At 32.3% G+C, this 72,089-nt stretch overlaps 3 protein-coding genes across 3 annotated transcripts; 1 reads left to right on the plus strand and 2 right to left on the minus strand.

Annotated features, from left to right (window-relative positions):
• Positions 1-9,349: 9,349 nt before the first annotated feature.
• On the minus strand, positions 9,350-11,787 carry LOC100243136 (ABC transporter G family member 23). Its single transcript, XM_002276005.3, has one exon. It carries the CDS (start codon positions 11,700-11,702, stop codon positions 9,750-9,752), a length of 1,953 nt encoding a protein of 650 aa, XP_002276041.1. The 5' UTR covers positions 11,703-11,787; the 3' UTR covers positions 9,350-9,749.
• Positions 11,788-16,805: 5,018 nt separating this feature from the next.
• Positions 16,806-17,633, plus strand: LOC100248254 (AT-hook motif nuclear-localized protein 28). The gene has a single exon (XM_002275985.1). It carries the CDS (start codon positions 16,806-16,808, stop codon positions 17,631-17,633), a length of 828 nt encoding a protein of 275 aa, XP_002276021.1.
• Positions 17,634-37,063: 19,430 nt separating this feature from the next.
• Positions 37,064-37,637, minus strand: LOC104879645 (uncharacterized). Its single transcript, XM_010653213.3, has one exon. The coding sequence runs from the start codon at positions 37,523-37,525 to the stop codon at positions 37,280-37,282; it is 246 nt and encodes an 81-aa protein (XP_010651515.1). The 5' UTR covers positions 37,526-37,637; the 3' UTR covers positions 37,064-37,279.
• Positions 37,638-72,089: the final 34,452 nt, after the last annotated feature.

The raw sequence follows: 72,089 nt of genomic DNA on the forward strand, positions 1-72,089 counted from the left end.
ATTACTCCTAAATCCTCTACTGGCCATGCTTACATATTGGCTGCAACGAATTATTTTTCTAAATGGGTGGAAGTTGTGCCACTTAAAGAAGTGAAGAAATAAAATGTAGTGAACTTCATTTGAAGTAATATTATCTATCGGTATGGGGTACCACGATACATAATAACTGACAATAGGAAACCCTTCTATAACAAATTGATGAGCAATCTCTATGAGAGGTTCAGTTTCAAACAACACAATTCATCAATGTACAATGCACTAGATAATGGTCTCGTAGAACCATTCAACAAGACTTTTTGCAACTTATTGAAGAAAATTATTGATAAGTTAAAGAGGAAGTGGCATGAACAAGTAGGAGAAGCACTTTGGGCATATCGAACAACATATCGAACGCTTACACAAGCAACCCTTTATTCCCTTGTTTATGGTGTAGAAGTTGTATTCTCCCTTGAGTGTCAGATCTCTTCATTAAGGATTGTTATACATGAAGGACTAACTGATGACGATAATGTCAGGTTATGTATTCAAGACTTAGAAACACTAGACGAAAAATGCCTCAAAGCTTAGCAACGCTTAGAGTGTTATCAAGCACATATTTCAAGAGTTTTTAACATAAAAGTTCGTCTTTGGTATTTTCAAGTCGATGATCTAGTTCTTACCATTCGTAGACCCATCATCACCACACATAAGATTGGAAACAAATTTACATCAAAATGGGATGGACCTTATGTGGTGCAAGAAGTTTACACCAATAGTGCTTATAAGATCATCACTGAAGATGGATTAAGAATTGGTCCTATCAATGGCAAATTCTTAAAACATTACTATGCTTGAATCACATTGTGTTCCTGGCTTGCATGAGCATAAATTGTGTATGGCGTACCAAAAAAAAAAAAAAAAGTCCGTTAAGTTGAAAACATGAAAATGCGGCTTAAGCAAAAGTTAGGACATATACTAATAAGATTAAATATTATTTTTTTTAGTAAAAATAGCGTAAACAAAATATTCCTCTAAGTCAAAAACCTGAAAAGACTATTTAGGCAAAAATTAGGACATATACTGGCAAGATGAAACTTTTCTTTTAGTTTCGGCAAAAGTTAGAGTGTGAAAAAAAATATTAGAACTACGTTTGACTCAATCCTCTTTCTTTGAAAGGTACATAGACAACTCGGGGAAACTACTTGAGTTCAATCACTACCAAAAAGAAAAAAAATAGAAAAAAAAGTCTCATTTTTATTAATAAATAAATCTGGCTAACAAATGTTAGACTTTATTACATCTTAATAACAATAATAAAAAAATGAATGAAGAAAAAGAATGAAAGCTAAAACTAAATAAAAAGTTACAACGATCACATCCACACCAAGCATGCAAGCTTGTCATGTTGAGTTCTTAAGGCTTTTTGAAGTGTCTCTAAACTCTTGACATCGACATCAATAAGCATAGGGGTTTGGGCGATAATGACGTGTTCTTTCCTCAAAAGAAAAACATCATTATGTTTATTGGCTATAATCTCATTGATCTCCAAAATTGAGTTATGAAGGAGCTCTTTTTGTATACCTAGTTGCTCTAATTCCTTTTTAAGTGCTTCCTGTTTAGCATCGAGAGTAGCTAAGTCAACCTTTAATGATTGACGACGGTCTGCCTATACACCTTCAAAGTTTAGAGCATCCACAATTTGAGATGCAATAATAGCTAAATGTTTGTTTTGTACTTCCGGAGATATCTTCATAGAATGGGTGTGTCGCACTGTATCAAAGTGACCTACACTTTCCATGTACTTCTCAATTTGAGACTTTAATGGTGAAAGGTCCACTCCAATCTTTGTGATAACATCAGAAAGATCATCAATTTTTCTTCTCAATAATGGGAGACACTCATTGGAAGTTTTGATAATCATCTCGTTGGTGCTTTCTCCTATCATAAGTGTTGCTTGGCGTTGGGCATTAATGATGATTTGTTTGACATCGAATGTGTGAATGGAAGTAGAAGAAGCCACCACAGTAAGGTATGGAGATTGTTGTTCAACAATTAAACTTGCAACTAGTAAAAGTGTCAATTCATCACATGTTGTATCTCCAATTATGGTCTCTTGACCTTGAGATTCAATCAGAACATCACTTAAGATGTTAGTAATACCTTCATCACCCAAATGAGAATGAGGCAAAGGTAATGGGATGATAGAGTGATCATCTCGTTGTATAGTCAAGGTAAAGGGCGTTGACTCCATAGTAGCAACAACACTTTCGAACCAATCCTTAAGAGATGACTCATCCCCTTTATCGGCAAATTGGTTGTCACCTGCCACCTAAGGCAAATATTTATTTTTGTTAGTATGAATGGAAAAAAAATTACCTCTTCATTGTCAAGTTTCATCAATTGAGTAGAAGTTAGGATGTTAGCAAAGAAGATATCTGCATCAAGAGGATGAGAGTTAGTCTCATCATAGTACACATGGTTGGGTCTAATATTTTGGCATTTGAAATGACATTCACTTATATCTTTAGAGTCGTCATCTGATACATAAAGACCTTGTGCATTATTATGTTGCTTAAAAATATTGTGACAGTGAGCACCACCACTATTGAAAATAGTTTTCTCATGCTCTGAGTGTGTGGAGGTATTAGTTTGATGACTACCCATTGAGCATTTAGAAGAAGCTCTTGAATTATCAGGTAAATCATCAAAATCCTTCTCAACATTGTCTCTAACATTCTCTTAGTAGAAACACTTGAGTTAACCTTGCGCGTTCTACTATCTAAAAATTTTGAGGGTACTTTCCAAGAAGAATAAAAAAGGGGCTCCATACAAGCAACAATGATAATTTCCTTATCAAGATTGCACACTCTGATCCACCAATCCGCATAAGCCTTCGTGATTGAAAACTCTTCCAGACTATGATAATCTAGTATAGTAACTTTGGAGTAGGTACCAAGCCTAGTGCATGAGTCCTAATGTTGATACACCGCCTTTAAAGTTCCAATGCAAAAAATTTGTGACAAACCCCTCGGAAGGTCTTGAGGATGCCCAAACTGCCTAAAAAACCGACGATGATAATATGGTTGGATCACCCGATGGTTACCTTGTCGCAAAGATAAATAGTTAGAGGGAAGATTTATGAGATAAGAAGCTTTGGTAACACTAATAGATTCATTGTTAGTCCAGTGCACACGCTCCATGTGGTGCCATGCCAAGTGGTCCAGCTTTATACCTTTGCAAGACATTATCAAAGCTTGAGCTTGCAAATCATTAAAACACTTAGCAGAAAACTCACCGGCGTAATAACTCATCCATGAGGGACGGTTCCAAGAAAGAGAAATAAAATGGATATCCAAATATTCACCTAACCATCTGTATAAATAATGAATAGGGAAAATAGATGCATTAGTCCGAGGCTTCGAAGAACAAATGATTTCATCTAAGCCGTTGTAAATGTTTGTTAACACCAGAACAACAAGGCTAAATGTCTCACCTTGATCCATTCTACTAGCTATCTTGAAGACTCCAGGATGAATCAAATTGACATCTTAAGGAAAAATGAACTTGCATAACCAATATGCTAAGAAAGTAGCCAAGTAAGTTTCCTTAACATCTGCCTCGACTACACTAAGGTCGTCAAAAACTTCCATCTCCGACTAAGTACGAGATTTAACATGATCAATTTCCTTGGAGGGGTTATGAATCTCCTTAAGCCTCTACGCTTTATTCCTTGTACTTTTCTTTGGGGGTTTTGCATACTTCATGGAACCTTTGTTCCAAAAATGACACCCAAGAGGCTAACTTGACTGAAGACTTCCATTTCATTTCGTCTCAGAGCAAATTCGATGATATGCAAGGAATAAGTTTTGACAACTTGGTGGGAATGAGGACTTTGTTGCATCATTAGATAACTCTTCCACGCTCAATACCATCTCATCATAAAATGATCTAATGATAGGTAGTCCAGCAATACGATACAAGTCCCAAAGAAAGATGGAAACATGTCTAATGGAAGCATGCAATGTGTTAGTGGTAGGACACCAACATTCGCAAAATGCCCTAATCACAGAGGCATGACAATCATAGCTGAATAAGGATGCAAAAATAGGTTCATAAAGCTTACATCCTTTAAGAAATGGTCCATGCCGACCCAATACCTCCTCTACCCATTCCCAATATCCTTCGGTAAAGAAGGATTCCCCAAGTACTTTGAATAAGTTTCCCTATTTGGCTTCTCCATCATGAACATGAGGACCCAACAATCCAAATTCATCATGAACTTCAGTAGTAGTTAGGGGAGAGAAATTCAGAAATCAAAAAATTCAGAAAGGAAAATCTTAAGAAGAAAATCCAAGGGCGATTTCATACGGGAAAAGAGGTTTCACAACAAAAGAAAAAGTTTCATCAAATCTCCCTATAAGTTCGGTAAATGGCAAAAGAACTGTTACACTCGTTCTTCGCCATTCAACAAGTTCATTAGGGAATAAGCTACTTCTGGCCCTTGATTGATATTCAAAATCAAGAAAACGTCATCGTCGTTCTTTACATTGTGGTCAAAGTAAAAGAATCGGAGGAAAAATATTAAATTGTAAAGAATATTATATTTGAGATTGTACCCACAATATTTTTAATTTCAATAAATATTTGGTTCACATTATTTTTGTTATTGTTTTGCTTACATCGCAAGACCATTTATGAAATTTGTGCGTACAGTCATAAAATAAAAATAAAGATTAAAAGAAAAAAAAGAAAAAAAAAAAGAGGACAAACAATTGGAAAGAATAAGTAAGTTGTTTGAGTCCATTTTATTAACCCATAAACTCTTATTTATAAGCTAAAGACAATGCAAACACAATAGTAATATAAACATAGTAATAATATTGCCATTCATAAATTACCATAAAAATTTATTACATTCCTCCTTGGATAACAAATATTCTTAGGAAATACCTCAACTTTATTAGGAAAAACCCTAAGAAAATAATTCTAGTGAAGGATAAAGAATACAATATTTTTTCAATACTCTTGAATTGCAAAAATTATTTCATTAAAAACTTTGCCCATAAAACCTAGTGGAACAAAAGCCAAATGGAGGGAAAAAAGTACAATGAAGTAATATCCTAATTAGTTTGTTTCTCATCATATAAATATGATTATGCTTTCTTAAGTGCTTTAGTTTCGAGTTTCTTGAATCCTCGTATGCTACTATTGTCTATCAACTTCTTAGTCGTTTTAGTAGACATGATTTTTGTGAATAAATTTGCTAGATTCACCAATTTTCTTAAGCTCATGCATATAGAAGAATTGTTTGTTGGTATGAGATGACTTTCAAAAGAGTCTTTGTTTGAGTTAGTCTACCTAAGGCTTGATTGGCATTTTATTTGAATAAGTTATATGAGTTTGGTGACTAGATTTAGACCTTGATTAAGAAGCAAATATTTTAATTGACGTTTCAAGACTTTGTTCCATTTTAGAAGTTCCAAATGAGGGAATCTGGCAATTATGAATCTAAGAGTTGGCCTAAAGTAGAAGGATTTTCCCCAATAGAGGCAATCCAAAGAATTTGTGGATTCTCATTTTCAAATGTCTTTGTTAAACCTCTTTCTTATCCTTAGTGGAGTTTTGTTTCATGCTTTGTCCTATTTTCATGCTTTGTTCCATAAGTCTTAAAGTGCGTTTTGTAATGATTTTATAAAACGTTTTTAACATTTCTAACATTTAAATGATACAAAATTTAAAGTATTAAAAAGTTTAAAAACACTTCCTAAAATTACTGCCAAACGAACTTTTAGTTTCATCAAACTTGATTTTTAACCCTTTTCAAGATTCATGTTAAATTTGGGAACAAGCATGATTATGAAGGATTGGACAAATTTAGTTGACATTGGATCACTTATTTATTATACTATATTTTGGATTTTGTTTGCACATTCAATGATGGGTCCTAATTCTAATTTTATATTTAGTTAAGGTATGGGAGGAAGTTGTTCTGCTTCTTAATTATGTTTAATTACATCTTTTTATTATTTATTGGCAATTTGATCATCTTGTTTGTCTACTAATTATCATTTGTCACTTTGAAGTTTGTGAAAATTATCTTAAATTTCTAATTTAATTCAATCATTAATCACATGACATAAAAATGTTAACTAAGTGGATAAACAACTTTTCAATTTTTTTTGGATGTATCGAGTCATTCCAAAATCTTATGATATTTTTTTAAAATGTCATATAATTTTAACTTATGGTCTTATCATCTCTTTTCCTGTGATAGCATAAAAAAGAAAAAACACTTTCCAATAAAAAACTAAGAGTATGTCGACAATGATTTAATTTTTTTTTTTAATCTTTTAACACTTTATTAAAAGTGTTTTATAAAATTACTATCAAACAGATTTTAAATAATTTTTTTTTAAAAGGTAAAATAATAAAAATCCTAAATTTTAATAAAATTAGAAAGTACCTAACGTTAACAAAAATAGAATACTAAAGTTACATATTATTTTCAAAGTCAATAATCCCCTTAATAAAATAAATGTATTAAAATTAAATTAAAACACTTATAAAAATTAAACTAAAAAACATAATCTTGATTTGATTAAAACTTCTGCTTTTTCGGGTGATCACAACCACTTTGAATCAAATGGGCTCACATATAAATTAGACGTTTGCATCGTTATTAAGAAGTGAGTTAAAAAGGATATCATCATGATTATTTTATTAAAGCAAAAAATCATAATAAAGAGATTGATTGACGGTCAAAACTAAAAATAAAAAGTAAAAGCCCATATTTATTTTTTGCCGTGGAGTTCGTTGATTTTAAAAAGTGCTTTAGCGTAAAAAAATGTTTCTAAAAAAAAGTGTGGAACAAATTTTAGAAAACATTTAAAAAAATCATTTATAAAATTGAAAAATCACTTATAATATTTGATGAAGAAATACTTGATAATTGATTTTTCTAAAAACACTTTCACAAAAATACTTTCAAAAATTATTTGGTTAAAAACACTACGAAATGCATTTTAAGAGTTTGTCTGACAATTATTTTTTAGAACGTTTTTCTATTCTCGAGAACAAAAAAATAAAAAAACATGTTTGATAACTTTTTTGTTTTATATTTTTAATAACAAAAAATAAAGTATTTTCAGATAACATCTTCTATTTATTTTTCTATTGTTTTCACGTATTTTCTGAAGGTGATTTTTTTTAAAATAATTATAAAAGCATATAAAATGATTAAAAATAAAGTTTTGCATATAAAAAATATTTTTAAAATTCATTAAAAATAGGTTGAAAACATTTTGGCTATGTTTGGTTCCCGGAAAGTACAAAGGAAAGAAAAAAAATGCTAAGGAAAATGATTTTCTCATGTTTGGTTGTCTTATAAAAAATATCAAAGAAAATCAAATATAATTAAAACTAATTAAAAACTTATATATTTTTAAATTATTTAATCTTTATATCGATGAGTTAAAATAAATAAAATGAGTTTGAAGTAACGAAAAAAATAATTTATCAACTTTTAATCTATTTTTTTATTTTCCTTCACTTTTTCTTTCCTTCTACTTTTCCTTTGTATTTTCTTTCCCTCACATTTTCCCTCAAATTTTCTGGGAACCAAACATAGCCCTTTAAAATAGATTTTTGATCTATAAAACATTAAAAAACAATTGTCAAACAAGAAATAAATCTCTGTCAGCCATTCACAACACGTGAATACAAATTTTCTGAAGAATTTAGAATTAGAAATCCTTGTGTGGTAAGCTGTTATTTTACTTGGAATCACCCACATCCCATACATTATTCATGGGGTAGAAAAATGTAGATCTGATGAGAATGGTTGTGAGGAGGTGTGGTTGAGATGGGTCCACAATTTGTGGTCTTGTGCACTCACGCTGCTGGTCCTTCATCTTACATGCTCAAATTATTTGGTTCCATCTGCCCATTCATTGTACATTCGAAAATTTGGAGTCAGGCTATGTTTGGTCGGGGAAAAATCGATGGGTATTTTTATTTATAAGGAAGAGATAATAGAAAAGAGAAGTAAAAGAAAAGCAAAAAGGAAAAAGATAAAAATAGATTTAAATTAATAAGTTATTTTTATTTATTATTTTAAATTCATTTATTATATTATAACTCATTGATATAAAGACTAAATAATTTAAAGGTGTATAAATTTTTAATTAGTTTTAATTATATTTAATTTTTTTTATGGAATTATCAAAGATAAAAAATTATTTTCTTTAATATTTTTTTAATACTTTAATATAATATTAGATTATGTTTGGTTTCCAAAAAGTATCAAGGAAAGAAAACAAATGTTTAGTTTTCTCAGATTTAGTTTCACAGAAGAAAATATAAAAATAAATAAATTATAATTAAAATTTATCAAAAAATTATATATTTTTAAATTATTTAATCTTTATATAATAAAAGAAAATAAGTAAAATGAATTTGAAAAAACATATGGAAATAAGTTGATATGGTCTTGATAATAAACCAAAATTTCACGTTAGAAAGGTGTTGGGTTCACACAAAGAAAACAAACAAATCCTTGGAAATAGGTATGGCAAGTGGGTGGGCCTCAAGGGCTTGTGGTCGTGGTGGAGAAGGCAACACAGACGTCAGGTGTTTCTGAACCTCTCAACTGTTGGAAACAAAGTGAATCACAAAAATAGCTCAATTTGAGACCAAATAAAGTCTATTCCAATTTCCAACTTGGGTACAATTTGGGCAGATTACCTTTTGACTCGACCGGATCCAATCCGAACCAACATGATGTTTAAACTAATAAAGGTAAATATTCTTAATCCTCGTGTTGAGTTTGAGTTAGTTTTTTTTTTTTTTCATCTAGACTCAATTTAGTTGAGTTTGGATCGAGATTCAGATAAGATAATGCGACATTAATCCAAACCCAACTTAACTTAATTTTTTTTTATAATATTATTCTATATAATAGGATTGATTTTTTTTTTTTAATGTTTTTAAAGAAAAATATCAAATTACAATCCTACCATATAATTTATCATTTTATAAATAAATTTATTTCCATTTTTTGTTATTATCTTTAAATTTTATTTTATTATTAATTAAATTTTGATATAAATATATAATTTCTTCAAATCATTCTAAATGGATTTTGAATCATATAACTAGACCAATGGATTTCTAATTTAACTAACATGAACATTTAAGAAAATAAGGTTGGATTTGACTTGGTTGCATATTTCAGGTTAGAAGTCATGTTAATTAGATTGGAGTCAAGTTGATTGTTTCTTAATTTAGTTTGGGTTCGGGTTAGTAATGAAATGGATCTAAGCTATCCAAGTTGCAACATAAGGAACTAATAGAAAAACTTAAGAAATAAAACTATTAAATTCTAAAACATTATATATCATCATTAAACTTATAACATAACAGTAAAATAATTAAAAACATATGAATGATAAACCTCAGGCCGCAGCAGCTGGGCCTGGGCTTGACTTATAAGGCCGAGGCGTGACCCATCCTACTCCGGCCAGTTAGAGACGGCCCACTGGTCAACGAAAGAAAGGGAGAATGGGGAGCCCAGTTTCTGGCCTATTGGTTCAGGGCCATGTGTTTTTTGGCAACAGGCAAGGCAACAATTAAGTACTGGTTCGAATTAATTCCTTATGAACATGAAAAGAACATCTAGTTTATGAATTCTATATGTATCCCTTCCTAATTGTGAAATCTGAATTTATCAACATTGTAGAGGGTGATGATGATTGTCTCATGTTTCTGCAGAGTTAAATGGTTGTTTTTGAAGCCCTTCGAGACAGAATGATCCAACAAAGCAAGCGATAGAAGATGAAGAAACCAAACATGATTCCCACATTCATCCACCTTGTGTCCTTGTCCAGCCCTCTACCCTTCAACACATCGTTTCCGGTAATCAAACACTTCGAATGATCTTGAACTTGCCAAGAGAAACACTCACCCTTCATACTCCAATACTCGTTTATGAGTAGGGAATCCAGCGGATACCTGTAAAGGGAGACATAGTACATGAAGAGCCAGTATCTGGGGATGCTCTCTTTTGGGATAAAGTAGCCGGAGAAGAGGAAGAAGGCGCCAAGAACAGTGCAGATCAGAGAATTTCCGGAAATGAAGTCCGGAGAGACTGCACTTAAGAAGAGTACTAGAGAGCTAGCCATCATGACAATCAGCCAAACCACAAAAGTGAAGAATGTGAATGCAGCAATGGAGGGGTTTAGCCCTACAAGCCAGTAAACCGGCACCGCAAAAAGAATAGCCACTGTAAACAAGAAGGGAAGAAAGATGATAGTGTTGGCAATCATGTAGGAGGAAATTCTGTAAGCTCCCCTTGAAGATTCCCTCATTAAGACCCGCCGCTCTTGAAGGTAAATTGGGAGGGCTTCGACTGTAGATGAAAGGAGAAAACTAAGACTAAAAGCGAAGAGACCCAACCGCTCTGCGATTCCACCTTCATCCTTCCTCACCTTTATGTATACACTTCCCAACCCAAATCCCCCAACAAGCGCTTGCATTGTTCTTGCCAAGAAGAGCTGCTTTGTTCTATAAATAATTTTCCAAAATCTCGAGCAGAGGAACATAATCTCAAAAAAACTCCAAAGATAGTGATTACCCATCTGGCTGCCATCATTTTGCTTTTGAATTCTGCCCACCTCTTCTTCCGGCCATGCTGAGTAGGAAGATGGCTTCTTATCTTCTATATCACTGTGATAAGAATTGGGATTTGAATCTTCCAGGCTGTATATGATCTCCATAGCAAATTCTAGAGGGTTTAGTTGCAATGGGATTTTGAATCCCATTTTGTCTATTTTTTCCTCCAGCAATTCAAGGCTACCAATATGGACAACTGAACCACGAGAGAGGATCAAGAATTTAGAAATGTATTGAAGAAGTCTATAGCTCGGTTGGTGGATAGATAGAACTATTGTTCTATGCTTCGCTCTTGCCATAGATGAAAGCAGCTCAATCACTTGAAGTGCTGAAGTGCTGTCGAGGCCTGAAGTTGGCTCATCAAGAAGTAATATTGGGGGATCATGAATCATATCGACTCCGATCGACACCCTTTTCCTTTCTCCGCCAGATATACCTCTATTCTCTTCGTCTCCAACAAAACTATCTGCAACATGCACAAGGCCAAGCTCTTGCATCAAGCTATCGACCCGCTCTTCTTTCTCTTTTCCACTCATTTCCCTAAGCCTAAACTTGGCACTGAACATTAGGGTTTCCTTTACAGTGAGTAGAGGAAGCAGGTTGTCCTCCTGGGCCACGAACCCACATATCTTTCTTAACTGAGCTGGGGAAGTGATTGGATGATCATTGAGTAAGATACTCTTTGGATCAAATTCTTCATTCTTTACCCTGCCTGAGATAATGCGGAGAAGGGTAGATTTCCCGGTACCACTTGGGCCAACAATGGCAAGGATTTCAGAGCTTTTGGCAGTGAAGGAGACCCCTTTGAGTATGTTGATGGGCTTAGGCTTTTTCCAGGGACGACAGAAGGAAATAGGCATTGACTGGACTGGATAAATGGTGTGAGAAAGAGTTTTTACAGTTAGTCTGTATGTAGTTTTGGACTGATGATCATGTGGCGGTGAGTGGTAGAAGGAAGAGGAAGGGCTGGTGGAGCCTTCATGGGAGTCCGAATTTGAAAAGAGTACGGTTGAGTCATCCTCCAGCTGGGCCGGCTGTTGGAAGCAAGCTGCCATTGTTTGAGCTTAATTTTCTGCAGGAAGTGGATGCGATGAGGAAGGGGAGGAGGAGATGGAGGAGGCTTTGAAGTGGGAATGCTCAAGTTGTGAAGTGGGAGGTTGAACCTACCAAATTGATTCTCGAAAATGGATTTATTTCTGGTGAAGGCGGTGAGGTTTTGGCAGCGTTTGGTGATCTGAGATATTTGACTATCTTACGAAGTCCCACCAACATATCATATTATATTATATACAATAAGCAGAAGTCCATGCAAGCCCTTTGCGTGTGTTTTTAGCTTTGGAGCAGCTGGTGGGGTGGGGTTCAGACCCACTTCAAAGAATCAAATCAATGTGTATATTGTTTAGTGGGGAATATTTCACTTTGAATTCCATAGCAACCATTGCATCTCTTTATATATAATTCAGAAGAGAGAAGGGCTAAGAGTTACGTAAGGAAAAAAAAAATGTGTATCCCTTTGACGGAAATCAAGGTTATTAACTTATCAAATGCCCAAAATTTTGTATTGGTTATTTTATTAATCAATTTTCTTATCTTTTAAGTCGTGAATGAACCTATAAATACAAGAACCACTCTTTTTCCACAACACAAGTGTTTTGACCTTCATTTTCATAAAGAAAACAAAAATAATTCAAGAGAGGACTTTGTTTGAAAAAGAAAAGTTATGTTCTTTTTTATTTTCTCAAAGAATGAAAGAGCAATTAGAAACGCATCCTTCTTGATCTTTTTCTTAGAGAGACTTTTTCTCTCAGAGATAGAGAAGGAAAGAAAAGTTCTTTTTTTTTTTTCTTAGAAATCACTCCCCTTATTTCTCATTTATTGGGTCGGGTCGAGTTAGTATACTTAAACACTCAAACCCAACTCCAACATCTTCCACTTGCACAAGATGGACTGAACTAGTTTGATCAATAACATCTAGGTTCATTATGTTCCACTTTTGAAGGTCATTCATATAGGCAAATAGGTCGTGCAACCATGTGAGCACACCTGCAATTCGGGGGTTATATATAAACTTATGTACTATTTAGGGATATATAGTAGATCAACCCCAAAATTTATAAGTGAACAATAATAATCATGTATTATTGTACCCTAGACTTATTTTGTTACATTTTCAATGTATACATTTAATCCCTCAAAATTGTATACTCTCCAACATTATAAGTGTATTCACAATTATATCAGCTACAAAAACAATATCATCAGTCAACCGTGAACACATTTATCAATGCAACTCAAAAAAGTCTTCCTTTTGAGCTTATGCCTTTTAGTTTCAAATTAACTACTTGCCTAATATGTCCTATAAGGACAAATTATTTCATTTACATCGAAAACATGTCAAAGTAGTAACATTAATTTGTCACCTCAAATCATAGTCAAAAGTACAAAAAGTATAATAATGAGCTATTTTAATTGTAATAAGCCCTAAGGATTTTACATAATAAGGATGTAGGAATTAATCACTCACTTTCCTTATTAGTCACATTCAAACACATGTAGTATGAAATACATTCTATAATAGTTTCTTTTTACTTGGACAGTACATGTCAAACTACCACCATACAAACCTTAACTAAGAGCTTCACACTAGCAACTTGCTCGAGTTTTGCATCTATGGTTCTCTTTAAACCATTTATGCTAGAACTCAAGTCTGACATACATGTAGCATGAAATACATTCTATGGTGGTTTCTTTTTACTTGGACAGTACATGTCAAACTACCACCATACAAACCTTAACAAAGAGCTTCACACTAGCAACTTGCTCAAGTTTTGCATCTATAGTTCTCTTAAAACCATTTATGTTAAAAGTCAACTGTGGTTTAAACATACAAATGTAATTGTGGGTAACTACATTTCGATAAAGATTTCATTTATTATAAACCTCATCTTGATACTTAATCAAGGTGGCACTCATCATCTTTGTATACTTCTCACTCATTTATCATCATTAGTATACTGTGTCTCATTCCAACTCATAAGCACATTGATTGGGGTGGTTGCTCATGTGAGAGAGCCAACCTTTACCATTGACATACATTTAAGAGCATATGTGTAAATACTAATTTCATATTCAGTGACATTAATAACAAATACTCATCTCATTTTATCATATAGAGAGTATCTTATATCTAATCAATAGTGATCCATGACATATGACCAACATAGATCATTACCTATGCAGTCCTAATGACTTTACATATATATAAAAAATGTCCCTTAGAATGAATTTTGTGAATGGATCAACAACCATTTCACATTGAGGTAAATATTTTAGGATCACCTCATTTTGTGCAATAATATCTCTTTTTAAAATTATTCTTGGTATCTATATACTTAGTTTTTCCATGATATTCTGAATCCATTACATAAGTGATCGTGGCTTGATTATCACTATAGGTTGTTGTTGGCTCAAAAACATCTATGACTATCCCTAGGCTTTGAAAAATACTTTCAACCACACAACTTCTTATATTGAAACTGAACATGCAATAAATTCAACTTCCATGGTTGGCAAAGCTATATAACTTTGTTTCTTACTTATCCATGAGATGGCCTCATTATTGAGTAAGAATGCATATCTGGTTTATTTATGTTCATCTAGATCACCTGCCCAATCGACATCTGAATAACCCCTCAAACACAATTCTTTACCTTGATAATAAAGAGAATAATCCACAATGCTTTAAAAGTAGTCATCAACAAATAATAACTTAAACAACACATAGTTATCATTATCGAGAACCATAAAACCATCCAAAATGAATCTAGAACCGAAGTACGTTGTTGACAAATACAACTCCATTATCAAATCATGAAAATTCTTAAACCAAGAATGATTTACACAAAGACCAAGTTCTATTGAATATTTGGAGCATAAAGAACATCATGTAAGAATAGGGTACTTAGGGTTATGCAATTCCAATTTACACATTCTAATACCCTTGACTTCAACTTTTAAGTTGTTTATCACATAGATCCATCTTATATCGAAATTAATTCATCAAAACTCTATTTATGCTCCTTAATCTCTAGTTATATGGTTAGTGGGAGCTGAGTTTAATTTGAACTAGTGTACTTACGAGCAAAGTGACCCTTATTACCATAATTAAAACATTTCAATTTGCTCTTATGCTTTTTAGCATGCTTCAACTTCATATGTGCCTCAATCTTTTCTTTCTTTGAAGCATCATCAGGTCTCTTATTCTTCTTAAAAAAATTTATGTTGCACTTAAAGTTGAAAGTTTTGCTTTAAGTATATTTAAAGAAAAAAGAAAAGGTATTTCTTGAATTGTAGAAGCCTTCTCCTTAAGGATTGGGCTTTTAAAGTGTTGTAAAAGTTGAAAAAGTAAAGAGAAAAAAAAAATTGTTAAAGAATGGAAATGCTAAAGCTATCAATTCCGAATGACATTCGTCGTATTTATTGGTTACAATCATAATTATTACAGTAAATGTTTTTATGATAATTATAAAATTTTACATGGATGTTTAAAAAGTTTAATATAAAAAATGGCGATGTCTACAAATTTTTGCACCTACTTATAACAATATCAAACAATTTTTTTTTCAAAAAATTATATTTCCTTTTAATTCTTAGAAATAGAAAGTAAATCATATTTATGATGCCAAACATGCCTTTATTGATATACTAATTAAAATTTCTAATGAAAGAGATGATTTGAAAGACCTAAATTACAGTTTTTTTTTTCACAAATATAAAAAAAAATTTAGAATGTATTTATCAAAATATGATACTTTAAAAAATATTTCCAAATCAATGACACTTAATGCCATGGACATTTTAGTAGAGAATTAGTCATGTCTTGAAGACATGATTTTTTAAAATTTTATTAAAATTATATTTTGAAAACACGATTTTTGTGTACTTTATTAAAGTCATGTTTTGAATATACAATTCTTTTTCAAATTTTATTAAAGTCATGTCTTAAAGGCACAATGTCTTTGAAGTTTATCAAACTTGCGTCTTGACATTAAAGTCATATTTTGTATTTTTACACAAAGTTTATATGTTTTCAATTTTTGTTCACTTATCATGATTTGTATCAAATTATAAAATGAATCAAAGACATAACTTTCATTGAAAATACACAAAGTTTATTTATTTTTAAAATTTTAATTATTATTATTTTTTATTTTATTTTATTTTATTATTCAGGTTAATTTTACTCAACTTCCCTAAGATTTGACCAAATCACTTAATCAACTTGAAATTTCACTAAATATCTTTCTTACTCTTCTTATTTCTTATTTCCACTCACTTCCCATTTGATTTCGTATCCTTCTCATTTTTTATTTTCATTTATTTTTTATTTGATTCAAAATATATAAGGAAAGTTTAGGATGAAATTTTAAATTTATTTTTATTATTTAATTTTTTTGTCCACTCATCCCCGTTAGTATAACTTTTTTCTTTCTTTCCATTTTTTTTTTTAATATTTTTTAATTTTATTTCAATATTTATTTGCTTGAATATTCTTTTAATTTTTATATTAATTTTTTCCATATGTTATCTTTTCTTTCATTTTAAAACATCCTAAAGAGACTGTAATACATGAGCAAGCCACCTAAATATTTTTCCTTTGGTATGATGTGAAGTCTATTTTTATTATTTTATTGCTAAAATTTATTTTATTCACAAAGCCCAAATGGTAAATTCATTAATATCAATTAAAATATCATTTATCCCATAAAAATTAATGAAAAAAGATGATGTGGAAAGACTTTTTTATTTTTGCTAATAAATTAATTTCTTTGCACCACTTACACACAAAAGAAATCATATCAGATTTTTAAGACACTAAAATTAGAAATGGAACCCACTCATAATTAAAAATATTAGAACAAAAAATTCCATTTAAAAAATGATGGACATGAATGATGAAAATATTTCTGCTATTCTGACGTGGCCAAATAAAAATTGGTTCGTGACAGCACACTCCATTTTGTAGACTCTTACCTGTAGAATCTTTTTCTGTGTGGGTCCACGGCCACAGAGCTACTATAAAAATCCTAGGCAGACTGGTTTTCTTCATTGTACTCTTCTTCTACTCCTTTCGTTGTGTATCAAAACGCTGCGTTTTGATGGCGGAGTACAGTGGCGCGATCTCTCTGTCCCGAGACATGTCTCACTCCTCTGATGATGACGATGAGGAGCAGAGCCCAGGGATCCTGGTGCCGTTCACTGGGGGCAGCGCCGGAGCTGGGTCGTCGAAGGTGAAGGTCAACTTCAAGGGAGGCAGCAGCACTGGAGGGGAAGGAGGGTCGTCGGCGGAGGCGCCGCGGAAGCCGAGAGGCCGACCACCTGGTTCGAAGAACAAGCCCAAGCCTCCCATTGTGATAACGAGGGAGTGTGAGTCTGGGATGAAGCCAATTGTGATCGAGGTGGCGCCCGGGAACGATCTGTTCGAGACGGTGGTGCAGTTCGCTCGTCGCCGCCGCGTGGGCATCACGATTCTTCATGGGTTCGGGACCATATCGAACGTGACCTTTCGCCAGCCGGTGCCCCACGCGCCGACTTACTCTCTCCATGGACCTCTGTGCATCATCTATATATCTGGGTGGTATCTGGGGTGTCCAACTCCTGCGACTCCTGCCACATCGAGGGCTTCGTTTTCTGTGTCTGTTGCAGGCACTCAAGGTCAGATTTATGGAGGGCAAGTTGCAGGAAAGGTGACAGCTTCTGGACCTGTGACTCTGATTGCCTCCACTTTCACCAACCCTTCGGTTCATAGGCTCCCATCTGATATAGAGGATACTGACGAAGGTAAGAACAATGGTGGTGCAAGCACTTCCGGAGCTGGGACTAGTGTGGCCATGAGTGGTGCTTACAGTGTTATTGCAGCTCCGCTGAACAGCCAGATGGCTCCCGATGTCATGCACTGGACCGCTACACCTCGTCCTCCCTACTAGGGAGGAAGAGCATGGAGGGAAGATGAAAGAAAATTTGAATAAATGATCTCAGTTTGATCTTTTTTTGAAGTCTTGCAGAAACTATCTTTCCTTCTAAGGATTTTATCGTTATAACGCAAACTCATGCATTGTCTGTCTTTCATAAGTTTTGAATCTGGTTTAAGTGTTTTATGGGTTGGAAAACTGTCGAGAAAATCTTTGTGGTTGGATGTTTTTCTTTACTCTAATTAATGTTTGTTACATGCATGAGAGGAAAGAATAAAAAAAGTGGCAAATTTGGTGTCGTAGCTTCTGAGTTTCAACTTTCAAGTCTCCATTCAAGTTTTAACAAAGCTTGAAGGAGCTCCTTTTTTCTTCTCAAGAGAGACAGGCATGGGCGGTGGTGGTGGTGGGTCAGTTCAAGCTGGTGTTACAGTTGTCTCTGCTGCCACTGATCTGATGCCAATGTCAGCTCTTCAGGAATTCCATGTCAGAGTCCAGCCCCTCGGGAAGGGCCCATTTTGCATCCCCAAAGCAAGCACTGAGTAAAGACTCAGTACGAGAGATGTAAAAAGCTTGGAAACATGGAAGCCTAGACTATCTGGTAGCTTTCAATATTGAGTTCTTCTTTTCCCTTCGGCCTTCCCTTCTGTTTCTTTCTTTTACTTTTCTTTTCTTTCCTTTTTCTTTTTTGCGCTTCTACAGAGATCAGTTTCATCGCCTTTGGACCAACTGGGTTGAACTGGTAAAAGATGATCGAAATGAACAAGAATGTTGGCCATTGGTCTGTGGAGGCTCTGAGAGAGATATACGAATGTTCTTTAGAATCTGATTATATTATTAAAATTTCCTTTGCATTCTGTTATCATTATATTAACAAACAAACAATATCTTCATGTCTGTGATATGCATTTGATGAATCTAGAGGAGATATGAGATGAGCAATGGGCCCTCTAATTGTGTCTGCTATCCTATCTCTATGACGAACTAGCTCTATTGTAGTAGTGGCATTACATAGTGGTCCCTGCAGTGTAGTTTGTTTTTTAGCTGTTCCTGTTGCTGTTGCTTACGACTTCAGCTCTTGTCCGCTTGTCCCCAACCATTGATTATGGAAGTGAATCAATTGATGAAGGGACGAAGATGATGCTTTTATTGAGTGAAGGCATGAAGATAGTAGTCCAAAATCCAGTCAAAATGCTCAGAACATACTTAGTTTTCAGACTTGACAATCAGAGCAGCAGTCCAACCCTCTGCTCTTATTTATTACCTTTTCGTCCTCTTTCCCCTTAATAACATGCATATATGAGAGAGAGAGAGAGAGAGAGAGAGAGAGAGATGGAGCAGTAACTTTAATCTTTGAGCCGAATGATGGAAAACCAGTGGTGAAATTAAGCCCAAGCCCAGGGTCGCTGATAATGGATTCCTCCTGCTGTAGTTCAAATGAGACTGCAAAGACTGAGAAGGGTTAGCCCCAGTGGGTGCACGCGAGCTCTGACCGTCCACACTTGGCAGCTTCCCAATGGCAAAGTCATTTTCAAGAGAGAGATGAAAAAGCTGCTTCCCTTCTTGTTTTCCTCTTTTCATTTTTTCCACTGTGGTTTTTGGTCAAACTTTAGACATGCATGGTTGCCGGAATTGCTATTTCCAGGCCCTGAATTTTCTATGACGAGCCCCATTTCTTTTTTTCCTTTATCATGCTTTGTGGTTTTGGAAGTACAAAGACACCCAGGAAAACAAAGATAGATAACAGGGTTTGTCCATTGGAAATTGGAATAATTTAGAGGCTTTAGGCTTAGCGCCATTGGTGGTGGTGGTGGTGGTGGTGGTGGTGGTGGTGGTATTGGGGTGGGGCGAGGGGAGGTGGGGACCTCTGTTGAAGTAGCCTATAACATTCTTTGAATGCAAAGGGTGTGACAGTACTTGATATATATACATGTACAGGGTGTGGTGAGACAGCAGATAGAGAAGAGTTTCATGGTACGGATATTCATATGGTCCCCTTCTAAATCCAAGGGTCTCTTTCTCCTCGGACCATTCTTATCTCATCTGCCAACTTATTCATGTAAACTGACTGCAATTTTTTTGGGCCTCTTTCATTGAACCGGCTTCTGTCATCATAGTAGCATGAGAGGTGAGTTCTTCCTTATGTATTATGACTGCAATTTCACATTTTCCAGACAAAAATGAGGGCACAGAACATAAAAAATTAGCAACCTTCGTGAAGTATAACTCTCTTTTGCCTATGCATTAGCCGATACCTGAATTTGGACACAATCTGCTGAAGGATGAAGTCGGATTATTGTCAAGGAGTATGACATATATATTGAATTCAAATTTTGTAAATTTAAACTTTTAAAAAAATTGATATTTCAATATGATATCAAATCTTGGTTTGACAAAAGGTCATGGGTTCGGGTCTGACCATCTCTTTACAATAGCATATGTAGTTCCTGTACTTTCTGCATATGTAAGAAAATAATAAGATGATGAAGTTTTCATGATGTGGGTAATTGGAATTGCATGCCCGTTCAGGTCATCATATTACAATAGCAAGGTAACGGTTACTTATTTCATTCATATCCACCGTTAATATAGTTGCTAGTTGCTGCCTGCGACTTTACTTTCATGTTTTTTTTAGAAAATTAGTCCGTTGGTTAATAGACGTTGGAAGACGTAGGATTAAAAGGTTTGGTATGATTAGTTTTTGTGGGGCCATACATTTTTTTTATTTTCGTATATTCAAATGAGAATAATTGACTGAATATGGGTGACGTGAAAGAGTGACAAATAAAGTCAAATAAGTCGGTTTAGATGATGTTTGCTGAACCAATTTAATCATTTAATATGGATTAATAATTTGATTTAATTTAAGTTATTAAATAAAATAAGTATATTTGGTAAAATAATTTAATAGTATGACTTGAAGTAAAAAAAAACTAATTTATTTTTAAATTCAAATCTTTATTTTACCTTTTTAATTTTGTAATTCTAATTAGTTTCATGATTTTTTTTTCTACTCCACTACTTTCATTATTATTTAATTTCCTTTACCCTAATCATAATATATAATAATAAATATATCAATTTAATTATTTAAAATTAATTTTAAATTAATTTTATTAAAAATTTTAATACTTAAAATAAGAATTAAATAACATGATTTAAATCAATAACTTAAGTATAATTTAACTTAAAGTCAACTTAAATTATTAAGTAATAAGTATTAAATTTAACCAAACACCCCCTAAGTATCTTTAATAAAATAATATAATACCTTACTCTAAAGTTAAAAATAATTTGAATGATTAAGTTAAAATAATTAATTTACTCTAAATCCTAAATCTATTTTATTTTGTTTTCCTACATTTAATGAGTTTTTTTTTTTTTTAGATTTATGGTTCAACATCTATGACTCATTTTTTTCATAAAATATTTTATAATTACTTTACGACTCATTTTTTTAAGAAAATATTTTATAGTTTTTTTAATGCACCTACAAGACTTTTAATATAAATATTTAATGGATGTAAATACAATTTAAAATTAACAAGATAAATGTTAAAATTAATGGAGATAAATATATTAATATGATGATTTTAAAATAAAAAATAAAGTTAAATTTATTAAACAATTTTACTATTTAAAGTAAAAATAAATAATAATAAGTCTTAAGTGAATAACTTAAATTGCATGGTTACATCATTATCTTGGGTCTAATAACTTAAAATATTTTAATTAGTTTTAGCATCAGCAAGATTTCTACATTTTAGCTAGCCTCAAAATTCTAACAAAGTACTTAAATTTCATCCACGAATGTTATATGCATGTATGAACCTACCACATGGTTCACCAATCAATCATTATCCTATACGTGCAAAGTATTAAGATCATACATATCTAATATATGTTCTCCTAGAAGTTCTACTTTAACCCTTCCTTCTGTTAATTATTCACTAATTAGTGCATAAACATCATCGAGTCTAAATAGAACTTACATTGGTAAGACTCTTAATATATTAGTTTTAGGTTCGTAATTTTGCTTTTGAGGTTATTAAGGTTTAAGGAATGTCAATAAAAAAATTAATTAATTTGGGTTTATCTTAATTGAATGCACAAAATACAAAGTAAAAAATTGATTTCACGTATTGAACATTTGAATGCCTAGAAGGGCGTTTAAATGTCCTCTAGGAGCTTCAAATGCTCCTTCGGGAATGTTCAAATGTCCACACCAATGTTCAAACACTCTTATTAGGGTGTTCAAAATGCTGGTCAATTTTTTATTGAAAATTTATTTCATTTTCATGAGTTTTAAGACATTTTTGTAAATTAAAAGGTATAATCATCTTTTAAATATAAGCCCTAGGTTATATATTTATCTATCTATCTATACACACACGTATATACAAGTTTGCCTTATTGGTTGCTTTGATACCATTAAAAAGAACTAATGTTGATTTATGAAACTACCTAGAGGAGGTTGAATAGGTAATCTAAGTGAGATAGCCCTAAAATTACAATTTATATCAAGAATTTTATTTTCTTTCACATATAAATAAATTCATGTGTAAAAGTTGATCAATTCCTTGCACATGAAAATTCAATTACACAGTAAAATCAAAATATAATATGAAAAACCCACTTAAAACCCTTATGTATAAGAATCATAGTAAGCATTGTTGGGATAGAGCCTTTAAAAGCAAGACATGATGTAATAAAGTTAGACTTAAGTTTCCACTTATCTATGCTTTATACACATTGATATCAATTTAAGCAATCAACCCATATCACTTGTATTGTACATAACTTTGGTACATTAGGAGTTGCACAAATGATATAAGTCATAGGTTTTCTGCAAATGATAAGTTATTCACAATCAGTTCATGGATTTGGGCAATTCAATAGAGACTATAGTACATTACTTCCTAATTGGAGAGATGACTTGTCTTAATTGTTGAGATGAGTTTACCATTATGAGTGCACTAATGTGTAACCATACACATTAGACATGACCTACAGTGAATCATGATGTAAGGTTATTCGACTGTCATGATTTACCAAACTACTATATTACGTGGACTCTCAACCTTGAGATGATATTTAACTTATGTTAAAATCAACAAGAGGCTTTGACCTATGGATGAGAGTCTAATATGGTCATATGTCTCTATAAATTAGGTTACTCTTAATGGAGGCTAATATCAATAGGTATTATCAATAAAGGCATCATGATATCTCATGAGATTGAAGCAACGTGCCCTTTTGGGAGATCCAAAAGACATGTGATCATGAAATTTGTGGTCATAATAATTCCTTAAATGGAATTTAACATATAGTCTTTATAAGTTAGAGTATATTAATTAATCACATAATAGGAGAATCCATAACTCAAGGATTAGAGAGATAATCTTGATGGATTGATAACACTACCTTATTAGATTATGAACACCAATTCATAGGGTGTCTACATGTAATGAATATATTAAGAAATCCTAAGTTACTTCTTCCCAAGCCTTAGATTGTTAGGGTGCATGAAAACCTATTATAGGCTCTCTATATCCATCATACAATGGAAATACCATAGATTTAGATATAAGTGTTATACTTATGATTTGAATACTCCTAGATCAATTCTTGTTAGTGTAGAATACTCAATAGAAGTGGAAGATCTCGCAAACGTCATGATTTTCCCCTTAATGACTCCTCCTTAAGTCTAGGCATTGAGATAGTAGATATCTCAAGGCTGGAGACTAGGGTTTTGTCTTTAAACTACAATGAGAGAATAACAAAAGTTAGAAACCCTAACCCCTAAAAGGGTATTTATAGGTTTTTTATTAAGTTTAAGTGACTTGAACCTACCATGAACTTGAGTCACTTAATCTAGTCCAAAAAGGTTGCTAATTGATTCATTAACCTAATAAGACTCTAATTAATTAATTAACTCAATCTAGGAATACCGCTCACTTACCCCTATGCAACCTTACATAATTACTAAAATACCTTTATGCACACAAGTAAACTAAAAACTCATCCAACCCTTATAAATTATGACATTAAGGAATATGAGCCTAAGTAGAGACCATTGGGACCCATAGAACAGTACTAACTCTTTCATAATCCAATTCTAAAATTGACTCAACATCCCACTACAGAGAGTCAACTACACTAAAGTACCCTATGTATACTACAATAAGACACTAAGTGTTCAAGTTTGCGACCTACTATCCACTATATACGATCTCCCTATGAATTGGTTGTTCATAGTCCAATAAGGTGAAAGTTATTAACTTTTCAAGACTACATTTACCATTCTTAAGTTACAGATCCTCTTATTATGTGATCAAATGACATACTGTAGTTCACTAAGAGCATATATCAAATTCCATTAAATGAATTATTGCAGTCCCATGGATTCCATGATCACATGTCCTTAAGATCACCTAATAGGACACACTGTTTTAAAGTCCATGAGATATCATAGTACATCTATTAAGAATACTTGTTGCTACTAGTTTTCTCAATAATGACTCAATCCATAGAAAATATATGATCAGTTTATGATCTCATCGTAGGTCAAAGTCACTGTTAACTTCTACACAAACTTAATATTCTCTCAAAGTTAAGAGACAATAAAGTGTAATGGCTTGGTGAAGTCATGACTACTCGATAATCTTATGTCATGATTTATCGTAGGTCTTATCTAATGTGTAACAATACACACTAGTGCATTCATTAAGGGAACATCATCCAAATAGCTAAGACCAACTGTCCCTCCAATTAGGAGGTGGTACACTACAACCTTAAATGGATTGCCTAAGTTATTATTAGAGCCAAAATATGTGTTTTAATGACACATATTCGATATGATTTGTGTACCAATGGACACTCAAATCACCTAACTTAACCTAAATCAAAGCTAAGGCTCTAGCCATGAGTTTAACTTATATTTTGGAGATTTATCTCAAGTTCAAGTGAAGAAAAGGGTGCAAGTTAAATCACTTTACATTTTGAAAGATCAAGAAAGGGTTAAATGAGGAAATAAGTGAGTCAAGACTCATGGACCATGAGGGAAGGCAAGATAAGGATATCATGAGTTTGGAAGATGAGAAATGACCATTATGGAGTAAGAAAGAAGGCAATAAAACATGGGAAATGAGGTATGAAGCAAGATTCAACTACATGGAAATTTAGAACTCAAAAATCTGATGGCAATATATATTCTGACTTTGAGGATAAATTTGGAGCACTTTCTGATCTATTTTATACATATTATATATTTTTTTCGAAGCTTGGGAATTTAGGAGTCTAACACTTCAAACAGTGTGCAAATCAAAGTTGAAATGAAGAAGTTATGACCATTTGAAGATAATTGTGCATAGCTAAAAGACTATTTCGAAATTCAACTTATGAATTTGAAATGATCCAATTTCAAATTCACACGGTGCCACATTGATGGTTCACCTCCTCTAATTTTGGAATTGCATCTTGGGCACTTCATCAGCCCTAAGTGGGTCCCACACAACTAGAAATCATTATTTTATTACTTTTTTTAGTCATTTTAGGTAATTATTTGTAAAATAAGTGGCCAATAGGAACATGCCACGTGTTAGGTTTTTTGGTGGACACTATAAAAACTTAATATTTAGGTTTTCTAGGGAGTTCTTGATTTTTTTAGGAGTAGAAATGGCTTGACAATTCTTGGGAGGAGAGAAAAAGACCTTGAAGGTTTTTCTTGGTTTGTTTTCTTTCTTCTTTTTATTATTGAATAAATTATTGTTTTTAATTTCTTTGAAATCAATAATGGTTCTTTCTTATTCTTTTATGGCCTAGGTATGTGAAGACATGCCCATAAAAGACTAAAAAGTCATCTTGGGGTGAAACATGAAAACCTAGGGTTAAATCCAAAGGGAAACAATGGGTTATATTGGATTAATAATGGAATGAATGAAAGGTTAGGGCACTAGTATTGAGATCAAAATACCCTCTCAAGTTAGTTTGACTTAGGAGATGATACAATCACGTATTCCTTGATACTAGGGATTCTTGGTAATTCTTGATCTCTAGTTATCAAAGGTTTTGTCATTGTTATCTATCCTAAGGCAAATCTACACAGAGTGGTAAAAGCCTAAAAACCTTAAACCTAAACCTAGATTTCATGTTCATTCATCTATTAGGTAGTTCAATGGAATAAAATATTAAAAGTTAGGATACGGATCAACTCTGAGGTGTGGAACTCAAGTTGATCTCATTAGACCATGCATTTTGATTAACTTAAGACTATTAAATTATATATTGTTGTTTCGATTAAAGGTTTATACTCGAAGTTGGATTGTGGACCCCCATTCTTGATTAATTGAATTAAAAATCAATAATTACTCTATAATTTAAATATGTTTATTTATGAAATTTTCATCCATATTTTATTCTGATTTATTTGAATTAGATATTTTTTTTACCTTTAGTAAATAATTAATCCTTTGAATCTATAAACAAATAAACATATTAAAGTTGATCTCAGAGGACAACAACCCAAAATACTACAAAGTCATGATAACTATATCTTTGGTTTTTCTTTACCAGAGTTATCATGTATTTAGGCATTAATATTTTATTTACAATAGAGATTTACAATCAAGTTCATGAACCAACTGTGAACAAATCATATATTTGTAAGGAACCCACGACTTAGATCTTTCATGCAACCCTAATACACCCAAATCTTGTATAATGCAAGGAATGTTAGTCAAAATGCTTATAAAGTATAATACATGGAATAAAGATAGATAAAAATAAACCTGAAATATAATTAAATGAATAATGAATTTCAAATCTATTACATCATGTCATGTTTTTAAGAGCTTTATCTTAACAGAATAGTAGGTCACAAATCCAAACTTTATCTCGTTGTAGTTTCATGGGATATTAGGATGCAATTGACTATATTTAGTGGAGTGTTGAGTCAACTTTAGAATTGGATTAGGATGGATCTCAATGGTCCCTAGTATTTTAGGAATTTTTTTAAAAAAAAAATACAAGTTGGAAAATGATTAAAAGCTTTCTTTCTTCTTTAAAATTAATTCTTAGAAATTTTAATTTTATTTGAAATCTTCTCAAATCTTTGAGATCTCTAAGAAAAAAGAATTGGAAGAGCTCTTATTTTTTCAAATCTTTATAAAAAAAAAAAAATTTTCCATTTTGCACATGATTCCAATTAAAAAAGATAAGTAAATTTTGGAAATTCATGATAGATATTTTATAATTAAGAAGGTTATCAAAATGAATGTTATAAAATAACGTATTTTGGTATTCTTAATAAATTTTCATGAGAATTATTTTTTCCAAATATTATTTATTAAGAATTGGGTGTTACTAATTTAGATTCTTATTTCCTCTTGTATTTTGGTATTCTTAATAAATTTTCATGAAAAGCATTTTTTTTCCAAATATTATTTATTAAGAATTGGGTGTTGGTTATTTAAATTTTCATTTCCTCTTAGAACTTTCCTCTTGATTTGGGTTAGATGATTCTCTATGTTCTCTTGCCCTAAGAGATGGAGAACAATACCTATGGTGATTCTCCAAGCTTTTCCCCCTAAAAGAAAAAGGATAGCACCAAGCTCTTTAGGGTCTCGCCTTTGATAGAAGAAGGACTATGTTTGGATAAATAAAGTTCAAGGACATGGAAATTGAGTGTGATTTCCATTTAGCACAAATATTTCCATTGAAGTAATAAATAAGGGTTTTGAAAAATCTCATGATAAAGAATTTATGATCAAAAGGATTACCAAAATATCTTTAGAAGTTTTAGTAATTTAATGAGAATAAAATAGAGTGTTTAATTTCCTTTAGGAAATAAACATTTTTGAAATTTTTTTCATAGAGCATATTTTATCCATTAAGGAATTACTAAAGGTTGTGATTTTTGTAATTTTAATGGAATAAATTATTATAAAAATTGGATTCCATAAGAATATTTATTAAATAAGAAAGTTGTAAGGAATAAGAAAATTTTATGAGAAATTTTGAATATGAGAGCTAAAGTTCTTTTCTTAGATAAGGTGCTTTCAAGATTTTCAAAATCTCATAAACCGGAAATTTCCTTATTACACTAGATTTTCTAATTTAGAAAATAAATATTATGGAAATTTTTATTAGAGATAATTTATCATTAAGGGGTATTACCAAAAGATACTTAGTAATTTGATGGAAATAATTTTTTTTGAAAATATTTCCTAAATAAAATATTTGTGGATTGAAATTGTGCAAGAGAATAAGAATTTTTTATAAATATAAATTTTAAAATTTGAGAGTAGATATTTTATCAAAAAATAAATTTTAAATAAAATACTCTCATGAAAATTTTAAATTTTTCATGATTGATATTCTCTTATTAAACTATGTTTCTAATTAGGAAATAAATATTTTTGAAAATTCTCAAAGTAGATAATTTAGTCATCAAGGTAATTATTAATATTTTAAAATGCTCTTAATTATTTTAAAATATTAAATTAAAAAGGGTCCTAGGCAAGCCTATGGCCTCCATTGTTGAGTCCATCTTGATTTGGGTTCAATACCACCCTTACAGTGTGGGTTAGGCCCTAAGAATCAGGAGATATAAACTCTTACCATGGTGTCAATTTTTATTTTATGTTATTACCACTTTGCTCCATATTCATTTCTCATAGATTTCATTTCATAACCAATGTAGGATTCACTACAATTGTGTCTCAAGCACAATATGTAGTACTATTCAAGCTATAAGTTGTACATGTCATATTTCTTGCTTTCCAATTATTATTTCAAACCTCATTTGACTTCTAGGCTATCCAAATATTTTAAAACAATATATAAATAACAAAGCTTAACATAGGATTCACAACCTAAGATGCATCAATTTCACATGCTTGATAATTTTATCAAACAATCACCAATTTTGAATGGTAACACATCAATTTCCAAAGAGTTATAGATACTCATCAATATTATTAAAAAACCGAAAGTCCAACAAGAAACACCTGGAAGGAGGGTGAATGGATGATTTAAAATTTTACAGTAAAGATTTATATGTTATACCCAATATTTCCTTTATTCTAAGAGATATCAGAGATACCCTAAATAACTAAATGGGTTATACCTAAATTCTTTAGGTATATAAAATATGATTTTTACTTTTTAGAGTATCCCCGCCAGATGTTAGGGATAGTCAATTCTATCAATTATAGAAAATTCAAATAGAATATCAAATATAAAATATATAAATAGTGAGACACAAAATTTTTACATGAAAAACCCCTCACGCTAATTGTGGAGATAAAAAACCACGAGGTCTAAGAGCTATTAATATAAATATACTATACGAAATCAAGTTATACAAATTTACTTAACCACTTTAACCTAAAGACTTACTCTCCAATACCTACAACTTGATTCACGCCTGCAACGCTGCAACCCTCGATTACTCCAATGGATTACTTCAACCTCATCGAATGGATGAAAGTCTTCAAACCAATATTTAAATATCTAATATTTGAATGAGAGATCGGGAATGGTGTGACACTTTAAACTTTCTCTTTATGAGACCCTCTCTAAAGAATGTAAGGTCTCTAAATGATCTCTATATGATTTTTTCTTACCCTCAAGCTATTATAATGAGGTATTTATAAGTAACTAAGCCTAAAATATTTGGTTTTAGAAAAGTTTTAAATTCGATTTGCATGAAAAATTCTTGGCAGAATAGGTATGATCGCTCAAATGGACTTACATTGCTTAAGTGATCCAAGTCGTTTAAGTGATTTGACCATTTGAATGATGCTTACCACTTGAGCAATCCTTTTTTTAAATAAAAAAAATCAATAAAAGTTAATTTGAACTTGAGAAAAAGGTATTGAATTTCTTTATTTCTCGTAAAAGCCTAATATGTCATAAGTCAAACCTTTTTAGATATATCTGTGACTTTCTGGTTAGAGAAACAACAATCTTTTATCTTCAATGAAGAGCAAATCACTATCTAAAAAGACTTCTATGACCAAACATTACTAAGAAAATAAAGGCTATGCTTAAATGAGAAAAACACCCAAGAGGTGGATGAATTGGGTTTTTCAAAAACTTTTTTAACACAACAAATTTAAGCACAATATAATAAAAAAATAAAGAGATAGAGTTAGAGAATTCAAACTCGGATTTTATAGTGGTTCGGTACTTCCTTGCCTACGTCCACTCTTCTCAAACTCCTAACCGAGTGAAGGTTCCACTAACTTGAAGCTTCAACCAAACTTCTAAACTTTTTTACACTTGGATTTTGGCTCCAATGGGTTCTTGCACAATCTCTTCAAGATTCAACTCTCTTGAAGGCTTTAACACTCAATTTTTACAAGAATGAATCCCTCAACCTAACTCAATAATAGCTCAAATACAAATCAAAACTAGGATGACTCACAAGGGTGCACTAAAGAATATGCAAGTGAAGATTTAATGCACCAAGAAATAAATGAAAGCTTTTAAGGTAAGAACAAGTGGGTAGACAATTGATTGCAAGTGTTCTCTATATCATAAATGAATTGGAGCTCTCAATTTATATGTTTCTAAGCTCGGGAGCCAAGAAAAGCAAAAAGCAACCTCAACCGGTCGAGCTGGGGGTCGACCGGTTCACTAGCCGTTGGAGCATTTACTGCTTTGGCAGGTTACCATTGCCTCGACCGAACCTCGTCGACCTAAAAGAAGGGTATCTCAACCGGGAAGGGAAGGTTACTGGATGAAAGAGAGTGTTTTTTACACTCCTCGTTCGAACCTCGATCGGACAAAGGCAACCAGTCGACCGGTTCCCTGGTCGGTTGAGCCGGTAGGCCTGTGCCTCAACCGATTCAACCTTTTGGCCCCGAAAACCTATCCTTTTCAATTCTTTTCCTTACTAACACTTAGACAAGGTCTTTAGGTAAATTAATATGCCAATTTTGAAACATTTTGTCTAATGTACATTTGATAAAACTCGGGTTTAATAAAATTGTAATTTTAAATAATAAACCAAGTTTTCAAAGATGCATGAAAAGATATGTAAAACCTAAGTGCACTCATGCATTCATCTTACATTTGTTTCATATGTTTAAAAGTCTTCCAAAAGTCTCGATCTTATATCCACTTGGTCTTTTGATGAATTTCCAAATTTATACCTGAGATTCTTTACAAATCAAACCAATTAGTCATTTAACCATGGTTTGTTATCATCAAAACCTTATTAGGAGAACCCTTGGGCTAACAATTACAAATAATAAAATTGTCAACATATAAACAATACTCAATGTCTTAACAATCATAATTCATGACAACAAGGATCCATAAAAGAAACATCTCCACCAAATAAAACTTTGCAGAGCCTAATTTATAATAAAGAATTTTAAGTTACTCAAATTTCAAATTTGAATTTCCCTAGCTACTTATGTTGAAGGCTACTATTTCAACTACAAATCTATCTTCTTTATTGTTTTTAAGTGACAACTTAAGGAGTTGAACAAATGCAGTTATGTGTGTGTCATCAATTACATAAATGCGTTTCTATTCACAGCAAAACGGGATGACTTTTAGTTTTGATTTTCAATTTCAAGCACTTAAAATATTCAAAATATATAATATATATAAAGTATTACTTGAAACCATGGATATTTTGTTGACAACTTGAAAAGGCAATGGATAACTAGTATGACAAATCAAATCTTTTGCAAGTCTACATATTGCCCTCAAAGTTAAAGTAAAACGTTTATCCATGGTCTCAAGTGAATGTTAAAAATGATTTACTATAACTCTTATTACCACATTATGACCGATAATTATTAGACTATTAACTTAATAGGATGTATACTACAACCATATGGTTGCATCGGCTGCTTATTTCTTTATAATCGAAATAGACTACTAACTCATAAATGTGGTTTCCTTCCCTTGCCATAATGGACCACTAATGAAGGTTCATTAAAACTAGGATTTATACACTAATTAGGTTACTAATTTCTCATAGAGTCCTCATTTTTTTCACTAAAAAATTCCTATTTTCAATGATCTCCATAGTTGGAACTTAATTAAAGTTACTATCATATTTAATAAACTAGGGTCACTATAGCCTTATTATGTTCTTCTGTTCATGTGGGAGGGTTCTTCCTAATCCTTTTATATAAATATTCACAATATTTAACAAAATCCTTATTGAAGTCTAAAATATAATTTAAATATCTTGAGAATTGCATTCTATCTTTTATTTTGTTTAGGAACATTACTGCAAATTCTATCTTTTATTTTTGGCCAAGACAACCAAAATTACACTTATATTACTTTAAAAATATATTCCAAATGTTTCTAATGTTATCAATAGGTATATCCAAAAAATATAAGAGCATCATCAACATAAACAATTGCAAAGGATATGTATTAAATAAGTGATTTACACTAAAATTATAATAGGATTGTATATGAATTAAATATTTCTTCTAATAAATGTAAGGGTTGTTAAGAATAGATTTCTTTAATTTAGGTTAATAAAAATGGAATGCCCATTGGCCTAAACGTCGGTAGCCATTGGAGAACAAGAAAGAGGGATAAAAGATATCTTATAGGAATAACCTTTAAACGTACGTAAGGTCAAAAGGTTGAACCTTTTCATTCATTTGACTAAAATAAGCCACTAAAAGTAAGGGACATGATCACAAATTAGTTACTTATCATGAGGAGTACACTTTGTAAGTCTATTTTAAAATCCATGACACCTCATATAAGGTAAAGAACTTGTACAACAATTTTCTATTACTCATTGGCTTATCAGAAAATTTAAACTTATCTAAAGACTCTTTTAAGAGATGAGAAAATATTTTAGATTAGTTCCCAAACATTGAACCAATACTTTTACCAATTTAGTATATCTTCTAAGGATTGAAGTTTAAACTATATCTACGTTACATGTTCCAAAGATATTAGTTGGATCAAGCTGTTCTACCAGGTTTATGAGAATTAAGATCTTATAAACCATAAAAACCATAGAAAATACAACTTTAGAGAGTATTGAGTAGTTCTCTAATGGAATAATAAGAATAAAATTCACGCCATCTAATGGAAGTAAGGATGACGGTAGGATACTCTTCTCACCAAGGTCTCATCTCTCTTTTATTCCCCAAAGCGAACATGAAAGAGAACATAAGTATATAGTTTTAGAATGGCTAAGGAGAAGCTTAGAATAGATTTAAAAACCATCCTGTAGAGTGAATTTCTAAGAATGGAGAGTATAGCATCTCAAGTAAGGAACCCAAAGAGATTGAGGGGATGAATTTAGAAATATCCACTATAGACATATAAACTCATCTTTTTTTACATATGTATGGATATTCAGTTAGTGTCTTGGAATAAGTAGATAAGTTTGTAATAAATAAATATCGTAGGGCTAGAGTTGAGGTAATAATAGTCATCCCCTTTCCTTGGGAAAACAAAAGGAAATTCATTCTCCAAATTATGTAAGCCATTGACTTAGTATTTTATTAAAGAAAAATGATACACTTAGGAGATTGTTTTGTAGAAAATTCTCTCAAAAAAATTAGAATGGATCCAAGAAAGATATCATAAGCACGTGAGAGACTTTTAGAAAGAGAAAGACCCCTTTATGGCTCCATTGAACACATATTAACATAGGCTAACTCTAATAGATTTGTAAATTAAATGAAGAGAATTATCTTTGTGATTATCTTAGGTGATGATAAAACTAAAGTTCAAGTATAGAAAAACCATAGTGTTAACTACATAGAAGAGAAAAGTATTTGGTATTATCTAATTAGGTTTAAATGATGAATATAATTTGACCATTTGATAATGAAAATAGTTGAAGTCTGAAAATGATTCTTTTTTACAAATTTAACCTTATACTTATCATATGATATCTTCAAAATTTTAAGTATTGTACGCAATACCTCATGGAAATAAAAATATATTGTACAAATGATTAAATCTTTATTTAATAATATAAATATGTTAGAGGCAAAACTATAAGAAATAGTCATTTTTTATTTAATAGAAATGTAACAACTATTTTTTAAATTATCATTTATTTTAAACATAAATATAAATATTTAACTATTTCAATCTTAAAAAGTTTCTTCATCTTAAATCCGTAAATTTCCACAATTTGATGATCATCATATCAATTCCTACAATTTATACCTTGATCTAACTTTATTATATTTATCTGTGAGGATGATATTTGGTCCATTATATTACGATGCTAATCTCATGATTGCCTCTCGATTAAGATGAGAGTTACATTATTGTAGTGCAACCATATTTTTTTTTAGAGAAGAAGCAAACACAAATTGATCGTAAAATAACTAGAAGAGCCTTATAGTTTTAAGGCTATTATTGAAAGATTCTAACAACAAACAACCTGTAGGAAAACCACCCTTCAAGAATTAAAACATAAGTATAATGAATTGAAAGGAAAAATTAAAATATTAATCTTAAGACTAAGATAAAAATTATGACTTTGATTACTTCTTTATATTCTAGCTAAATTGATGATGCCCATGGCCTAGGCCCAAGCCCTTGAAAACATTACTAAGGCATGGAAACACTAGAGCTTGTAGCTTAATTTGACTTAACACGGGGAAACTTACCAAATTCAGACATGATAAGAATTGGCAAACTGAAAACTCTTTCTTGATTCTATGGGTGGTAGTACATGACCACTTTTAGTTGGTGAAGCAATTTGTTTGGTTAATTCCGTTAACAAACGAGGCCTTAGCCTGCTAACTAGTTATGTTAAGGTAAGCTAAAAAAAAAAAAAAAATCCATATTCCATAATAACCTTAATTTTCACTACAATTTTATCATTTTTTTTATTGTTGGATAATCAATTTTCCTAAAAACTTAAATCATTATAATTTAGGTCACAATGTATATCATACTTTTTAATTTCCTCTCTCAAATGCAGTTTCATACCCACACACAAGGTGACAAACACATCCATAGGCAAATAAATCATGGATCGACTCATTTGAGCTTATTTGTAGGTTCAATTAATAAAAGGAAATAAACATGTAGAATAATTCAAATGCCTACTTTGCAACCAAACGGGACTTTGATATCATGAAACAAAGTATAATATGAAAACAATAAAATGAGACACAAAAATTTACAAGCTTCAAACACCAACCAAGCATCATGTGTATGAGAGAATAATGAGGATTTTGTAGAAAAAGAGAGTTAACAATCACTCCATGAATAACCCCTTAATTTTATCACCTCCAATCCCTTCCCCCAATATTGATTTCTATTATTGTTTTCTAGTTGAAAATAAGAATTCAACTTAGTCAATCACACATCCCATGAGGTGATAAGCTTTCGAGCTGCTAAATTATAACATATGTAGCCCTTTTGTAGAAAAATACATATCAGGTCACTTGATAATGATTAGATTTATCATAATGAATAGTTCATTGATGTATATAAGAGATACAATGAAACACCTTTGTAATTTTTTAAAACTTCCGATGGAGACTTAAATCTAATAATATGACTTTTTATAAGCCATGCTTATATGATTGGCTAGATATAGTATAGAATATGATAAAAGATAATATAATATATCTTGTTTCATATTTGGTTAATGATTGAATAAGAAAAATTATAAGATAACATATCTTATTTCATAATTTATCATTTTTTGTATTTGACCAAATATGGAATAAATAAGTGGTAAACATATTATCCAACTTTTTATTTTCTTTTTTGTATGGGATATAATAATCCTAAGTTGAGATACGAGATTCTATGGATTATAAATGCATTATATATATTATTTTTTTAAATTATATTATTTATTTAAAAAATTAAATTTGTATTTAAAAAACCATAAAAGAAAACATGTATAAAATATATCATAAAATAATACTAATATATGTGCTAATATAATATTTAATATATACAAGTCATTTTTATATATTTAATAAAATCATATAATCTTTTTATATTTTAAAATTTAAATTTTTAATCATGAATATTATTACATAAGAAATAAAAAAATCACTTAATTAAAAATTGTAAAACTATTTCTAATATCAAGTATTAAGATGCAATAAAGATGCAATAAAATTTTTGCTTTAAGCAAATAGTAAACATTATAATATAATATGTTTTCTATTTTATTTCTATTCTTATTTACATATCAAATATATATATATAAAACATATCCTATTAAATTTAATTTTCAAAGATATCGCATCTCATTGAAAATGATATATAATAGAATATGATATTTTAAGTAAACACAATTTTTTTTTCCACAGGAAAAACTAAGTTAATAGAATTCTTCCAAACTAAGAAAGAGAAAAAAAAACATTAAAGCAAATGATTTTCCTATATTTTGTTTCATTATGAAAAATATTAAAGAAAATCAAATATAATTAAAATGATTTTAAAAAATTATGTATTTTAAAATTATTTAATATTTATATAGTCAAAGAAAATAAATAAAATAAGTTTAAAAAAACATATAAAAATAATTTATTGATTTTGTTTCTTTCACTTTTTCTTTCCTTCTACTTTTCTTTTTTATTTTCTTTTCTTTGCATTTTGCCTCGAATTTTCCAAAATAAAACAAGGCCTCCATAATACTAATATTTTGAGCCATGGAAGAGAACATCAATTTCCTAGTTGAAAAGCATTAGAAACAAAAAGAAAAATAGGTCACAATTAACATTGAAAACTTGTTGGTTTCCTCTTATCCACTCCCAAACCAAACAAAACAAAACCTATATAAAAACCATATCAAAATACCATAGAAGAAATTAATATAAGAAACCAAAATTAATTGTAATAAAAATAGGTTTCACCTTTTTATAGGAATAATTTTTTTTCTATTATTACAATAAATAAAAGTGGAATAAAATTTTCTCTTGTATACCTATTCTAATATTGAAAATATACCCTAATAATACAATAGAGATAAGGATGGACTTACCCCCATGTCTTACTATATACATTATGGGTTCTAGTTATAGATGGGTGAAGTAGACAATGGTGGTGTTATCCCCTCATATTTGGTTTGGTAGCCTCTCTTTGAACAAATTTGTAAGTTGTTCATGAAAACCAATGAATTCTTTATAATTTTGGTAACAACTCTTCATGCTTATGTAACGCTTCATCAGTATAACTTTTTCCCTATCCGATGCAATGGTGAGTGAGTCTTATCTCGAAAATCTTTTCCCATCTCCCTCCCATTGGTTTTTTCTTGTGAAGGATCCACCATTTTCAGACCCCATTTAAGTCCCCGGATCTTAGATCTTGCAAGTATTCATGTCATCATAAAAAAAAAAATATATAGATAATGGATAAATAAATAAATGAAAAGAAATGGATCCATTTCCAAGCCCAACTGGAAACCAAACTCCTCCCACCAACAGGCTCTATTTCTTCATACCATTAAAGAAAGCTTTTATAAAACGAATTTTCATTCTGCATACCATTAACCACATCCAACTTTAGATTCCAACCCGGATCTTCTCTCTCATTTTCTCGATTTATTTTCCAGAGACAAAGAGAGTGAGAGAGACAGGAAGCAGTCTACAAAACTCAACAAAAGTACTCTGATATTACTCATGGCAGATACAACAGAAAGACAAAATGGGAACCCGCGGGCTCAAATGGGTTTAAACACCGGCAGCTCTCCCGGCCGGTGGCTTCGACCCTGGTGCCGGAAAGTGAGTGGCTGGAGCTGGTTGAGCTGTTGTGGGTGGATCTGTGGAGTTGTTATGAGTGTGAGTTGCACCAGTGGTTGCTTGCCCGGAGACCCCTGCACCGGCGTGGCTGAGGGTGGTGGCTGCTGGTGGATCATCCGCGCCGTAGATTAGCTCCGGCGGGAGGACTTGGGAGGCTTGACGGCGGTGACGAGACATGGATTTGTGTTGGATACAGAGAGAGAAGTGTATAAGATTTGTGGAATTCGATGATTTTCTAGGGTGGGGTTGCTCTACATAAAGGAGTTCGGAGGAGGTATGCTACCCACGTGCATCAGAAGCGCGTGGTTACTCTTCAAAGCAGGAGGAAATATGCTTCACCTAACCCCACGGCATGGCCGGCGGGCTTTGATCTAGGCGTTATGATGTCTAGTCGAAATTGACAATTATTTTTTATTTTTAGAAATAGAAAAAACATGATACAAATTTTAAAATTATTATTTAAAATTTGAATCTTAAAAATATTAAATTTGTTTTCATTTTCAAAACTATAAATTTACCAAAAATATATATTTTTTATTTTTATTAAATCTACAAAGACTTTTTTGGAAATATCTTTTGACCACGCAATTCAAAAGTTCGTGCCAAATGTCAAACACTTGTGTTTTACGCCAGATGGAAGAGTATTGACCACATGCGAAACGACTAACAGCAGTGTAATCATCTACTAAATTTTGAAATAATATAATGACGTGGATTTATTAATTAATATTAATTTTTGTATATTAATAGCTCGGGAAAAAAAATATTTTGATTTAGGCAATGGGTGTTTCTTAAAATTTGTTTTTAAAAACTATTTTCAAAATAAAAAAAAACAAAAAACAGTTTTTAAAAATAAAAGTGTTTGGCAAGATCTAAAAAACCTGTTGGGATGAAAGAATTTATATTGTTTTAAAAAATGTCTTACTTGTATTTTATAAATTTAATTTATAATAATATGAAATTTTATTTTATTTTATAAATAATAAATTAAGTTTTTTATTACATATAGACACATTTAGTACTCAATTTTGAATATAATATTTTAGAATGTTTTTATTTGATTTACAATGAATTGAATCGATTTTTTTATTGGAAATTATTCTTAAAAATTAAAGCATGTATTAAAGATTTTAAATTATTAATTATATCTTACTTAATTTTTAATCTATTTATTTAATGAGAAAATAAATAATAAAAAAGATAGTGGTGTGTATAGGATAAATAGTAAAGTCATTATTTATGATATATATAAGTTTTCCTTTTCTTTTTTTTCAATAATTAGATTTATTTTTGAGTTCCAAATTATTTTTAAAATTTTTTAAACTTATTAATAAATTCAATAAAAAGTGTCACTTGATTTGAAATTCAATTTTGTAATAGAGAAAATTATAAAGGCATAATTATGTGCAGAAAAGAAACAATACAATCATTATAAATCAACTTTTATCCATAAATTTATGGCATTTATAGGTTTATTATTTGAGTTTTAAATTATTTTTAAAAATTATTAGATTTGTTGATGAATCAAACGCATTAAGCCTTATTTAATTTGGAGTTCATTTGCTTATAGAAAACAATTGGGAAATAATAATTTTATATAACAGAGAAACAATTAAGTTGTTTTTAAACCAATTTTAATTCATAAATTTTTTGTACTAATGAATTTATTATTTAAGTATTAAATTATTTTTAAAAATTAATAGACTTATTAACAAAATCCAATGCATTAAGTTTTGTTTAATTTGGAGTTAATTTGTCTAACGAAAAAGAAATCAAAAAACAATGATTCTATATCGAAGAGAAATAATAAAATGGACATGTCTTTCTATTGTTTTTAAAAACCAATGAAACAACTTTTAGTTATTCTTTAAAAGTTATTCTCTATTTCATTTTGTTTTTAAAAAACTAGAAACAATGAATAATAATCAAACAATGTTATAAATTTTTTAAACTTATTTTCTATTTTTAAAAACAGAAAACTTTTTTTAAAAACTCTACCAAACAGACTCTAATTTTCTCGAATTGTTTTATGAAAAATTTAAAGAAAATCAAATATAATTAAAATTAATAGAAACCTTAATATTTCTAAATTATTTAATTTTTATATCGATTGGTTAAAATAAATAAATAAATTTGAAATAGCAAATAAAAATAATGTATCGATTGTAAATTTATTTTTTATTTTTCTTCTATTTTTCTTTTTTTAACTTTTTCTTCTCCATTTTCATTTTCTTATTTTTTTTTCCCTCAAATTTTCCAACAACCAAATATTGCCTTAAAATATTAAAAACTAGGAGTATTAAGAATATTGTCAATGTTAAAAAAGAAAATTATATGAAATATGTGAGCAAAATATTAAAGAAAATGTGAATAGATACTAGGTTAGACACCCTATCAATATTTGTTTTTTTAACTTAAATGTTCAATATAATTTAATTTCAAACTCCAGATAATTTGTTTTTAATTTTTTTTACTTATTATTTTTAAATTTCTTTACTAAACAAGAAAAAAAATCAAAATATTTGTTCTTTTGTCAATGTTAAAAATAATTTTTTGAAACAACCAAAATACAATCTCAATATAACCCTCACCCTATTAATATTTAATATTTAATAACTTAATAGTTAAAATTATTAAATTATATGTAGAGTTAATTTAAATCAAACTTTATTTAGATTTAAGCAAAAAAAAAAAAAAAACAAACAAACGTCACTTTAGTATGATCCGAGAATTCATAACCAAAGAAAGACACTATGTTAAGAGGTTACTTTGAAGATTAAAATTGTATTTAATAATGTTTTCATTTGAAGTATATTTAGTAGATGTGTTTTTTCTTGAAGTAGAGAATCACATATAAAATATTTCTCGAGAAAACATTATAAGTGATTTTCGAATTTATTTTACGTTTGACAATGATTCTTGAAAGTATTTCTAACTTTTTTTAGTACTTGAAACACTTCCTAAATCACTGTCAACAAGTGATTTTAGAAAACGTTTTTATTTTAAAAAGTGTTTTTGAAAAAAAATAAAAGTTCGCTTGATAATGATTTTAGAAAACGTTATTCATCTTTGTAACACTTAAAATTTTTTATTATTTAAGTGTTCAAAATGTTAAAAACATTTTCTAAAATTACTATTAAACGTATTATAAGTGTTTGACAAATTTAGAAAACATTATTAAAAATATGAAAAATTAATTATAATATTAAAATTTTACTTCTAATATTTTCATTCAAAACATTTTCAATAAAAATGTTATCACACACTCGAATCACTACAAATAATTTTTTGGATTTTTAAAGATGTTTCGTGAGCTTTGCCAAACACTCAAATCTTTTTCCAAAAACTCTTTTTAAGTTAAAAAATGTTTTTTAGAGACATCAGCAAACAGACTCCAAAATTGATGGAGAAAGCAACATTTTTATTTTCTTCCCCTACAATGATAGTGATTGGCTGATCTCCAAACTTATTTCTTAAGATACTAATTGGTTGATCTCACAACTTATTTTTTAAGTTTTCTTTTTGATGCTATTGTATTGTTGAAATAGGATGATGATTTTTTTTATTTTAATACATTAAGAGATTCCATTAACTTAATTCATCTCATAAAAGCCTATTAAAACCTTGTACTATTTTACCACTTTTAAGATGGTTTTCTACATTATATTTAGAAATCCTTTTGTTAGTATTTTACTATAAATATTACTAATTAATAGTTGTTTTTATTGTTGGATAGTAGGAAAGTTTACCTTTTGCGGATAAATCCCCAAAAATTTAAAGAAAAATGCAAAGGAAATAAAATAAAAAAGAAAAGAAAAATTCCACAAAGTGAATCCCCTTCAAAAATAATTCTAAAACTAATATTTTTCATCTATTTGAGTATCCATTTTACAAAATCGTAGTTTTGAATTTTTATTTTTTTATTTTTAAGGAGAAATTATGTTTTGAAGGTAGATAAACCCCCAAATTAACAAAAGGTCTATATAACTCTTCAAATTGAACCCAAGACAATGAAAGTATGGAAATTGAGTTGAAGGATATTATCCTTTATCATTTCCAAAAATGTCCTTTGTTAATTTTGAGAGAAAAAAAATATTTTTGTAAAATACTTTTATTTAATTTAATATTTTTAAAAAATATTTTTTATTTAATTTAATATTTTTTAAAAATACTTTTATTTAATTTATTATTTTTAAAAAATACTTTTATTTAATTTAATATTTTTTTTAAATACTTTTATTTTATTTAATATTTTTTTAAAATATTTTTTATGTAATTTAATATTTTTTAAAAATACTTTTATTTAATTTAATATTTCTGAAAAATAATTTTATTTAATTTAATATTTTTTTTAAATACTTTTATTTAATTTTATATTTTTGAAAACTACTTTTATTTAATTTAGTATTTTTGAAAAAAAAATTATTGAAAAAATTTTATTTAACTTAATTTTATAAAATATTTTATATGTGTTTTTTAAGGGTATATTTGTTCATTACTATTTCATATCCTTCAACTCAATTTGAAGAGTTATATGGACCTTTTGTTAATTTGGGCCCCCATCTACCCCCAAAACATAATTCTCCCTATTTTTAATGATCAAAACCTTAGTTATCAGCTACAATTTTAAATTTAAGATTAAAACCTTATATACCAACTAAGGTTTTACATTTAAATGAAATTCAAAATCAAAGTTACTAACTAGGTTTTGTACCTTACAAAAAAATAAAAAAAAATAAAAAATTAGAAGTGATGCCTTAGTTTGGAAATTATTTTGTTCAAAGATTTATTTTGTGAATTTTTTTAATATATTATTTTTGCTTAGAACTCGACGCTTATAGAATTTTAAAAACAATACTTAACCTTTTCTAAAATGATCCCTTTAAAATATATATATATATATATATATATATATATATATATATATATTATAAGGTGCTTTTCAAAAATATATTCTACTAACATTTTTTTCTTGTTTCATTTTCATTTATGGTTTTTTTAAATAGAAAACAAATTCCATTTTAACTACAAAAACCCAATAATTTTTATTTTTAAAAAATGATATTGTTTTTCTATTTTTTGCATAAATTGAATTGAATGATTATCAATATATGTAAAGTACGTTTGGGATTGATATTAAAAAATATTTTTAATCATTTTAATACTTGAATAATAAAAAATTTTAAGCATTAAAAAAATTTAAAATAATTTTTAAAATCACTATCAAACTATACAAATGAATTATTAGCACATTGAAAGGAACAGGCTTGAGGCCTTAATTTGAATGTGATGTGAAACAGTGATAACTGATAAGTCCATTTGGAATTAAGAGAAAAAAAAATGCTCCCAACTTGACCACAACAATCCCTTTGTCTTAAGTTGAAAAGCATGTGGTCTTTCCTCCAATCCTACCCGTCATTCCTCTTCTTAGCACGCATCATTGGCTGAACACGGAGAAACTGCCCACCGCCCCGCGCCCCCCAACCGATGAAAATGAAACGTGACCCCACGCGCCTTCATGATGAATATGCAAGGTGGCTGAGATTGTTTCGAATGGAGACTGGAGGGGATGGGGACAAAGGACAGGAGGATGCCCAGGTGGAGGGCTGTGGACCACTTGTTTGTCTCTGCAGGCTTTGGTTACCTAACCAAACAGAAGGGTTAGAAATGGTTGTGGGCTCTTTCCAACCCTGGCTAACACTCCACGCCCCTTTTTGTTCACCCACCCGCTGTAAAATTTGACCATTCGGCCATTCTCTCACATGTTCGATGTGTACTTTAAGCAGGGTTCCTTGTAGCCCACTAGAACAAAATTATTGTTGAAAAGTTGTACAAAGTCATTTGATTGCAGGTTGAATAATTTTGATTAAAAAATTTAAGAAAAAAAAAAAAAAAAGAGAGAGAGAGTGTTCAATGTGAGCCGACTGATATGGATATGGAGGGCCAAGGGAAGGTCCCAACAAGTTTGGAGCATAGCTAAAACGACGTCCTCGTGGGAGACATGTACGGACACAAGGCAGACACTGATTTTTTTTTGGCCCATTTCATGTAACAAAAATCCGCCTCTACGTGGCACAATCTTAGAGGATGTGGCAGTGGCCTATCATATTGTTTCGTCGTTTTCCCACAGAGATATCTTTAAGAAAAGTACGTAATTCATTATTTTTGCGTTATCCCTACCATCTAACCGTCAGATTTTTTGTGGGTCATTTATATGTTTTTTTTTAAAAGAAAAATAAAAATTCTTCTTTTCCCCTGGCCTCTATTGGGTTTTTGGGCATCTCTGCGTGTGATCCACATGAATGGCTTGTGGCTATGGACAAATGTCGGCTAGGTAATGTTGGTTTCTATGAATTTTTTTTTTTTTTTTTGGAATTTGAATTTTGAAATGAATTAATAAAATAATCCTCATATTTATGAATTTAATATGAATCTCTTATGTTATTATTTGAAGAGTAACTTATTTTTTTATATAAATATCTTTCATTATTTCAAATATTTAAATATATATTTTAAAAGAAATAGTTGTTTTTACACAAAAAAAAAAAAGAAAAAAAAAGATATTTTTATCAAGAATAAAAAAAAACGATGAAATGTTAGATTTTCAAAATTAGGGTTTTTAATGAGGCTTTCAATCGAATAACCCTTTTGAAAACTATAAAAGTAGGTGGTATTCTGATTCATTAAACCTATTTGATAATATAAAATAACCTAAATTACTATTTTACCCTCTTATCTTGCTCTTCAAACTCGATGTTTATCTTCTTTGTAAAGGTAGAGATCCATTCATCATCCACTTCTTATCTTCTTTGCAAAGCTAGAGACCCACTCATCATCCAATTCTCTGCAACAAGTGATTCTTCCAAATTGAATCAATTAAACCTTCCACGATATTTAAAAAAAAAAATTAATTTCTAATTTATAGGGTTTTGGATGTTCATTTTGATTGTTGGATCTAGGATTCGTCATTGTTTGCTGCAACTAGGTTCTGAAAACTCCCTTCTACATCTTCGATCAGGTTTACCTTATTTTCTCTTTCTTCTTCTACTTCTTTATATGTGTTTCTTTTTCTCTATAAATCGATTTTTTTTTTTATTAATTTATGTTTGGAATCTTTGATGTTTATTTATCTTGTATTAATGGAAACTGGAGAGAAAAATTGAAATGGTTGGAAAAAGATTTTTTGATTTCACGTGCTTACAATATTGAAAATTTTTAATGGTTAGGAAAAAAATATTATAATAAAGTTTGTGTTTTTTTTATTTCCTTTTTTGCAAATAAGAAATAAGTATTTGGTAGCTTTGACAATTTATATGTTCTTATATATATATTTTTTTTTTTTCTTAGTAAAATATAATTCTATAGCTTTTTTTGTATGACAAATTATTTAAAATTTTGATTAAAAAAAAAACAAATATTTAAAATTTTTTAAGGTTATGGATTTTATCGGATATGATACTTGTTGAAAATTAGAATAAATTAGAATTCTTTTATTTCCTCTTTTGAAAATAGGAAAAACATTTGCTAGCTTTGAGAATTTAAATATTATAATAAATAATTTTTTTTTGAAAAATATAATTTTATAACTACTTAAGCATGACAAATTATTCAAATTTTTAATAAAAATAATAATTGAATATTTGTGCATTAGGGTTATACGATTTTTTATGGTGAATTTTTTATTTATTGAGTATATATATATATTTTAGTCTTATTATTTAATAACAAAAAACCTCTCAAATTTTATTTTTAAAAAATAAAAGTAAAAATAAAAAAATATTTTAAATTATATGTAAGGATATTATTGTAAATTTATTTCTTTTTCATTTTAATTCCTATTATTATCAAACATTGGAATGGAAACAAATAATCATTCCAATCTTGCATTCCTAAGTTCATTCAAATGCTATAAATGGAATCATCAAATTCATTCCATTCCACTAAGAAATAGGAAAGGAAACAAAATATTATTTCCATTCCCTATTCCGACATACCAAACACCCCCTAAGAATGAAGTTCAAAGCTTCTAGGTGAAGCAAGAAACTATTTCTCGGAACAACCTGAATAGATAATTTTTCTTTCAGTTAATAAATATAAAGATTTAAATATTATTTAATAGATTTATAATTCTTTTTAATATATTTTATATTGTAAAAACAAGTCATAGAAGTAATTCCAAGCATTACCATGATACTAGAGATAATCAAATACAAATACATTATATATTAAAGTAAATCATTCTAATAAAAATATTTTTTAAAAATCAAATTTGTGAAATGATACTCATGATTACATGTAAATTGGAGATAGCCAATGTTCTTAGAAAATTTAATATAAAACAATTTTTATTTGGATACAAAAATATCTTAGAAAGACAAGTCATGACCATAAGTTTAAAAAGGCCTATTTATAGAGTTGTTGAAGTGATAAGAGCTCAATTATTACATACTTTGTATCTTATTTTATATCTTTTAAAAATGGTGTTGAGCTCTAATGACACCATTTTAGTAAAGTTTATTACTAAGATCACATTCTTGTGCTAATGTTATTTTTATAGTATTTTTAGTTTTTTTTTAAATGATTTTTTCAATAAGAATAGAAGATAAAGGAGAAACTGATTTGATCTCAATAGAAACTGATTTGATCTCAGTTTTTTCAATAGAAACTGATTTTTTTATAGTATATATATGTATCGAAATTGGTATTATTAAGATTCAAAACATGTTGCACTTGGATGGTTCTTCCCACCACCTACAATTCTAGTATATATACTCGTACACTCCAAAAAAAAGAAAAAAAAAACCTAAGTAGAAACTTATAAAACTTTATCTCTAACATTAAAAATATCATATAAATATGAAGATGGTGCCCATATTAGGGAAAACTAAAATTTATCAAAATGCAAAAATACTATCACTAGCCATAAGTGAAATAACATGAACTAAGATTATTTTATTATCATCATCTAGACATTTGAGTTATTAGCATAAATGAAAAAACATGGTCATTTAGTTACAATGAAGTAAGAAAAATATTTACAATTCAATGTGTTAGTGCATCAAACTAGTTAGTCTAAGTTGGCAATTTTGATTTGTACATTTTTTTAACTCAACTCTACTTGCTTGCTGAGATTTACACTGACCTTGAAGACTTGAGATCATAATAAATTCATTCATAAAACAAATCAAATAATAGAGTTAAGTTGTTTGGGGAGTATAATGACATATGAGGATATATAGTGGATGTCTAAGTTTTTCAAGTAAGAAAATTAGATTTTTAAAGAACAATTATGAAAGAACGCTCAAGTGCCCATTAGGAGTATTCAAACACGCCTAGACCCAAGTGCCTTTAGTAAGAGCTCAAGAGGTTGTGGTCAAATTTGCATAATTTCCAAATTTCATTGTGTTTCCAAATCTATTTGTGTAGCCTTGATTTCTAAAATCCTTCCAATCCACTAAGATTATTCTCCTATAAATATGCCTATTAGTTATGCTATTTGGCAACCCCTAAATTTTATTATCATTATATCTTCATATTTTTAATATTTTCAAAACTTAAATTTTATTCAAGTTTGTTCAGGGTGGTTAATCTCATCCCCTTAAGTCGTTGAAACATTCACTAAAAAGACAAAGGTGTTGCCTTGTAGAAGTAAATGTAAGTGCAACAACTAGTAATGTAACTCCCAGGAAGACTAGCATTCATCCATGTAAATATATGTACTTGATCTTTCATAATAATTGAATTTGCTTTATGATTGACTGACTGGGGATGTTTTATATCTATCAAGTTTTTAGGAGACTATATAGATTGTTTTCCACGTACATCATATGTTCAATGTGAGATTGACTACTCTTTATTTTATTAATTTAAAATATTTAATCAATGAAAAATAAAACTAAAAAATTGATAATTATACTATAAAAGAAATACTACTAGCTCACTTGTCCTCCCTCCCTCTCTCTTAGGTAGTTCTGTGATACAAGATTTTAAACTTTCAATTTGTATCAAAATCAAGGATCATAGATTTAAGTCATGATGGCATTATGTTGGGGTGCAAAAATGTCACTATGAAGTTCAAGAATGGGTTACTCAAATGATAGCTCTTAAAATAAGTTGGGAGGTAGGATATTGAATCCTATAAAAGGTTTGGTCAACCTCATCAAATTCCAGTTGGTTTTTAGACAAGATAATCAAAGTTTGATCGAACAATTGGTATAAGAGCCTTCACCATGAAAATAAATTTAATGAAAATCAAAAGTCATTAATTTAGGAGGAGTGTGCTTTACAAATTAACATTTTGTCATGTTGGTTAATTTTATTTCTATTATATTCTCACTTGAAAGTTTTACAGTCTAACTTGTCATTAACTTGCTTTTTTAGATAATGTTTATGAAGAATTTGCATGAATTAAGTTCTTGTTTGTTAACTTAGATTATTTATTATTATCATAATTTATTAAGTTCTGATATTAATGTTTCGAAAGCATTTAACATGTGAATTATTATCCTTCATGTCTAAATGATTTAATTGAGTTTTTGATGAATTTTGTGGGATCTTATATCAAAGAGGATATGTCAAACATTCAAAGGCTAGCTCAAACATTCAAGAAGCTAAAAAAAATGTTTGAAGAAGGCTTGAAAGCAACATGAACCTTTTGAGTGCTACTTAAGTTATATCAAGCACTCCTCCATCATCGAGAGAGCTCAAGCATGCTATGAAATGCTTCAAGTGCCCACATCATTTCCACCTATAAAAACATATTTGCACTTCCTTTTTCATATCCTGAACTTTCTTACTTTTTTTTACTTTATTTTTGTTATTTTTGTGACAAATAGGAAGAAATTATAAAATTATTATTATTTGTTATCTGGTTAAGATTCTTGATGTTGTGCAAGGATAATTTTGACTGATCTTCAATCTTAGATAATATTCATGATTTATTCATGTTCTTGATGAGCATATTCATGATCATGATTATTTATTTTGATAATTGATTTTGATACTTGATTATTTATTATTTGGATTGTACCTTCTTTTCACAAGTATGATTGTTTAAGTATATGTAGGTCACAGGTTTCCAATATATTTCACGATTCGTTATGTGATGATTGAAAACTATTGCTTAGGATGTTTGGTTTAGACATGAGAGTTATTTAGCGATGTGTAAACTTTGTTTGATAGTATTAATTAAGGAGTTTATGTAATCATTGTTTTATCAAAAAATTGTCAAATGGGAAATTATTAGTGCAGTAAATTAATTAGCACAAATTGACAATTTGTCTTTTATATTCTTGGATTTTACTTTACATACTTTCTAAGATTTACACTAGCCTTAAAGACTTAAGATCATGGCAAATTCATTCATAAGAAAAATCAAATAAATATAGTTACATTTTTTAGTATAATGATATTATTAATACATATAGTGGGTTTACAAATTTATTAAATAATAAAATTATATTTATAAGGAAAATTATGAAAAAATGTTCAAATGCCCATTAGGAGAGCTCGAGAGCTCAAACACTCCTAGTGTTGGAGCACAATTAACGAGCACTCAAATGTTCATGGCCAAATTTTCATAACTTCCAAATTTCTTTAGTTTTAAATCCATTTTTGTTAAGCTTTATTTTCTAAAATATGCTTGGTCCACTATGACTATCTCCTATAAATATGCATGTTGGTTGTGCCTTTTGGCCACTTTGCATCCAAGAGTTAATTATCATTATCTTAATGCATTTTCAACACTCTCAAAATTCAAATCTTGTTCAAGTTTCTTATAGTAGTTGATTGCACCCCCATCAAGTCATTGAGACATTCACTAAGAAGCACAAAGGTACTATATCATGGACGTGAAGACAAAGTATAGATACTAACAATGTACATGTTAAGGAGAGTAGCACTTGCCCAAATAAATTTAAATACTTGATCTTTCATAATCATTGAATTTGCTCAATGATCATTAACCCATATATATTTTTTTTTACATCTATATGACACAAATTAAAATCATTTTTAATATTATTATTTACACATTTGAGTAGTTAACTTAAATTTAAAAGTATAACCATTTAGTTACAATAAAATAAGAAAACTATATGCGATTCAATGTAATTTCCCCTAAAAAAGTTTAATCACTCTATCACAAAATAAATAAATAAAGCAATTTGCATTTCAATGAATTATGTTCCTAAAAAAGTGCAATCACATAGTCACCCAATTAGTTATATTTTGCAAATTACTGAATTGTTTTAATTCTCTAAGTCTACAATAAGAAGGAAAATCATTAAGATATTAGTAATGACTAAATGTTGGGGATTTACTCACCATATAAATTATATAATAATAAAATAAATCCAAATTTTAAATAATTAACTCACAAACTTAACTCGGTTACTCTAGAAGAATAAATGAAACAAAATTTACAAGATCTTTGTCATTCTAATCAATTGAATTTAGCATTTGCTTATTTAAGACGGAACGTAACTTTGTTCACTCAATCATCTAAGAGTTAAATGGGTATGATTTGTCCATATGAAAGCACTTCAAAACTTTCATTGTATATGTCAATTGATGGACTAGTACACCACTTGAAAATACTCAAACTATAAGCCAAGAAAAAATTTTGGTTAAAGATCCTTTATTTCAAATTCTTTCATTAGATAATTAAACATTCATATGAACTCTTCAAGAATTTCAATAAGATTGCAATAATTACAAATCTCCACTTTAATCCATACAATACGTAATTTAATCGAGTATATTATCATCATGACTTGATCTAGAATGTGATATCAAATTGTCAATCATTATTTCAAACATTTTAATCCTTTAAAGATTTGGTTGTTTCATGCATTTGAAATTCTTTAGGGATTTTAACATAGGAAGAATTACCCTTAAGGGTAGGCTGAGAAAAAAAAATTACTGAAAAGGGTGGGTACATTTGATAATTCTTATGAAGGCCTCGTATTTTTATTAAACCAATTTACCCTGAATTTCTCAAGTCCATTTACCAATTGAGAAGTACATCTTCTTTTCTGACAATTAAAAAAGTATAAGTACAATACAAATGCAATATAGTTATAATGAAAAAATATTAACATTACGATATTTTACAATATACTAAAATGACAAAATATTGAATTCGTTTTTTACTGAACTAACGTTTCTAGGCTATCATGTTGTATTCCTATCATAAAGCATCCTTACAAGCCAAAATTATAAAAAGACAATTGTAGACCCCCCATGAGGAATAGCTAATTGTTTTTTTTTATATATATAATATTTTTTCTGACCACCCGGGGAAACGAGCTGCTTTGGGCGGCCATGGGATGGGGCGGCCAGATGGGACACGAGAGGGGCAGTGGAGCCGAGGATGGCTTGCTGAGGAAGACACAAACAAAGGAAAAGAGATATCTGGGGTTTTTTCTTCAAGCGGGGGGATCCAAAGCAGAGGGTTACGGAAAGCAGAGGGTTGCGGAGAGCATCCGGGTGAGAGGGTACTCCATAGCTAAGTAAGCTGAAAAGGATCAGAAGATCCATTCAGCCAGTTTCTCTTGGTCCAGGTATGGTTTTTTTTTTTTTAGTTTTTAGTTTGTTTTGCTTCCCCTGTTTTGAACTGTCCTCCCTTGTTTCTAATTACTTGTGGATTCCTTTGACATTTGAAGACCGCTTGTGCACTCTATTTTTCTGTTTTGGGATGTCCTGAGTTTGGATTTTTCATTGCATTTGTATTTATTCTTAGATGTCATGCCCGTGTTTTCTTCTGATTCCACCCAAAACCCCTCCTATAGACATCTGTGGAACGGGGTGAGGCTTGGCAGCTTTCTTTTTTACATATATGTACATGCTCTGTTTTTTTCATGCTCCTATTTTCCTGTCAAGTTTCTTTTTTTTCGAAACGTTGAATGCTGCACCTCGTACTGGTCATCTGGGCTGAGGCTCTCATGTGAAAGCTCAAGTCCATTCCATAGATGTAGCTGTATGAGAAGCTAAGGAGAAATGAATTTTTCTGGCGCTTAAGAGGATTCCGAAAATTTTTCGAAGCTGGTGCTGGCTGGTGCTAGTGCTGGTTGGTGCTGGCTACTGGCTGGTGCTGGCTACTGGCTGGTGCTGGTGCTGGCTGGTGTTGGGGCTAGCTGCTGGCTGGTGCTAGTGCTAGCTAGTGCTGGTGCTGGCTACTGGCTAGTGCTGGTGCTGGCTGGAGCTGGTGCCGGCTGGCGTCGTCGCTGCCGCCGCGGGGAGGTGGTGATCGTGCTGGAGCCAGGCGCGGGTGGGAACAAGCTGGAGGAAGATGAAGTTTTGGGCTTGGGTTTGAGATGGGTTTTTGAGCCCGCCCCTGTTAGCTTTGGATTTGGGCTTGGGTTGGTACACCAAGCCCAAGTTTGTGATCAAGTCAGCCCATTGGGTTTGCCCATAGCATGGATGTGGACTTGAGTTTGGAGTCAAGCCCAAGGCCCATGGACATCCTTTGAAGGCCTTCTTTCCCTTAAGCCCATTTACATTGATGAAAGGCCCCTTGTTTTGTTCACCCATTTTAAGTTGGCCCATACCCATTCCAAGCCCATACCCACCTCAAATTAGCCCTTTTGTTTTCGATTTGCATGATTTATCTTCCTAAAAACATTAATTCCTCATTGAATTTTTTTTTTAATCTTTCAAAATTCCGTTTTCTAAATTAAATTCCAATTTCCGAAATTTTAATCCTCACTTCAATTTATGTAATCATCATTATTTTATTTATTTATTTATTTATTTGCTTATTTTTAAAATTCAACCTTTAAATAATTTCTCAAAATTTCAATTTTTAAACCAAATTCCAATTTCCGAAAACTCTCATACTCACTTTGATTTATTTAATCACTAATATTTCATTCATCTATTTTAAAATTCCATTTTAAACAATTCTTTAAAATTTCTGACTTCCGATTCTAATTTCTAATTCCAAAAATTCTAATATTCACTTTAATCTATTTAATTATTATTATTTTATCTTATTTATTCTAAAATTCCATTTTAAACAATTCTTTAAAATTTCCGGCTTCCGAATTAAATTCCTGATTCCAAAAATTCAAATATTCACATTAATTTATTTAATCATTATTACTTTATTTATTTATTTTAAAACTCCAAAAATTTCCAATTCCCAAATTTAATTTTCAATTTCAAAAATTTTCAATATTCACATTCATTTATTTAATCGTTATTATTTTTCATCCTTATCATTATTCTATTTATTTATTTACTTTAAAATTCCATTTTTTTTAAACAATTTTTCAAATTTCCAATTTCCGAACTTAATTTCCAATTTCCAAAATTCTAATTTCCTTCTAATTTAATTCCTAAAATTCCAACTCTTAAATTTAATTCCCAATACTCCAATTTTCTCTCTAACAGTTTTAATTCTCTTCGGGTTTCAAATAATCTTCGGTTTCTCTTGATTTTATATAAGCATGAATGTAATTTTCATAATTTCAGATTAATGGAATTTGTGATATTAATTCGTGCAAGATAGATCGAGCTTTGGTGGGGGTCCCACATACGTGATTTTATGATTGATTGATTTATTTATTGATTCGTTTGTCACGCGTGATTGATTTATTCCACTCTATGACTTGCATGCAATTATTCTATGTTTAATTGCTAACATTCGTTTTCATTGAAGTAAACCGGTTCATCCCTCAGGTACATTCTTTGTCTCTCCTATTCATTCAGTTATTTTGTTTTGAGTGATATTTATTTGGTATCCATGCTCGATTAATCAATTTCCATGATTGCTTCATTTTATTAGTAGAGACCCGTTTTTAGGGACTTAGAAGGGTGCTACGGTTTTTACCGTACCTTCCTGATAAGTAACCTGACCCCTGAACCCTATCCGGTTTTTCGCAAACCACCTTTTCCAAAATAAGGAGTCACACTTAGGGTTTTTTTTCTTATTTTGTTTACCCTTTTAAAATAAAACAAAAATAAGTGGCGACTCCAAGTCATTATTTTCAAATAATAAAAACCAATTTTTCAAATAAAAATCGAGCTCGCCATCGAGTGGGAAACGCATAAGCTGAAATGCGGGGTCCACAAAATGGCGACTCCACTGGGGACCTTTAGAGAGTCAAGCTTGAACTTAAAGTGAAGCAAACATGGCGTTTGGTGAGTCGATCGGTGGATGCCCATCTCTTGATTGCACATTGAGAGTTTTTTATGCATGCTTGGATGTTATATCTATTTGGGTTTTTAACATGTTGATTATGTTGACTGATTTGTCTTGATTGAGATTTCCAATACCATGATTTTATGTGCTTCATTGATATATTCGTTTGAGACATAGACATGTTGGTTTGTTGTTGATTGATCGTCTTGTATTACTTAGCACATTGACTCTAATTTTGCCATGATTGTTCTGGTCACCTCACATGCATACACTCACCACTGTATATCATTTGGTTGGACATGTTGATTCATTTGCTTGTATATTATCTTGATCGTCCTTTGAGCATGATGTTCATATCACTATTTGTCTTGATTGTCGTATTCTCGCTTATTTTGTGTGTACATGGTGATATATCTGAGCACTGTCTGATTGTATGTTGCATGAATGCCATTTTTCCGTGTGATTGCATGTCGCTTGTCCCTATGGGTAGCACATTTATCCCCTTACCTCCCATCCTTTGGTTTCGGTCATTTCCTTCATTTCGGTTCTCACTTTTGCAAATGTGAGGCCTTGTGTGTACTTGCACTCTGACCGAGCTAGAGGTTAGGAGTAGGGTCTAGTGATGGGCTATACCGATGTTTGGGAGTATTCTGGAGGAGAGCGACACATTGATGCGGATTGGAGTCCGATCATTGAAGACCTATATAGCCCCGAGCTAGATTTCATGGATATTTGTGCGGCCAATGTGTTTCTCTTTCGGCTTTAGCTTTATAGGGTTATCGGATGCACCAACACCGTTCACTGTGCACTCTAACTGACCATTGAGCGTTGCAAGTTTGAGAGTTTTCGCCATAGGAGCCCCCTGAGATGCAAGGTAGTGCATGTGTGGAGGTGATGACCACCTTGCATGGAAGCGCCCCGTCTCTTTAGAGGCGTGTAGAGGGTTGCGTACCGCCGGAGGGCACGATCGCTTCTGTTAGGGATCTTTTGAAGTCTACCCATTTCCTCTTAGAGCCACCTTGACCTTGTAAGTTGAGCCGTAGATCCTTCGACTAGGACTTCATCCCTACACGTGGGCGCATCTGAGGGCTTTCAGAGCCTCCGTAGTTACAGTTTGGATCAGATACTCCATCTTTTTAGTCTCCTGTCGAGAGTGCACTGAGATCAGGACGAGTTTGAGTACGATCGGATAGACTGTCTTCGCTTGGATGCCTTGCTTGCTTCTATTCAGATTATCATTTCTTTCGTACTCTCCCTGGGACATGTTCTTATTCCGCTCTTCATGCTTTCTGGATTGGGCCTTGGTTCTCAGTCTGGATTTACCTCATTGGATCAGAGTAGAGGGGAGATTGATTCGATTTTTTTTAGAGAGGTCGGATATGGATTAGCGGGTTGTCACAGTTGATCAGTTCACGTCCGCCATGGTTTCTATTCAGGAGGCCTCGGGCAGTCCCAGACAGGAGATAGACAGTCAACAGAGTAGACAGTTTGTAGTTCAGGATGAGACGCCTTGTGATTCACTGCCACATCTACTATCACCACTTGGTTCGACAGTGCCACGGGCCCCACCATATATGTTACATGGTCATTTTGAGGTTGCCTCACCTGCGGTAGTCTAGACCACATACCTTGAGGATGCTCATGCATGTATAGATCGTATTGAGTAGTGTATCAGACAGTTGAGATTATTTGGTAGTTCATCGAGTTGAGACGATCTTGATAGTATACCAGTGGCCAGTCCACCAGCCAAGTTCAGGATGCCTGACATTGAGAGGTACATGGTCGTCGGTTGTCTCTACACTTATCTGCGACTCTACAGTACTGTGATGAGGGCCCATGGGTTAGACGGGCCACAGATGATCACCATGTTTCCTTTATCTCTGAGTGGTGCAGTCCAGCGCTAGTTCACATCTTTGGAGTCCTTGCGAGGCATGACATGGGATGACCTAGCTCAGGAGTTTTTGTGACAGTTTCCATTTAAAACTGTCGCAGAGGTGTCGAGGAGAGAGCTTGAGGGTTTGAGGCAGAGATCAGATGAGTTCATTTCTTCCTTCATCTCCCATCAGTAGGGGAAGATAGCAGAGATTGTTGATAGACCATTACAGAGGGATGACTCAGTCTTGATGGTCATTAGAGGATTGATCAGAGATCCTAGAGGGAAGTTCAGACCCAACTGGAGCGGACCTTATTTCATCAGGGAGTTGACCCCAGAGGGCGCTGCATGGTTGATGGATTTAGATGGAAACCGATTCTCAGAGCCAACCAATGTGGATCAGCTAAAGAGGTACTATGTTTGAGACCATGGTCGCAGGATGGGTGGCCATCATTTCGGTTAGCCATTACCTTGTTATTCCCTTTTGATACATAGTTCGTTGCTAGCCCATTGAGCCTCGCATGCGCATTATAGCCTTTCTTTCTTATCGCCTTGCTCACATTTTCACACCGGGATAGGGGCCCTTTAATGTATGCATGCATTGTTTGGTAGTTTCATGAGCTTTGGACCTAGGGGCATGTTTTTCTCATTATCTTTTCCTATCACTGCACCTCTGCATTTTCATCTCATCTTATTGGTTATGTTATTCATCTCTTCTTCCTTATCCTATCTACTATTTGTTTGTTTCATATTTCTCTTCACCCTGGGTGGTGATCCTCCTCAATTCATCACATGGAGGATAGTCACATCATTTCCACCATCTATCTCGCGGATCCTTAGTTCGAGAAGGTCATCTTGTCAGAGAGAGTTTGTTTGTTACCTTAGCACTTGGGGGTGTGTCCATTTGTTATTGATATCATCTTTGGGGTTCATTTGTTCACGTTCAGGGTACGCGTATTTGTATATATGTAAAAAAAAAAAAAAAAAAAAAAAAAAAAAAAAAAAAAAAAAATTATTATTACTATTATTATTAGCACATGTGTGTATGTGCATAGTGTTCTCGATCATTGAGTATGTATATTGATGTCTGGGGGTCATTTTTATCGAGTATGTTCGTTATTGGGAGTTCGTATGTGAGCTCTCTGAGATCCTATGATTATTTGTATTACTTTGTCATATCTATTTTGTGAGAGAGATGAGTGACCTTCTCCTAAGGACTCTGAGTCATTGTCCTTTCCATCATTACATTCATTATTGATGTGACTTCACTTCATGTTTGATCTCAGTCGATCACCACCTTTCTTCATATATTCATTGTTCCGCTGTCATTTTTATCGTCGCTTGTGTTTCACCTCATTCACTTCACGTCTTATTCTCTCCTTACAGCAACCCATCTCGGGTTCGATACTCATTTCGCATCATCATTACACATATCATTATCAGTTCGTTTTGTTTCATTTGTCTCCTTATCGACATCATATTCACGTTAGACATCCTCAGGTCCATGGCTCATGAGATTCACTATACATGTTGCATTTCATATATGAGGGCATGGTTTTCTGATCATCGGGTATTTGGGCCTAGTTTCCTTTCATTTCTATTACCCTATCACCTTAGCCTACGTTACGTCCCGTGTCTTAAGACCACCCTGAGGTCATGGGATCAGATGTCGTCTTTGACAGCCTTTACTTGGATAGGTGTTTGAGATCTAGTTGACATTTAGATATCGTCATGCTTCTTCTTCTGGGAGTCGCCTCTTTGATGTGTATGATTGATTCAGTTGTGTTCGGATTACTAGGATCGTGAGTTTGACGATGAATTGACTTGGTGTCACATGATTTTTGACCTATCGTACCTCTGGTGCCACATTGCGGCATATCCCATTTCGTTTGGAGGTTTATGGATCCTCACATATTTGCACGATCATTATCACTTACTGGATGCTCGTTGAGACGTGGACATGATTGTTACCTTACGGAGCCCCCGAGATCCATCCAGCTAGGTCCGCACTTCTTGACACTTGGATGCCATCATGCCTCGCCATCTGGGAGGTGCATCTTGGATATATGTGCATGATTCAGTTGTGGATTCGGACGACCAGTGTTACATGCTCGACGATAGATGATTTCATGTCATTTTTTCTTCTGACCTGTCGTGCACCTGATGCCACACTGGGGCATATTTTCCATTTCAGATGAGATTTATGATTCTTCACAGATGTCGCATGTTCGATGATAGATGATTTCATGATGCCCGATCTTCGACCTATCATATATTCGATGCCATATTGGGGCATATTACCATTCTGGATGAGATTTACGGATCTTGGAGGATTTGTGCGCTTATTCCCATTTACGAGACGTACATTGAGACGATGATCTATTCGTTATCTTTACGATGATTCCTCAGTAGAGCCTCTCGGGAGTTACCCAATTAGGCCCGCACTTCTCGACACTTAGATGTCGTCATGCTTCCCTACCAGGAGATGCCCCTTCGATCTATGAGTCTGATTCAGTTGTAGACACGGATGACTTGGATCGTGCATTCGATGAGGGATGATTTGAGTTCATCTGATTTTCCGACCTGTCACATTTTGACGCCACGCTGGGACGTATTCCTCGTTTCAGTCGAGATTTGTAGATTCCCCACTGATTTCCATGACCACCCTCAGTTTTGAGATACACATCGGATTGATGATTCGATTTCATTGTGTTCGGATACTCTGTGGAGCCTCTCTGGAGTCTTTCGGCCAGATTCACGTTTTCTGATATAGTCGCGATTCCTGGACAGAGTTATCTCGGGCGCGTGGATTCCCGCGTCACCATTTTAGCGGGGTTCATGTTAGATCCTCTGTACATCCCCATGGAGTTATCCTTGAGCTATTAGGATAGATCAGATACATCTGATACCATACTGGGACGTACCCTCCTCACTTAGCTATGGAGGCGATCATTCCCTCACGAGTCTGTTACAGTTTTCATTACTCGATCGAGAGATATTGCACTTGCTTCACTGGTCACTATTCCTGTGCTGTTCGTCGAGATGAGCTTCCAATAGAGCGATGTCCAGATTTTGATCCCCCCATTAGCCAGGATTATTCAGTAGATTGTTATGTCGAGGCATATTCTTCTCAGTCGATGACGGATTTTTGAGCCATGTCCATTCCTCGGGGAATATCAGATGTCCTTTTTCACATCGGAGCATGAGACATGATTGGCGTATTTCATCTGGTGTGCTTTACACAAGGCATACCCCCTTTTTCAGTCGATGATGGTTTTAGGTATGGCTGTTTCTTAGAGGTGTTCAGATTCATTTCACGTTAGAGTACGAGATATGATTATATTTGATGTGATCACAGGAGCATAGCCTTCTCATCATTGTTGACATATTTTTGAGATGATTGGATCAGGACACGGACACTTATGAGAGCATGCAGCGGAGTTTAGTCATTTCAGGGTTTGCCCTATACTGGGGCATAACCCTTTAATCTGCGGTTGATCTTAGAGATATCAGTTCACATTGGGACATGTCCTTTCTTTGGGGGAGGTCAGATACTCTCTTCACATTACCACGATGGCTTTGATGAGCAGATGTTCATTTTGATCAAATGATGTATGATTGGTCGTACTCTTCTCATGGATGTTTGATTTGGAGATGCTTACACTGGGGCATAGCCCACTCGTCTTGGTGATGATTTTGTGAGATGACAGTTTATACCAGACACTTACTTTCCAGAGATCATTCTGCATTGAGAGCTTACCCATTCTGAGATGATGCATTCATACTGGGGCATAGCCACCTTGCTGATTTTGACATTGAGACTCCACTTCTTGTTTATGATCGCTGCTCTCGATGGATTATAGAGTTGTTGGCACCCTGGGTTCAGTCTTCTCAGCATACCTAGTTGGGTTTGGACATTCACTTATCTTTGTTACACACCCATCCATCCTACATTGGACACCGTTATACTTGCACCCATCTTATCAGAGCCGTACATCTTTTGAGCCTACATATTTCATCATCTTACCTGACTATTATCCCTTTCTCTTGATCGGAGGAAGATACAGACTAGTCTCAAGCTTTCTGGTTGAGTTTTCACATGCCTTTGGACATTAGATTCAACATCTTCCGTGATGGTAGGGCCTGTTAGATTGTTGATATATTTGTGATGATATTCTCATGTTGATAGTTGACATCGTGTCTTGATTTGTTTATATTTCAGGTTTAGAGTCTTGGTCAACATTTGTTTGATCCATTATTTTAGTTTTGCTTTGTCAGCATGATTTCAGTGATGTTTGGACTTGTTTTAGCATTTGTTCATTGAGGCTATGTATGTGTTTTTTTTCATTGCATCATCATTGAGCATATCCCAGAGTGTTTTGTTTGGTGACATTATGTGCCTTATCTTGGTTACTATTTTACACTGGGGCATACCCCTATCCTTGAGTTCATCGATTCTCTTTTGCAGACTTTCTCGTTGCTCATTCTATTTCTTGACCTTTGTGAGTTGTCATACTGGGGCATACCCCCGTCCTTGAGTTCATCGATTCTCTTTTGCAGACTTTCTCGCTATTCATTCTATTTCTTGACCTTTGTGAGTTGTTACACTGGGGCATAACCCCATCCTCAGGTTCATCAAATGTTTTGCAGACTTTTCTCACTACTCATTCTATTTCTTGACCTTTGTGAGTTGTCATACTGGGGCATACCCCCGTCCTTGAGTTCATCGATTCTCTTTTGCAGACTTTCTCGCTGCTCATTATATTTCTTGACCTTTGTGAGTTGTCATACTAGAGCATACCCCCATCCTTGAGTTCATTGATGTTTTGCAGACTTTTCTCATTACTCGATCTATTTCTTGATCTTTGTGAGTCATCATATTGGGGCATCCCCCTCTTTAGAGTTTTTCTACTGGGGCATTTCCCCCTCTTTGAGTTTTTCACCATCATAGATTTTCATCTATGAGCATTTATTTCAGTCATTTCACCACCATGGATTTTCATCCTTGGGCTTTCGAGATTTTCACCACCATAGATCTTCATCTATGGGCTTTGATCAGGTTTTCACCATCATAGATTTTCATCTATGAGCATTTATTTCAGTCATTTCACCACCATGGATTTTCATCCTTGGGCTTTCGAGATTTTCACCACCATAGATCTTCATCTATGGGCTTTAATCAGTTTTTCACCATCATAGATTTTCATTTATGAGCATTTATTTCAGTCATTTCACCACCATGGATTTTCATCCTTGGGATTTCGAGATTTTCACCACCATAGATCTTCCTCTATGAGCTTTGATCAGGTTTTCACCATCATAGATTTTCATCTATGAGCATTTATTTCAGTCAGTTTTTCACCATCATAGATTTTCATCTATGAGCATTTATTTCAGTTATTTCACCACCATGGATTTTCATCCTTGGGCTTTCGAGATTTTCACCACCATAGATCTTCATCTATGGGCTTTGATCAGGTTTTCACCATCATAGATTTTCATCTATGAGCATTTATTTCAGTCATTTCACCACCATGGATTTTCATCCTTGGGCTTTCGAGATTTTCACCACCATAGATCTTCATCTATGGGCTTTGATCAGTTTTTCACCATCATAGATTTTCATCTATGAGCATTTGTTTCAGTCATTTCACCACCATGGATTTTCATCCTTGGGCTTTCGAGATTTTCACCACCATAGATCTTCATCTATGGGCTTTGATCAGTTTTTCACCATCATAGATTTTCATCTATGAGCATTTATTTCAGTCATTTCACCACCATTGATTTTCATCCTTGGGCTTTCGAAATTTTCACCACCATAGATCTTCATCTATGGGCTTTGATCAGGTTTTCACCATCATAGATTTTCATCTATGAGCATTTATTTCAGTCAGTTTTTCACCATCATAGATTTTCATCTATGAGCATTTATTTCAGTTATTTCACCACCATGGATTTTCATCCTTGGGCTTTCGAGATTTTCACCACCATAGATCTTCATCTATGGGCTTTGATCAGGTTTTCACCATCATAGATTTTCATCTATGAGCATTTATTTCAATCATTTCACCACCATGGATTTTCATCCTTGGGCTTTCAAGATTTTCACCACCATAGATCTTCATCTATGGGCTTTGATCAGTTTTTCACCATCATAGATTTTCATCTATGAGCATTTATTTCAGTCATTTCACCACCATGGATTTTCATCCTTGGGCTTTCGAGATTTTCACCACCATAGATCTTCATCTATGGGCTTTGATCAGTTTTTGACCATCATAGATTTTCATCTATGAGCATTTATTTCAGTCATTTCACCACCATGGATTTTCATCCTTGGGCTTTTGAAATTTTCACCACCATAGATCTTCATCTATGGGCTTTGATCAGGTTTTCACCATCATAGATTTTCATCTATGAGCATTTATTTCAGTTATTTCACCACCATGGATTTTCATCCTTGGGCTTTCGAGATTTTCACCACCATAGATCTTCATCTATGGGCTTTGATAAAGTTTTCACCATCATGGATTTTCATCTATGAGCATTTATTTCAGTCATTTCACCACCATGGATTTTCATCCTTGGGCTTTCGAGATTTTCACCACCATAGATCTTCATCTATGGGTTTTGATCAGTTTTTCACCATCATAGATTTTCATTTATGAGCATTTATTTCAGTCATTTCATCACCATGGATTTTCATCCTTGGGCTTTCGAGATTTTCACCACCATAGATCTTCATCTATGGGCTTTGATCAGGTTTTCACCATCATAGATTTTCATCGATGAGCATTTATTTCAGTCAGTTTTTACCATCATAGATTTTCATCTATGAGCATTTATTTCAGTTATTTTGACCACCATGGATTTTCATCCTTGGACTTTCGAGATTTTCACCACCATAGATCTTCATCTATGGGATTTGATCAGGTTTTCACCATCATAGATTTTCATCTATGAGCATTTGTTTCAGTCATTTCACCACCATGGATTTTCATCCTTGGGCTTTCGAGATTTTCTCCACCATAGATCTTCATCTATGGGCTTTGATTAGGTTTTCACCATCATAGATTTTCATCTATGAACATTTATTTCAGTCAGTTTTTCATCATCATAGATTTTCATCTATGAGCATTTATTTCAGTTATTTAACCACCATGGATTTTCATCCTTGGACTTTCGAGATTTTCACTACCATAGATCTTCATCTATGGGCTTTGATCAGGTTTTCACCATCATAGATTTGCATCTATGAGCATTTATTTCAAGTTATTTCACCACCATGGATTTTCATCCTTGGGCTTTCGAGATTTTCACCATCATAGATCTTCATCTATGGGCTTTGATCAGTTTTTCACCATCATAGATTTTCATCTATGAGCATTTATTTCAGTCATTTCACCATCATGGATTTTCATCCTTGGGCTTTCGAGATTTTCACCACCATAGATCTTCATCTATGGGCTTTGATCAGTTTTTCACCATCATAGATTTTCATCTATGAGCATTTATTTCAGTCATTTCACCACCATGGATTTTTATCCTTGGGCTTTTGAGATTTTCACCACCATAGATCTTCATCTATGGGATTTGATCAGGTTTTCATCATCATAGATTTTCATATATGAGCATTTGTTTCAGTCATTTCACCACCAGGGCTTTCGAGATTTTCACCACCATAGATCTTCATCTATGGACTTTGATCAGTTTTTCACCATCATAGATTTTCATCTATGAGCATTTATTTCAGTTATTTCACCACCATGGATTTTCATCCATGGGCATTTCAGTTATATCACCATCATAGATTTTCATCTATGAGCATTCATTTTAGTTATTTCACGGCCATGGATTTTCATCATTGGGCTTTCAGATTCACCACCATAGATCAGACATCTATGGGCTTTGATCAGTTTTTCACCATCATAGATTTTCATCTATGAGCATTTACTTCAGTTATTTCACCACCATAGATCGGGCATCTATGGGCATTTTTATTGTATCACCACCGTAGGTCTTCACCTATGGGCCTTCTAGTTTGGCGTTTAGAGTTAGCTTTTTTGTTTGGCTTCCAGAGCCGTTGTTTTTTTCAGTTTAGCGTTTAGAGTCAGTCCCGTCATTCAGAGTCACAGCTCCTGGTATTCATATTCACTGGCATTGCACATTTTACCTTCAGGGTTTTGCATTCGTCCTCGGCTTTCCTCACTTCATTACCCGGTGCTTATTGCATATTCATCTCGTACTCCAGGGTGGTTCGACCGTTACTTATCTTTGACATTGATCTCTTGGGTCACTTTTGGAGACATCTTAGAGAGAGATTGGGTCCTTAGTGTGGCTTCAGAGGCGCTTTGAGATATGTTTTCTTTTAGGATTAGAGCCTTTATGTTCGTCTGCTAGCCTGAATGAGTTTGCGCTTCACTAGTGTCCCTATGGGGGTCTCCTTGGTTCTTCGGTAGAGTTCACTTCATTCCACTCACTATTCTCACTTTCTTTTCACTCCAGTGTTCATATTCCTTGCACTCGTAAACTCTACCAAAGATGGGCATATTTGTAGACCCCCCATGAGGGACAGCTGATTGTTTTTTTTTATATATATAATATTTTTTCTGACCACCCGGGGAAACGAGCTGCTTTGGGCGGCCATGGGATGGGGTGGCCAGATGGGACACGAGAGGGGCAGTGGAGCCGAGGATGGCTTGCTGAGGAAGACACAAACAGAGGAAAAGAGATATCTGGGGTTTTTTCTTCAAGCGGGGGGATCCAGAGCAGAGGGTTGCGGAGAGCATCCGGGTGAGAGGGTACTCCATAGCTAAGTAAGCTGAAAAGGATCAGAAGATCCATTCAGCCAGTTTCTCTTGGTCCAGGTATGGTTTTTTTTTTTTAGTTTTTAGTTTGTTTTGCTTCCCCTGTTTTGAATTGTCCTCCCTTGTTTCTAATTACTTGTGGATTCCTTTGACATTTGAAGACCGCTTGTGCACTCTGTTTTTCTGTTTTGGGATGTCCTGAGTTTGGATTTTTCATTGCATTTGTATTTATTCTTAAATGTCATGCCCGTGTTTTCTTCTGATCCACCCAAAACCCCTCCTATAGACATCTGTGGAACGGGGTGAGGTTTGGCAGCTTTCTTTTTTACATATATGTACATGCTCTGTTTTTTTCATGCTCCTATTTTCCTGTCAAGTTTCTTTTTTTTCGAAACGTTGAATGTTGCACCTCGTACTGGTCATCTGGGCTGAGACTCTCATGTGAAAGCTCAAGTCCATTCCATAGATGTAGTTGTATGAGAAGCTAAGGAGAAATGAGTTTTTCTGGCGCTTAAGAGGATTCCGAAAATTTTTCGAAGCTGGTGTTGGCTGGTGCTGGTGCTGGCTGGTGCTGGCTGCTGGCTGGTGCTGGTGCTGGCTGGTGCTAGTGTTGGCTGGTGCTGGTGCTGGCTACTGGCTAGTGTTGGCTAGTGCTGGTGCTGGTGTCGGCTGGTGCCGGCTGGCGTCGTCGCTGCCGCCGCGGGGAGGTGGTGATCGTGCTGGAGCCAGGCGCGGGTGGGAACAAGCTAGAGGAAGATGAAGTTTTGGGCTTGGGTTTGAGATGGGTTTTTGAGCCCGCCCCTGTTAGCTTTGGATTTGGGCTTGGGTTGGTACATCAAGCCCAAGTTTGTGATCAAGTCAGCCCATTGGGTTTGCCCATAGCATGGATGTGGACTTGAGTTTGGAGTCAAGCTGACCGAAATTTCTCTATTGTACCAAAATACTTAGCCTTTTTACGTAGTAACTCTGGTCAAGAAAAACTAGAGAAAGAGTCACTACGGCTTTTGTAGTATTCCGGGTATCGTTCTCAAGGACTGGCTTATGAAAATTGTCAATACTAGAATAAATGAATTGTTTTTGTTTAAATCCTTAAGTAAAAAAAACAATATGTGAATAATGTGAAACTAAGTAAAAGAAATTGGATTAATAAGAGAAAATGAATATTGATTTTAAATTCAATTGATTCAAGTTTGGGGTTTTCCACAATCCAACCTAGGGTATAGAAATTATAGAAAACAAGGGTATTTTAAGTAATATGATCTTAGGGTTTTGGGATCCTTGGCCACTCACGATCAAGTTGGGTTCTATAACTCAAAATTGCATCCGAAACCTAATTTTTCCTTTTTCAAACAGATTCCTAAAACCATCAAATGAATGAGATTGATTATCAATTTAAGATTTAGCTTTTTAACCCTTCCTACTCCTTATAGCTTTGTTTAGGGGCAAATAACGGTAGGGAAAACGAGGATAACTAATGATCAAGAATTACCAAGAATCACTAGTATCAAGTAATAACCTATCGTATCATTCCCTAAACGAACTCACAAGGATAGGATAAAAAATATAATAAATTGTCACCCAACCAATAATTAATCTCATTGTTATAGTAATTTACCCATTGTCCCTATAGGTTTCCTAGCCCTTAGGTTTTCATGCTTCAAGCCCCAAGTTGGCTCTTAGCCTCTCATGGGGGTGATGTCACATTCACAATCCATAGTAGGGTAAAAATCCATAATTTGAATCAAAAGAAACTAAAAACAATATATTCAATAAAGAAGAAAAAGAAAACAAACCAAAGTTCTCGTCTTCTTCCTCCTTCAATGTCAAAAACTCCAGAAAAAAAAATCCAAGATTCAAGATCCCTAAAACCTAGAATTGAGAGAGTTTATATAATATCCTCACTTACCTAACATGTGGCATACTCTCATTGGCCACTTATTACAAAAATAATTTCCTAAAAATGATTAAAAAATACTAAAATGGTGATTTCTAGTCGTGTGGGGTCCACCTAGGGCGGATGGAGTGCTTTAGATGCAATTCCCGAGGTAGAGGAGGCGGAACATCAAAGTGGCAGTGGGTGAATTCGGAATTGGTGTCATTTCGAAGTGGATTTCGAATTCATAAGTCGAATTTCGAAATCATAAGTTGAATTTCGAAATCATTTCGAAATGACCCTCCAGCTTGGTGCAGTTGTCTTCAAATGGCCATAACTTCTTCATTTCAGCTCCGATTTGCAAACCGTTTGAAGTGTTGGACTCCTGACTTCCCGAGCTTCGAAACGATATATAGTATGTATATAATGGACTCCAGAAAGTGCTCCAAATTTGTCCTCAAAGTCAAAGTATATAATGCCATCAGATTTTTGAGTTCTAAATTTCCATGCAACTAAATCTTGCTTCATGCCTCATTTCCCATTCTTTCTTGCCTTCTTTCTTACTCCATAATGGTCATTTATCATCCTCCAACCTCTTGATATCCTTGATTTTCCTTTCCTTACATTCAATGAGTCTTGATTCACTTATTTCCTCATTTAGCCCTTTCTTGATCTTTCAAAATCAAAGTCATTCAATTTGCACAATTTTCTTCCCTTGAACCTGAGATAAATCTCCAAAGTATAGATTAAACTCATGGCTAGGGCCTTAGCATTGATTTAGGTCAAGTTGGGTGATTTGAATGTCCTTTGGTGCACAAATCATATCGAATATGTGCCATTAGAGCACATATTTTGGCTCCAATCACAAGCCCAAGGCCCATGGACATCCTTTGAAGGCCTTCTTCCCCTTAAGCCCATTTACATTGATGAAAGGCCCCTTGTTTTGTTCACCCATTTTAAGTTGGCCCATACCCATTCCAAGCCCATACCCACCTCAAATTAGCCCTTTTGTTTTCGATTTGCATGATTTATCTTCCTAAAAACATTAATTCCTCATTGAATTTTTTTTTAATCTTTCAAAATTCCGTTTTCTAAATTAAATTCCAATTTCTGAAATTTTAATCCTCACTTCAATTTATTTAATCATCATTATTTTATTTATTTATTTATTTATTTGCTTATTTTTAAAATTCAACCTTTAAATAATTTCTCAAAATTTCAATTTTTAAACCAAATTCCAATTTCCGAAAACTCTCATACTCACTTTGATTTATTTAATCACTAATATTTCATTCATCTATTTTAAAATTCCATTTTAAACAATTCTTTAAAATTTCTGACTTCCGATTCTAATTTCTAATTCCAAAAATTCTAATATTCACTTTAATCTATTTAATTATTATTATTTTATCTTATTTATTCTAAAATTCCATTTTAAACAATTCTTTAAAATTTCCGGCTTCCGAATTAAATTCCTGATTCCAAAAATTCAAATATTCACATTAATTTATTTAATCATTATTACTTTATTTATTTATTTTAAAACTCCAAAAATTTCCAATTCCCAAATTTAATTTTCAATTTCAAAAATTTTCAATATTCACATTCATTTATTTAATCGTTATTATTTTTCATCCTTATCATTATTCTATTTATTTATTTACTTTAAAATTCCATTTTTTTTAAACAATTTTTCAAAATTCCAATTTCCGAACTTAATTTCCAATTTCCAAAATTCTTATTTCCTTCTAATTTAATTCATAAAATTCCAACTCTTAAATTTAATTCTCAATACTCCAATTTTCTCTCTAACAGTTTTAATTCTCTTCGGGTTTCAAATAATCTTCGGTTTCTCTTGATTTTATATAAGCATGAATGTAATTTTCATAATTTCAGATTAATGGAATTTGTGATATTAATTCGTGCAAGATAGATCGAGCTTTGGTGTGGGTCCCACATACGTGATTTTATGATTGATTGATTTATTTATTGATTCGTTCATCACGCGTGATTGATTTATTCCACTCTATGACTTGCATGCGATTATTCTATGTTTAATTGCTAACATTTGTTTTCATTGAAGTAAACCGGTTCATCCCTCAGGTACATTCTTTGCCTCTCCTATTCATTCAGTTATTTTGTTTTGAGTGATATTTATTTGGTATCCATGCTCGATTAATCAATTTCCATGATTGCTTCATTTTATTAGTAGAGACCCGTTTTTAGGGACTTAGAAGGGTGCTACGGTTTTTACCGTACCTTCCTAATAAGTAACCTGACCCCCGAACCCGATCTGGTTTTTCGCAGACCACCTTTTCCAAAATAAGGAGTCACACTTAGGTTTTTTTTTCTTATTTTGTTTACCCTTTTAAAATAAAACAAAAATAAGTGGCGACTCCAAGTCATTATTTTCAAACAATAAAAACCAATTTTTCAAATAAAAATCGAGCTCGCCATCGAGTGGGAAACGCATAAGCCGAAATGCGGGGTCCACAACAATAAAAATACATTATTGTAATTTCAATACATGAAGTTGTTGATGGTAATCCAAACGTATAAAAAAAATCTATAAAATTAATTTTTTATATGAAAATATAAATGTACAATAAAAATACACTACAATTACAATATAAATACAATAACATTACGATACATTATGAAAAGGTAAAATTTTGAAATTTTGAAATTTTTTATGAAACTGGGCAATTATGGGTTTTTTTATATAAAAATATAAATGTACAATAAAAATACACTATAATTACAATATAAATATAATAACATTACGATAAGATAAAAATTTTAAATTTTCAAATTTCTTATGAAACTGGGCAGTTGTGGGTTTTTTTGGCATATTTATGTCTAATATACAACAAATATTGTTCTTGATTATACAAAATATGTCTCAATTGATTACAATTTTGAGTTTTCAATGAAAATTCAAATATATTCATAAATACCCAAATAAAATGGTTCCAAACAACCAAGAAACACTAAGAAAATTTTTTCTTCTGCCATATCAAACAAGTCTCAACAACAAAACTAAAGTGCAAACCTTTTCAATGAAAATCAATAATAATCATATCAAACAACCCGAAAAATAAATTAAAAATAAAAACACATCTTCAATATGACCAAAATAATATAAAAAAATTCAAAATAATAAATTTAAATAACATTTTATACAAAAAAAATGTAATTTCTTTCTCAAAACCTCCTTCAATATTTCGATCTAATATATTACATCTACATTGTTAAAATTATTAACTTTTCGTTCCTTCAATCTGATTTTTAATTATTTATTTTTTCCATAAACTGATTTTTTATTTTTTTTTGGCATTTAAAAAAAAACTCACCTTTAATGGATTTCTTGTTAGATTCACACAAAAAAAAAAAAAAACAAACTTTGTGTAAACGATTTCAGATCATAACATGAAGTGTTAGACCTTTTTCCTCTTTCCCTTTTTTCTTCTACAACACCACCGACAAGCTGGAGGTAGGTTAAAGAAAACTCTTTTCACTTTGTTGTTACTTTTCACTTTGCTATTACTTTTCACTTATTAAGGGTAGTCTTGGCATTTAAACAAAATAAGGCCTTTGGAGGAATTATCATAATTTCATCCTACCCTTCACAATAATTATCAAATATACCCACCCTTCACGGTCATTTTTTCCCCCAGCCTACCCTTAACGGTAATTCTCCCTTTAACATATCTATGGATATATATATATATATATATATATATATATATATATATATATATATATAAAGTCCTTCAAGGACCATGATTCATGCCTAGTCGGTGTATCAGCTGATTCATGTCCAGCTGGTGCTCCTTGCTTGAGGAAGTAATCAACAAAATTTATAACCTATTACACCATGAACTAGGGTAACAAAGACAAAGCTACTATAGCATAGTGGCTCTAGGATCGTTCACTGGGAAAGGTTTTCAATTCATAAATGATACCAATTCAAAGCTGAATTAGTGCATTTTCATTTCAAGGTTAGCTTTAAAAGAAAACATAATTTTTGGATGAAAAATGTTTGGTTTAAACTAACGGTAAAGAAAGTAATGGAAATTACTTATGAAGAAAAACGTTCTTTGGAGGTTTAGGTTCACAGGGGAGGTTCCTTATGCAAAAATAGAGTTCCGGTCATTTGATTCATTTCCTCGCATTAGAGAATTAACATATAGTCAACTCTCTAACCGGTGTTGTACAGATGCTTCCCTTTAATGGGTTCAAACACTAAATCCCTCTCATTGATGCACCTTGCAATGGCTCATACCTCTCACCTAGCACTTGCCATTTAAGGTGATCTTTAACCTTGGACTTCCCGTCAAAAGCTCGCAAGAGATAACTAATGGATGTCTCCGTGGAGTCCAAAAGCTTATCAAGTGTTGGCTATTCTAGAAAATCCTACCTTCAAACCACTTCTCAAAGGCTCGCAAGAGATAAACTAGTGCATCTCAATGGATGGAGATCACTTGCCTTATCAAGTGTTGGCCCAGGTGATTTAAAGGCGTTTTAAGTTAACTAAAAACATAAAAATCATTAACGGGTCGCACTTTCTCTTCATTAATGGCTGAAACCGCAAAGCTACTAATTCTTGCACTTGGAACCTTTCTCGGCAACCTTAATTCCAAGGAACTAAAAGTCTAGCCACTCATTCTCTGAGGAAACATCCTCAGAGCTTGTTTGGCTAGTAAGAAAATACAATCAAAATGAGAAGGTAAAGCAGAGCAAAGCTTTGGATTTTTCTTCCTTTTAAAAACTATACAAAAGTTTTCGTCGTCCCCGAGAACAAGCTCCCGAGAGATATATATATGGAAAATTACAAAATATCTATATGAGGTTATTCACCCTTTTTCCAAACTTAATAACTAAGGAATCCTATAATTGGTAGGTTACAAGGAGATTTTGGGAATTTAGACAACAAATACCTAAAGCAAAATATCCCAAAATATCGGTGGCAAATATCAGGAAGCTTCAGGAGAACACCACAGCACTGTACAAAATGGCTGCTCTCCCATCCGGGTAGACGCTATCAGATGATCCGGATATGTCCGTCCGAAGAAGTTGAAACGCCTCCTCTCCCATCCGGCTCCTGAATTTCGGACGTGAACATCCGGGTGGAAAGTGGGCGGCAGCCGGGTGCAAAATGGCGGCGCGCATTCGGGTGTAATCGAATCATTATGGGAATTGATATAAGGTCTCTATGGGAAACCTTACACTATAATCTTTACTTTATCCCAATAATACTTTTGTATAACAATCCATTGGTATCCAACAATTTGTATGTCTTTAAGTATTAAACTTTAGGTTCATTTACATTATTAGATTGTAGACCTATTTATGTTCAACATGTTCAATGTCTTTGAACGTTTGCACTATAAGTCTAAATTCTCCTCATTTTATCAAAAAGTCTTAACTTCTTTTTTTTTCTTTTTTCTTTTTCTTTTTCTTTTCTCCTTTTTTTTTTTTTTTTTTTTTTTTTTTTTTGCATCTTTTTGTTTTAACCAACTATTTCAATGTTAGCATTCTAGCATAACTCATGATTTGGAATCTTCATCATTCCTTATGATGTCAAAGGTCATCTAAAAAGAAGTTGCATTGTTAATGACAATATTATTTTGATTTCATCTTCCTCTTATCATGTACTATCTTTTACTTTCAAATATGGAGGTACTTATGCGTCTTTAGGGGCTATTCATGCAATTTATACCTCTTCAAGGGTTATTCATTCAATTTGTACCTTTTCACAAGCTATTTGTTTAATATATGTCTTTTAAGAGGCTATTTTTTTCATTTATGCCTCTTCAAGGGATATAGGTTCATTAATTTTAGATTGATCTATCATTATGTAGCCTCTTTCAAAGTGTTAAATTTTTCATGTGTTTTTCCTTGTATTTTCCCCTTATGAGAAATTGCATCCTATGAATTGACAAGTCTACTATACTTTAAACATGCCATGCATTCATTAGTCATTATAATAGCTATTTATTCTAATGGAACTTTTTTTATTGTTTTAACTATTTTATTAC

Source organism: Vitis vinifera, chromosome 6 (genome assembly GCF_030704535.1).
Source record: "Vitis vinifera cultivar Pinot Noir 40024 chromosome 6, ASM3070453v1".
Lineage (NCBI taxonomy): Eukaryota > Viridiplantae > Streptophyta > Magnoliopsida > Vitales > Vitaceae > Vitis > Vitis vinifera.

Excerpts from the sequence above, each read along its gene's own strand:
- LOC100248254 (XM_002275985.1), top strand. The coding sequence starts at position 16,806 with ATGGCGGAGTACAGTGGCGCGATCTCTCTGTCCCGAGACATGTCTCAC.
- LOC100243136 (XM_002276005.3), bottom strand. The coding sequence starts at position 11,702 with ATGGCAGCTTGCTTCCAACAGCCGGCCCAGCTGGAGGATGACTCAACC.
- LOC104879645 (XM_010653213.3), bottom strand. The coding sequence starts at position 37,525 with ATGTCTCGTCACCGCCGTCAAGCCTCCCAAGTCCTCCCGCCGGAGCTA.